The sequence below is a fragment of the Garra rufa genome, chromosome 7 (assembly GCF_049309525.1).
Source record: "Garra rufa chromosome 7, GarRuf1.0, whole genome shotgun sequence".
NCBI classification, from domain to species: Eukaryota; Metazoa; Chordata; class Actinopteri; order Cypriniformes; family Cyprinidae; genus Garra; species Garra rufa.
In genome coordinates, this window is record NC_133367.1 from 34,104,204 (window position 1) to 34,172,384 (window position 68,181).

The following is a 68,181-nucleotide window of genomic DNA, read 5'->3' on the forward strand; positions in this document are numbered from 1 at the left end:
ATATATATATATATATATATATATATATATATATATATATATATATATATATATATATATATATATATATATATATATATATATATATATATATATATATATATCCATTAATAATATCCTGAAATAATATTCATTATTATTTCAGGATATATAATCCTGAAATAATAATGGATTATAATCCTGAAATCTTTTCCTAAAAAAAACACCATTTCTTTAAGAGTGAAGAAAGAAAGTCATGAACATCTTGGATGACAGTTTTTCAACAAAGTGGTGGAAATGTCTTTTTGTCTTACGATAATGTTAAGTGTGTGTTTGTGTTTTTTTTTAGTGTTGAGGAGCCACAGTATTTCCAGCTCTCATTTCTTCCACACTACTTCTGGTTGCCATCAGCAGGACTATTATGAAGTTTTGGGGGTTCCTCGGGCTGCCTCTCAGAAAGAGATAAAGAAAGCCTACTACCAGGTTTGACAACGCATGTTACATAACTTTAATATTTTCTAAGGATGGTTTAATGGGCAGTTTAACCCTAGGAGTATTTTCTCTCAGTTGGCCAAGAAATATCACCCAGACACAAACCCAGATGACCCTGATGCAAAAGAGAAGTTTTCCAAGCTGGCAGAAGCCTATGAGGTGAGAAACATTAAATATCCATTTTCCTCTAAATGTCTAAAAGTCTTTTACTTTCATCAAGGCTGTGTTCATCGATCCAAATACAATAACAGTAATATTGTAAAACTATTATTTCATCATTTCAAAATATTATAAAATATTTTATAATCTAATTTAGTCCTGTGATTCTAATTATTTTTTTAATTTTATTTTTGGAGTATTTTTAAGAAAATACTGTACAAAGTTCAAAAAAACAACATCTTAAAAAAGAAAGGGGGGGGGGGGGCTTATTTCCAAAAAAAGTGGAGTGTTCCTTTAAGATAAATGCTGATCTTTGGATCTTTCTTTTAATGAAAGAATCCAGAAAAAAAAAATCTCAACTGTTTTAAATATTGATAATAATAATAAAAATTGTTTCTTGAATAGCAAATCTGCATATTAATAGGATTTCTGAAGGATCATGTGACACTGAAGCCTGGAGTAATGATGAAGAAAATGTAGCTTTGATCACAGGAATAAATTACATTTTAAAATATATTCCAATAGTCAACAGTTTCTTTAAAAAGTAAAAATATTTGCTGTCCTTGGGATCAAATGAATGCAGGCTTGGTGAGCAGAAGAGACTTCAAAATCGTACTGTTCAAAAACTTTTGACTGGAAGTGTACATATCTCAAAATCAATTTAATGCGTCCTTGCTGAATAAAATTATGTTGTTGTTTTGTTTTTTGACTATGTACTGACCCCAAACATTTTAACGGTTGTGTGTAAATATATGTTTTGTTCTGTTTGTTTATAAAAGACTTTAATTTGAAATGTATCTTATTTTATTTAACAAAATGAAATATTTATGACCTGAATATTTTTTTTCTTGAACTTCACTATGTTTATGCTATTCGGTATGAACAGACCCTCAGTGATGAGCTGAAGAGGAAGCAGTATGACACGTACGGTTCTGCCGGTCCGGGTGCGAGTGGGCCGGGACAGCAGCAATACTGGAGAGGCGGGACCACCGTGGACCCAGAAGAGCTTTTCCGAAAGATCTTTGGAGAGTTCGCAGGGGGTCGTGGCTTCGGCGACTTCAACTCCATGTTCGATCAGGCACCTGAAGTGAGAGACACGGCGACAACAGTCTCTTATTTGTGTTTCTCTTTAAAATTACCACCATCTGAACTCTCTCTTCCTCCATAGTTTATGATGGAACTGACGTTCATGCAGGCTGCTAAAGGCGTGAATAAAGAGATAACAGTCAACATAGATGACGCCTGTCCACGCTGTGATGGAAAAGGTCACGAGCCGGGAACTAAAGTGTCACATTGTCACTACTGCAATGGAACAGGCATGGTGAGGACGCCATAGCAATCGTATTAGCGATTGTTTTTATTACATTTTTGCGTAATTTACTCTCTTACGCAGGAGTCTATAAACACTGGTCCGTTTATGATGCGCTCCGCATGTAGGCGGTGTGGTGGAAGAGGCTCTATCATCATCACTCCTTGTGTTATGTGCAGAGGAGTTGGACAAACCAAACAGAAGCAGACTGTCATGGTACCTGTGCCTGCAGGTGTGTGTCCATGACTGACTCTACAGTATATTCGAAGTGTATTGGTGCACAGACTGAACTGAGGTGAACATATGAGATACTGACTGACTGCTGTCGATTTGTTACAGGTATACAAGACGGACAGTCAGTTAAGGTGCCGGTTGGGAAGAAATACATTTACATCACATTCAGGGTGAGTGTTTCTTTCCAGATCTGCTGATCCCAAATTTCTCTAAAAAGAAAAAAGAAAGAAATAACATCACACATGAGCTAGACATTTTCCTTTAAGAAAAGTGTCCAAATACTATTTGTTTTTGTTTCGAACTACACTGCCATTCAACAGGATCAGTGAGACTTGTAATGTTTTTTAAAGAAGTCTCTTATGCTCATCAAGGCTGCATTTATTTGATCAAAAATGGAGAAAAAGTAATATTGTGATATTATTGCAATTCAGAATAAGAGTTTTCCATTTTAATATACTTTAAAATGTAAAAAAAAAATTCAGCATCGTTACTTCAGTCATCAGTGTCACATGATCTTTCAGAAATCATTCTACTATGCTGATTTATTAATAGTGCTGAAAACAGTTGTGATGCTTAATATTCTTTTGGAACCTACAATACTTTTTTCAGGATTCTTTGATGAATAAAAGGTTAAAAAGAACAGCATTTATTCAAAATCGAAATCTTTTCTAACAATATAAGTCTTTGCTATCACTTTTTATTAATTTTACACATCCTCGCTGAATAAAAGAAATATTAATTTTAAAGAAAGAAAGAAAATTTACTGACTCCAAACTTTGAACAGTAGTGTGTATTGTTAGAAAAGATTTCTATTTTGAATAAATGTTGTTCTTTATAACTTAATTAATCAAAGAATCCTGACAAAAGTATTACACGTTCCACAAAATATATATATTAAGCAGCACAACTGTTTTTAACATTGATAGTAAATCAGCATATTAGAATGATTTCTGATTTTCTGAAAATTCAGCTTTGAATCACAGGAATAAATTCAGTTTTAAAGTATATCAAAATACAAAACCACTATTTTAAATTGAAATAATATTTCACAATATTACTTATTTTTCTGTGTTTTTATTTTCAAATAAACTCTGCCTTCCTTAATGAGCAAAAAAAAGACAAAATGAAAAAAAAAATATATAAAAATGTCTTTCTAAACAAACTTTTAAACTGCACTGTACTTCAGTAACTGAATTAATTATTAGTAACTGAATTATTATATTATTGGTATCCTCATAATTTGTCCTATTACATTCAGTTTTACACTTCTTTTTAGTTTACAGTACTGTTTTTTATATTTATTTCTCATAATTTATTCTTATTAATTTGGTAATTATTAATTTCTAATTTTACATTTCTTTTTATTACTATTCTATTTTATTACAGTTGTTATACTTTTACTATCACTTTTAATAACTAATTTACAAAGAAAACATTAAACAATTTTTTTTTTTTTTACATTTGCTAATTTTCTCATTTTGCACTGCCTTTTAGTATCTTTTATTTTTTTATAACCTAGTTTTAATTTATGCTATTTTTCTCTATAGTTTTACTTTTACTACACCTTTTAATAATTCTTTATTTTCATAATTAATCCCTATTTATAACTGTCAGTTTCTAATTTCGCACTGCCTTTTATTACTAGCTTTATTTATTATTATTATTATTTATTATTATTATTATAAAATTTGATTTTAGTTTAGGTTTCATACTAGTAGTTTACATTTATTTAATGTAATTCTCCATAAATTATTTCTAATAAATTGCTAGTTGTCTACATTATCTTATTCCATCTTACATATGTGACCCTGGATCACAAAACCAGTCATAAGGGTTAATTTTATGAAATTGAGATTTCAAGTCAAGTCAAGTCACCTTTATTTATATAGCGCTTTTAACAATACAGATTGTGTCACAGTATTTAAATATTATTAATATTATTTAAACAGAACAATAGTGTGTAAGTAACGCATTATTGTAAATAATCAATTTGAGATTTATACATTTATACTTTCCATTGCTGTATGGTTTGTTAGGATAGGACAATGTTTGGCTGAGATACAATATCTGGAATCTGAGGGTGCAAAAAAATTTAAATATTCAGAAAATTGCCTTTGAAGTTGTCCAAGTGAAGTTCTTAGCAAGGCATATTACTAATCAAAAATTAATTTTGATATATTTATGGTAAGAATTTTACAAAATGTCTTCATTGAACATGATCTTTACTTAATATCCATATGATTTTTGGCATAAAAGAAAAATCTATGTATTGTTGGCTTTTGCTACAAATATACCTGTGCTACTTACAACTGGTTTTTGTGGTCCAGGGTCACATGTGTGCATCTCACTCCCTGTGTTGCAGGTCCAGAGAAGTCCAGTGTTTCGTCGTGATGGCGCTGATATCCACTCTGATGTGATGATTTCAATAGCACAGGCGATTCTAGGAGGAACAGCCAAAGCACAGGGTCTCTACAGCACCATCGACATTGCGGTTAGAAAATAAAAGACTTTCATTGTGCCTTTTATTGTACCTTGGCACAGTATATTATGACTAAAAGGAAATGTGTTTCTTGCAGATCCCTCCAGGCATTCAGACAGAACAGAAGATCAGACTGGCAGGAAAAGGCATCCCACGAGTGAACAGCTTTGGTTACGGAGATCATTATGTATATATCAAAGTCAAAATTCCTAAGTAAGAGCATTCACAGACACACACGTGCATTTATGCACAGCCAATTTGTGTTTGTCTAATAAATCTCATGGATCATCTGCAGGAAACTGACAAACAGGCAGAGAATGCTGCTCTTAAGTTATGCAGAGGATGAGATGGAAGTAGAAGGAACTGTTACTGGAGTAACCAGACCAGAGAAAAGTAAATCAACACACACCTTTTAAACACAAATGCGTACCTCAAAAGTTATGTTCCTTCAGCTGTTTTACTAAGTGTGTTTTTATTCAGGTAGCTCTCAGGCCGGACAGACCTCAGAATCAGGACAGAGCAAAGAAGAAGAGCCAGAAAAAGAGGAAGGGGGATTTTTCTCTAAACTGAAGAAGATGTTCACCTGAAGATCATGGAAGGCAGCAGTCCTTAGATGTTTTAGTTTAGACTTGGTGTGTATGAACAGAAATTTCAAGCTCTAGTTTTGCATATTTAATATTTAAAGCCATCATAGAATCTAAAATTACTACACAAACCCCATGTCTTACAGCTAGTTTTATCACAGTGTCTTTGCTTTAGATGCATTTGTCAAGTTAAAAATATTCAGCAATGAAGATTTCCGGTACAAATTGTTGTTTTTATCCAGGTGAACAATCTTCTATTTCTATTCTACTTGAAGGCCAAAGATGAGAAGTATGAAAGGAGTAAGAAAGAAGCACAGTCACCTAGCAGAGGACTCCAATCATGTGGACACCATCTCCAATTTGCTCATACAGATCAGCATTAAAGTAATTGTTATCTTGAGAACCTCCACCAATTCTCAGCCTGAGGATGACATGTCTAATATTTCTGTGCTGTTTGTTTGGTATATGCTGATGTTTTAATGGGGAATGTCTGAATAAATGGTCGCAAGAAATGTGTTTTGTTATATAATTTTATTACATTTCTGTTTGTTAGCGTTAACACTAGAAAAGGCTAATAAGCATGCTAGCAATCCTTCAGCTGTGACAACATGATAAATAAAATAGAGTCCTTGAATACATTTGCCTTACAAATACATTTTACTTTCAAGAGCTGGGGGTGAAAACTTTTTCAATTTGAATATTGGGTTAAATTTGACTTATTTTGTCTTCTGGGAAACATTTAAGTATCTCCTGTAGCTTCTGAAGGGCAGTACTAAATGAAAAAAGTATGACATTAGGCAAAATAAGAAAAATGTACACATCTTCATTCTGTTCAAAAGTTTTTACTCCTGGCTCTTAATGCATTGTTTTTCCTTCTGGAGCGTCAGTGAGTGTTTGAACCTTCTGTAATAGTTGCATATGAGTCCCTCAGTTGTCCTCAGTGTGAAAAGATGGATCTCAAAATCATACAGTCATTGTTGGAAAGGGTTCAAATATACAAAAATGCTGAAGACCAAAGAATTTGTGGGGCCTGAAGGATTTTTCTGAAGGACAGCAGGCAGTTTAACGGTTTTGGACAAACTCATGAACAACTATCACTAAACAAAAAATACAGCTGTGGATCATTCAGGTAACAACACAGTATTAAGAATCAAGGGTATGTAAACTTTTGAATTTTTATAAATTCAACTATTATTTTCTCTTGTTGACTTACATGTAAACGGCTTTTAATATTAAACAAAAAATAACATTTTGTATGATCCCTCTCATTTTTTAAAATAGTTACCATTTTGCAGATTCTCAACTGTATTTAAGAATACCCCCCAAAACTGATTTTGAGGTAAGAATGTAAAATTTTTGACCAAAACTATATCTAAATCTAATTACTTTTTATTTTGGCAAAATAGTTACCATTTTGCAGATTCTGCAAGGTGTATGTAAACTTTTGACCTCAACTGTATTTAAGAATATTCTCAAAAACTGATGTGGAGGTAAGAATGTACAATTTTTGACCAAAACTATATATTGTTTAGTAACATTGAAACAAGCAATCTAACCTTTACGAAAATCACCCATGGTTTTACTACAAATAAAACCAAAAACCATGATTACTATAGGTAAACCACGGTAAACAACAAACTAACCTGGTTTTGCTACACACCTTTGTTAAAAAAAATCCTAAAGGATTCCAATAAGAATTTTGTACAGGATTCTTATTGGAATTTCTATCATATTTTGGAACCATTCCTATAGGATTTCGATAGGAATATTCTTATAGGACAAGACAAATATTCTGTAGGATCATTCCTATAGGATTTTTTTATGGGATCAAATTGGATGCTCGTTCATGTCTTTATGGGAACTCTTTTTTATCTAATTACGCCAAACCTTTGTAAAACCATGGTTAATTAACCTAAGGGACTACGCAAAATAATAAACATAAGGAAAAATAATTGGCGCCAAAAAGACGCGGGCAAACACGTATTCCGTTTCTCAGAGTGAGCTTTTGCGTGCGCTTTCTGACAGGATCAATATCGGACGATTACTTCGTAAAAACGTAAGTACATATTGTACGTAGTATTGTTTCAGCTTTATACATCCTCGGGTTTGTTCAGAAAATACTTTAGGAGACATACAAATCGTTTCAACCACAAAAACAAGCACTCTCATTGTCACCGTCACTTCCTCTCCACTAGGTGGAGGCCTTTCTTTGATAATGAAAGACTCTGTGAGGAAAGAGAACGGGACACTTTGAGCAAATGTAAACATTAGTACTGAAACGTAATATTATCGTACATTAGACTTATTACACTTTTTTGTCTTGGGTTAGCCTATATCTCAGTCTGAATGAAAAGTCACAACATCCCGTGCTTTGATGGATGTTGATGTCCACCATGTTTTGTCCTCATGTCCCTAGTGGCTTTCAATTGAGCACATGGTGACTTATGTTTGCATAATACTAAATATATGCTTCTAAACAATGCATAAAGAGTATCCACAGTCAGTACGAACAAAACTATTAAGCAACACAAAGTCACCTTCCAAGTGACTTTGAACCACTTTGGCGTCAAACCCACGATTTGTTGTTTTGGCTGGGAGACAATCTCTGGACTTTGAGGAAGAGGAGTAAGTGGAATCTGGAGTTGTATAAATGAACGTCAATCTGGTCTCCAAAACAGCAGCGCCATCACAGCAACATCCACGTACAGAGACTCCGAAGAACAGACACTGGCTTCACATACTCGACTGACACTCCAGTACACAGTAGCTTTGCCCAGAGGAAGCCCAGAAAGAGTCTGCGTATGGAGGAATGTCAGTCCGGAGTTGTGTTTGTTCTTCGCTGCTCCTTGGATACTCAAAGTCTATCACTCGTCACTGGGTCTTTACAAAGTCAAAGAGAAGCGAACTGCAAAAGTAAATAATGTACGGCGCACACAAATTGACCTGCCTTAAAGCAAAACTCTTGAGTCAATAGGCAGCCGCATACTGAATGAATGGGTAATGTATAAACCTGTAGGTTGTAGTATGTAGGTTATTCTACACGCAGACATTCTAGTGAAGTTAAAATGGTCTAAAGACACTTACACACCGCTGCTGCTGCTTGTATATGCGCCTCAGGCAGGAGCTGGAAGATTACATAGACAGGTCAAACAAGGGTGAAGTACAAATCCATATACAGAGAACTTGTAAACCTGTAAGTATATAAAACACCTTAGGATCAGTTGATTGTAAATGTTTCAGTTTTTATGACTCTAACTTTTATGAATACATTTAAAAGTACAGTTATTTTAAAAAAAGTTATATATTTGTGACCCTGGACCACAAAACCAGTCATAAGGGTCAGTTTAATGAAATTAAAATGTATACATCATCTGAAAGCTAGCTTTCAATTGAGGTATGGTTTATTAGGATAGAACAATATTTGGCCGAGATACAACTATTTGAAAATCTGGAATCTGAGGCTGCAAAAAAAAAAAAAAAAAAATCTAAATATATTGAGAAAATTGCCAGATGAAGTTCTTAGCAATGCAAAAATTCAAGTTTTAATATATTCATAGTAGGACATTTACAGAATATCTTAATGGAACATGATCTTTACTTAATATCCTAATGATTTTTGGCATAAAAGAAAAATCGATATCTTTGACCCATACAATGTATTGTTTGCTACAAATATACCTGTGTGACTTATGACTGGTTTTGTGGTCCAGTGTCACATTTTTTTAAAATATATTAATATTTTGATAGTGTATAACTTTTTTCTGCCTCAGTGGAATGGATTGTTTTAAATTTAAGAGAATGACTTTACATTGGAAACTTTGTTTTGCAAATGAATGAAAGTTTCATTAATTCTAAAGCAATTTGAGTCTTTGGTGACAACTTTATTGCAGTTTCAAAAAGTTTGACATTTTTTATTTGCAGGTAATTGAGTAATGTGGTTAGGGAAAATGAATACATTCAGGTTCAATGAGAAATTCGATTTAAGTTAAATTAGGTTAAGAATGCAGATGAACTAAATTAAGTTAATAAAATGTACTTAAGTTGAAAAAACTTGAAAAAAATACTTCAATTTGTAACTCCTAAAAAAATTAAGTTGATCGAACTGTTCACTTATGCAGTTGAATTAAGTTAGTCTAATGCAAAGTTAATAAAATGTAATAAATTAAGTTACCAATTGAAGTAATTTTTTAAGTTGATCCAATTGTTCATTTTTTACAGTGTATTTGCTGTCATAGAACAAAAAAAGATTACAACTTTTTTAGATATTAAAATATATGAAATGTATTTAAATATTTAAATAAAACTGTTTCACTGCTTTTTTTGGTGTAATATACAATAGCAAAAAGTGTTTATCCAAACTACACAAGGTTTTTACAAATTAGATTCAGTTCTGAGTTGTAATCTTGCAATTATTATTTTTTTTAATAATAATAGAGACTTTTTCTCACAGGCTTAGGCTCACAGTTCTGAGATTTTATATTGCATTAATTCTGTTATTGTATTTTATTTATACTATTTATTTATACTATTTTTATTTATATATTTATAAATAAATTCATTTATTTTATTAATTTAATCATTAATCATTCATTTATGTGATTATGTGATGTGAATGATTTTTTTTTTCATTATTTCATCAGGACAATTTTATCTATGGAAGTCTATTTTCACAATAATAATAATAAAAATAGAAATGTTTGTCTCAAACTTTGCTTTGCCTCACAGTTCTAAGTGTATCTGAATCGTATCAAAATTATATATTTTTTAGAGTTTTTCTTTTCAATAATTTCTAATTAATCAATATTGTAATGATTCTTTTTATGGAAGCCTATTTCCGCCATGGATAATAATCTGCCATAATAATAATACATTATATTAATAATAATTGAGACTTTTTAATATCACAATTCAGACCTTGTCTCACAGTTCTGAGTTTATATCTTGCAATAATGTTTTTCTTAGAATTGAGTTTATATCTCCAAATTCTGTTAATTTTATTTCATTTTATTTTTTCCTATATATGACTGTTTCTTTTATATATATATATATATATATATATATATATATATATATATATATATATATATATATATATATATATATATAATTAATCATTATTTTATGAAGCTTTTTTATTTTATTATCAGAATTTTTTTTATCTATGGAAGCCTATTATTATTATTAAAATAATAATAATAATAGTTGAGACTTTTTAATATCACAATTCAGACTTTGTCTCACATTTCAAAGTTTATATCTTAAGCAATATTTTTTTCTTAGAATTGAGTTTACATCTCCCAATTCTGAAAATTTAATTTAATTTAAATGTATTATTATCCCCCCTTTCAACTCTTTATTATTTATTAAAATAGATAATAATAAAAAAATAATAAAAAGCTATATTAGTTTTTCTTTTCAATAATTTCTAATTAATTGTTATTTTTATGATGCTTTTTCATTATATCATCAGGACAGCTGTATCTATGGAAGACCATTTCTGTTAAAAAAATAAATAATTTAGACTTTTTATCTCACAATTCAGTTTCACCGTTCAGGGTTTATATCTTACAATTTTTTTTCTCTCTATTTTTTCTTTTTTTCTATTCTTTTTTTTTTTTTTTAAATAATTTTAATTACATTTTAAATTACTTTATTTTATTTTCCCAGAAAAAAAAAAAGATTTTTTTTTATCTCACAATTCTGTCTTGCAACTCTACCTCTAAATTCTGAATTTATATCTTGCAATCCTTTTTTTCAGAATTGCGAGAAATGAAGTCCAAATTGTGAGATATGAAATCTCAGAATTGCAAGGGGAAACAAAGAAAGAACTGTGAGATAAAAAGTTATTAGCAATTACCTTTTCATTTTATGCTGGAAGCAAGCTTCTATGTATCACCCTGACTTTTTTTTCTTGCTTATGGAGGAATATGAATTGCTAATTTAATGTCTTTTTTCAAACGTCTTTTTTAATGTCGAGAAGCAAGTTCTTCATTAAATGCATTATGGAGGCTTTCAGTAAAGTGTTACTACATAACGTTCAAACTTTTCAAACTTTCACTTCAATGCAGTTTCTGTTTGGCTATTTGATAGTTTGCTTCTATTGAGATGGAAACAGGTATTGAAGTGGACGTTCAGACTGTGGTTGGCAGCTCTTTTCTGGTGGGGCAGCAAAGGGGAGAAGGGCTCCTTTGTGTGGCTGACTGAGGAACATAAAGTACAGTGAGCTCTGATTACTGTGTGTGTGTATGTGTGTGTAATATAAAGTGGGTGGAGGGCAATAGAGTGGTTCCTCGTGGGCCAGAGCCCTGTGTAGCGCTGCTCTCAATACACACATGTCTCTAGACTGATATATATCTCTCCCCTGCTTAATGGCAGGTTTTCCACAGGAACTGCAAAGCTCTGATCAAGGCAACAAATTACTGGATTGTCACCATTCCCACCGACTGACTTCGGGGGTGTGGGGTAATAAAACATTTTCCAGAATCAAGACAAAATTCGGTTTGTTCTGCCACCATTCCGTCATACTCCAAGAGAAGTACATGTAAGGCTTGGAAAAGCAGATGAAGGTAGTACAGTGGTCCTAAAAATATTTGGAAACTTGAAAATCTGAAGCCAAAAGTATACCCCACTTTTTACGCGTAAGCGAGGGACAGCATACAGTGCATGTGACGTGAATTTCGTCATTAGAATATTACTGTACGCACACCCTTCTTTTGTCAAACCCAGAGCCATAGAGAAACAGAGTTGCGACACTCCCATAGGCTTCCATAGGAAGTGAGGAATGCGGAAGTAAAGCGTGTCATGGAGCGGCCAATAGTTCCAAACAACCAATAGTTCCTCCATAGAAGCCCATTCATTTCAGCGTTTCTCAAGCACTGTCGCCGGTAAATTGAAGAAATTACTGCATTTTTTTTTACATTTTAACGCATCAGTTGACCTCTCAGAAAACTGGCCAGTAGTGTATTTTATGAAGCGTGTTAAAGTTAATGTTAATCGTTAAAAATAAACAGTTATACTGTAAATGCAGTTAGATAACGTGAGAAACACCGTAATAGCGACCATAACCAGATACTAGTTGTCATATTTTTACGATTTTAGTCTTTCTGCAATCTTTCTCTCACTGTAGGAGGTTGAATGAGTTTCAGTAAAGACTGCATTCAAGAAATACGATAAAAATGTATGCTGAATGCAATTCGTTGCCTTGTGTTTTTTAAACACTATTTTCATCTTTTCTATTATGTTCAATGCCATATTTGCTTGCCTTTTAATATCCAGTTATGTTGTATATTTGAATATCATAAAATAACTCGAGTAAATTACTTTTTTTTATTTAACATTAAATCGTTAAATCGAAACATAAAAAGAGAGTGTTTGATCATGTCCAAATACACATTCAAATGTATTTAACCTTAAATATCACACTAACTGTAATATAAATACTATATTAGAAAATTTTATCTTTTAAATGGCCAGGATCAATATTGCACATATTATTTAGTAAACTCCTCAAAATATCAGCTATATAGAACTGAACTATATATTACAATTATTTAATTGAATAAAAGTTTCACTTAAGGTGTTTGGTCACATTTGACTGCCAAAGAGTATGAGAACATATTAATTATGTCTCTTTATCACTCCCCAGAATAAAATGTGATTGTAAAGCGTATTCAGAGAAGTTATCAATACACAATCAATGCACATTATGTGTTAATAATTACTCGAAATTTCTGCAAATATAGTGAAACTGCTGTCTATCCTACTTAAACCCATTCAAACACATTGACAGCGCGGAGTTGTTTGGAACTATTGAGAGCTCCATGAACCACGTGACCGCGCGGCGGCGAGATCAAAGCGTGTCGCAACCACTGATCTAGATCAGTGGTCGCAACTCTCTTTCTCTATGGCTCTGGTCAAACCCCAGACAACATTCCATTGCTAAGCAACAGCAACACGAAAACAAGTCGAGAAAATGCTTTTCAGTCCATGGATGTCAGGAAACAGCTTCTGAACGACGTTAATATAAAAGACCAGTGGCACATCAACTTCAGCCTCTTTCACACAGCGATTCCGGTAAATACACGGATAATGTGTCCCATGATTTGTTCCGGAGTTGTTTGATTTGATTCATTCACAGTTGTTTTCCGGAATCTGTGCGTGCTTTACACACAACCCATAAAGACATGTGACGTTTGGATGTGAGATGTAATGCAACGCCTAAGTTTCACTAAACTGAAACTAACATGAACAAACTGTGCTTCAGCGCTGGTAGTGAGGAGCTGGCTCTGCCTGATCGCCGCTTCATTCCACTTTGCACGTATTTTTTCGTCGTGAAGAGTCGCATGATAACGTGCGTCATCACTACAACACTGCCTTTATGGTTCTGGCTTTTGTTCACACAGCGCTCGTTCCCGTAATTTTCCAGAATCAGCGCGCATTGTGAAAGGGGCTTTACTAAAGCAACAGTTATGTAGCTTACTGCATTCGGTGTTTGAAAAAGAAAAAAACATTAACTGTGGTTGGCCTGGCTGTGCGTCACTCAGAAATCAACAGGCCAATCAGAAGAGAGACTCATGTATATTAATTAGACGGGCCAAAATCGACCTGTTCTTGACAGAGCTCCTAAAAAAGGAGCTGTAAAATTATATGAAGATGGATTTTGGCACTTATACTGCAAATATATATTCTTAAGGACATCAACAACTAAAATAAACCTCCAGATATGTGTACAATATGTGACCTTTAAACAAACCCTAGTGAGTCAATGATTTAGTTTCCCATTCATAAAAGCAGTCACTTGCTTGATTCCTTAATGAGTCAGCCATTTGAATCAAATGAATGAATCATGCAGTAATTAAATCAGTGCTTTGACACCACCTACTGGCAGATTTAGTTTCTTTTTCTTTTGTTTTAAAGTATCTTCAGTTATTTAAATAATTTCATTTTTCTGAATTATTCAAAATTATATATTTAAAACATTAATCTCAACATTGGTTGGTAACTTATTTTTATTCTACTTGTTCTTTTTTTATTAGAAATTTTGAAAAGTTTAAAAAATGTATTTAAAGAAAACTTTGACATAAAAGATGACATACTTTCAAAGTTGCCAAAAACGCCAAAATTTCCCTTTAATCACTTTAAGGAGTCAAATATCACCTCATAACTGGAAGGCAAATTTTTTGAACAGATTTTTTTTAAATTATTGATTTGAAATTGCTTCTGAAATTTTGACTGTGCTCCTATATTTTTAAGTTAGTGGCACAAGTGCTCCTAAAAATAAAAGTAAGAGTAGAGCCCTGTACTTTGGGCTTTAGTCAGGTTAGACACCATATTGAATTTAATGCTAATGAAAACGATGCTGTAAAAGATACACTAGTCTTGGCACAGACTGTATAAAAATCCTAGATCAACTCACAACTCACAACTTTCAAATCTGTTTTATAAAGTTTTTGTCTAATAGTTTTTTATTAATCTTTTTTTTTTCTGAAAGACAATCATTTTTCAGTTAAACAATCGTTGTTAAACAATCCACTGTATTTCTCATTTTCATTCCTGTCAAAAATTAAATATGGCGCTACGCTGACTTAGGTCGGTCTATTAGATCGTTCAAAACCCTTAAGATCCATTAATCTTCAAGACACAAATTAAGATATTTTTGATGAAATTCAAAGCTTTCTGATCCTGCATGGACAGCAACGCAACTGACACATTCAAGGTCCAGAAAGGTAGTAAGGACATTGTTAAAATAGTCCATTTTGTTTTCTTTGCGCATAAAAAAGTATTCTCATAGCTTTTTTTTCGTTAAAAACTGGATGCCAATTGGAATATTAGAGCTAAAAACATCAACATAACACACTGATGGGTATCATCACTTCACTAAAAACTTGTTGGCCAAAAATTAAATAATTACCTTCCAACGATCTGTTTTCAAATCCACAACATTTTAATATTGTGACATCGATGTCTGTCAAAAAATAACATGCACATGCCGATACACAGATTCAAGAACTTGACAAGTGATTTTTATAAAGTGCAGTTCTCTGAGATCTTCTCAGCTGTTTAAAAGAATAATTCAATAAAAGATACACTACCAGTCAAAAGTTTTTGAACAGTAAGATTTTTAATGTTTTTTAAAGACGTCTCTTCTGCTCACCAAGCCTGCATTCATTTGATCTGAAATACAGCAAAAATGGTAAAACTTTGAAATATTTTTACTATTTAAAATAACTGTTTTCTTTTTAATAAAATTTTTCCTGTGATTTCAAAGCCAAATTTTTAGCACATGATACTTCAGAAATCATTCTAATATTCTGATTTGCTGCTCAAAAAACATTTATTATTATTAGTATTAGTATTATTAAACAGCTGAGTAGAATTTGTCAGGTTTCTTTGATGCATAGTCAAGTTCAAAAGAACAGTATTTACCTGAAATAGAAATCTTATATATGTCTTTATCATCACTTTTGATTAATTTAAAGCATCCTTACTAAATAAAAGTATTAATTTCTATAATTTCTCCAACATTTGAATGGTTTAGTGTATAATGTTACAAAAGCTTTTTATTTCAGATAAATGCTGATCTTTGGACCTTTCTATTCATCAAAGAATCCTGAAAAAAATACATTGATATTGATAATAATAATTAAAAAAAAAAGATATTAGAATGATTTCTGAAGGATCATGTGACACTGAAAACTGGAGTAATGATGCTGAAAATTTAGCTTTGGAAAATTTAATTTAGAAAATATTTCAAAATTGTACTGTTTTTGCTATACTTTAGATCAAATAAAAAGCATTCAAAATCATACTTTTCAAAAACTTTTGACTGGTAGTGTACGTGATTTGTTACATTTAATTACTCTTAGCTGACTCTTGAATATTGTACTTCAAATGTCGTGATGCCTACATTCACTTTTCAGTGTTTATTTTTAATGTATTTAATCAGAATACTGTGGAATTTTAATAAGGACCGTTTGGTGAGTGCTTTAGCGGCCTGCAGGCCTTTGGAGACTCTTACGGCCTTGCATAGCACAGGTGTGCTGGATTACCGGGTGGAGGCTAGGTAAGTATGCGAGGGTCTGTGCGTGGAGCCGCTGGGTCAGTGGGCCGCCATAAACATCGGCCTTAACACAGAGCGGGAGATGGAGGAGACACCGGTACCAGCCCTGCCCTGGAGCCGTCCTAGCAGAAGAATGATACAATACAGACCTTCTCATCAACTCATCTCCTAAAGAGAGTGCGCGAGCCAACACACCCAACACCGCTTGAATCCGTCGCACCCTCTGGACGTCCAAGCATGTGTCTGCATGCACCTGTACGGCCCGACTAGTCTGCATTTGGAGTAATCGGTTTAAGCTCCAACTGTATCTGACCCCAGAGCAGCTGGATGGGATGGACGTCGGTTCTCTTTGAAATATGACAGATGATAGCATGTGATCTTGGCCATGCGAAACGCTTCACCTCGACCTTTTCGTCATCTTTCATTCGGCGTGGCGTCCCATCGCGGCCTTTTGTTCCGTTCCTCTTGTTTTCGCTCTGTTTTTCGCTTCCTCTCTCTTTCTGAGTCATGAGAATTCTTGCGATTCCCCGCTGAGACGCAGCCTTCTCTCCCGCTGCTGATTGTTCAAAGCTTTAAAACGGGAAAATAGGATGTGTATGTTTTTTCAACACAGCTTTCTGCGGTTTCGCCAAGCGTTTTTCCAGCGAGGACTGTTTTAGCGTTACACGATAAAACCCAAACTGGACTTAATCACGTTCCCTCCTCGCCACTTAACGTCGGAGGAGCGGGAGGGTCTGAAACCAGACGATATCCTGAGGAGACCCAGACCAGACCACCCACACGGAGAGAGAAAGCAGGGGGACTCCCGCTTGACAGAGCCCTCACACGGAAAACCTGAGCTGGCTGCGTTTCCACAGCCGCCCTTCTGTTCTCAAAGAATACCTGAACCCATGACATCATTCCTCAACTGTAGGAGACACAAAATAGATGGCTGTGATCTCCTGGGTACAATCATGCACTGATGACTGAAACATATCAGAAGATGGAGATCAAGGAGTGCGGCTGGGTGTGTTTATGAAAGCAGCATGGGATTTTATGTGAATGAGAGCGTATGTGTGTGAGAGGAGCCGTTTGAATGAGAGCTGCAGTGCGAGTCTCTACTAGAGGTTCGTGCTTTGGTGCTGCTTTCAATCTGCAGAGCCACAAAGACTGGAACTGAATGGGATGAGTTAAAACTACTGGATAAAACAACATCTCTTTATTACTTTGCTGAGCTGCTTGCAGAAGAGTTGCAAGTACAGCCTGATTCACTTCACTGAAAAATTACTTATTTTAGAGAAAATATTCTTAAGTTATCAGTTTAAATAAAGTCCCTAATGCAATTCATCCAGCAGCCATTTTGGTAATGCCCCATTTTATATCTAAGTAACACAAAGGATTGTGAAAAACCAAACCAAACCAAACAAAAAAGACTAGGGGTTATTGTAATAATCATTAAATAATAATAATATTTTTTAATGTTACCAAATTAGTGATACAGTAATAACAACAACAGTAACGTTGTTATATTTCAAATAACTTGAAAATATTTTTTGTGAAACACCAAAAATAAATACAATAATAAAGACATAAATAAAGATAAAAATGTATTTTTTTATAAAATAGTTTCATTTTATATAAAATTATTTGTATCAGCTCCTCAGCAGCCATCTTGGTAATGTCCCATATTATGTCTAGGTATCCCAAATTGTCAACAATTATTAAGTACGTAAGTAAGTAAGTAAATAAATAAATAAATAAGAAACATAATTATTATTATTATTATAGATAATTAAAAATAATTGAAAATATTTAGAATTAAATGAAAAATTATATATATATATATATATATATATATATATATATATATATATATTACATTTAGGTATCCTAATCCAAAAGTGTAAAATATTGTAAAATATTTTTAATTAAAAAAAAAAAAAAAAAAAAAAAATATATATATATATATATATATATATATATATATATATTGCATTGTTAGATCAAATTAATGATATAGTAATAACAATATAATATAAATAATATTATTAGTATTTTTATATTAAAAACAACTAAAACAGAATTATTATTATTATTATTATTATTATTATTATTATTATTATTATTATTATAGATTATTAAATAATTATATATTATTTATTGATTTATTGCCCCATTTTACATCTAGGTATCCCAAGTTTTAAATAAATAAATAAATAAATTAATTAATTAATTAATATAATAATAATAATAATAATAATAATAATAATAATAATAATAATAATAATAATAATAATAATAATAATAATAATATTCAAATTAATATTATATTAAAATGGGAAAAAATATTATTATTAGCATTAGTAGTATTATTATAAAACTAATATGTTTAAATATTTAAAATATTTTTTATTAAATGTATATATATATATATATATATATATATATATATATATATATATATATATATATATAAATAATTCAAAACTTTTTTTATTGTTTTATATGTAAAACACTTTTGTCAGTAACAGAAATTAAATCATGATTTAAATGCTACTACTACTATTGCTACTATCAATAACACTAATAAATTAACAATTAAAATCTTTAAAAAATTGTATGTACCATTATTATTATTAATTATTACATTTTATGTATTTTAAATGTGTATTTTAAATGTAAAATAATTAATAATACAATGAATTAAAACTTAAAACAAATAATTATCTTTAAAGCATTATTTAATATGGAAAATACTTTTGTTTAGTATGTAGTTAAGTTAATTATGAACCCACTTTGAAAACAGAATACAGTAGGAAACACTGCATTAGTGCGTGTGGTAACACACTCCCTCCATTTGGTCTCTGAGCTCTTAGGTTCATCTGAGCCATTGAAAGCAAGCCGCTCAAGCAAAGTGCTGTTATCTAATGATACATTAGTTTGTGAAAAGCTATTTTCAACACCAGGACCAACAAAGCATGCATGGCCCACCCTGTTTAGATCACAGGTTAAGCCTCCTTGTCCTGGAGGCATCTTCACATTTATCTAACCATATTCCTACTGCACTCTCTGTAGTCCCAGGTTAAGCCAGGGGCCTGTGAGATTTGAGCCCCCAGCACCTTTCCTAAGTCATCCCCAATGTTTTTAGTGCCTCTGATGTTGAGGTCAGTGACTTTCTTACACTAAAGCCCCCAGCTATAGGTCAGCTTGTCTCACTGTGCTGATACCGGTGTGTTTTAACTTGGTAACCTTTATCCAGGACCACCGGGTCTCTCGCTTCACTTGTAGCCCCAGGAAAGAAATCAGTCCCTGAGCTCAAAGGCCAAGTCCAATCCCACCGTCACCATCTCAAAACATTCCACTGTTGCACAATCCTTGTAGCCTTAAGACATTTTGGCTACGTGCCCTGCCAAAAAAAAGATTTAGACACCCAAGGCATATCTTAAGCTTGTTCATCCTCGTGAAGCTCCTTTTTGCCCAAAGGCAATGAATTAGAAATTTCTCTCCTAATATCTCAACGGCTCCTGAAGGATGAACCAATCAAACCACAGCAGACGTCACAAAGGGTATTGAGTGCAGCTCCTTCCATTTACAGTGCTTGTACTTATTTTTCCTTCTTCTGGAAAGATAAGACTGGATATTAATTTCGTCAGCTAATGTCGACGACTTAGAAACAAAAGTTTTAAACTGAAACTGCGGTTTTCAACTAAAAAGAAAAACAGGTTGTATGTTTTGACCATTCATTTACATGAAAATGGCTTTTTGGGGGCCTGCAAATGGCAACCTTTTGAAAAAGTGCACATTTTTTAAACTGATATAATTATCGACTTAGTCAAAGAAACCTGTGTTTCTTTAAGTTACATCATCAACTACTGGCCTGTAATGAATAATACAAATTTTTTTGAGTTGTGGCTCCTAGTTGTGGGGATTGTTTTGACAATGTTGTCATTTGATTGCAAAACCTTTCAAAATCGTAAAAAAAAAGAAAAGAAAAACGCTTCAGTTTCTAGTATACTGTTACATCACCAACTACTGGCCTATAATGAATAATATATAATTTTTAGTCATTTTCTGTGGCTCTGTGTGAATGGGGATCATTTTGACGATTTTGAACGACTTTTTCAAAAATGCAAACAAAAGACTTTTCAGTTTTTAGTACATTGTTACATCACCAAATACTGGTTTGTAATAAATAATCATTTTTTGTCATTTTCGTGGCTCCATGTGAACTGGGATCATTTTGACAATGTTGTCATCTGATTGCAAAATGTTTCAAAAACTGAAAGAAAAAACTTTTTAGTTTTTACTACATTGTTACATCGCCAACTACTGGACTATTATGAATAATGCATCATTTGTTGTCATTTTCATGGCTCTGTGAGAACAGGGATAGTTTTGTCAATGCTGTCATCTGATTGTGAAAAGTTTTAAAAATTGCAAAGAATAATGATTCAGTTTATAGCACTATTTTACATTGCCAACTAGCAATTCACCTTTTGTAGTCTTTCTTTTTTTTTGTGGCTCCGTGTGAATGGGGATTGTTTTTACAATGTCGTCATTTTCAGAAATGTAAAGAAACATTGTTACATTGCCAACTACTGGCCTGTAATAAATAATACATCATTTTTTGTCATTTTCATGGCTTTGTGTGAACAGGGATTATTTAACGACGTTGTCATCTGATTGCAAAACTTTTCAAAAAAGCAAAGAAAAAACTTTTCAGTTTTTACTACATTCTTACATGGCCAACTACTGGCCTGTAATGAATAACACATCATTTTTTGTTATTTTTGTGGGATCGTTTTGATAATGTTGTCACCTGATTTTGAAACTTTTCCAAAAACACACACAAAAAAAATAAACTTTTCAGTTTTTACTACATTCTTACATCGCCAACTACTGGCCTGTAATGAATAACACTTCATTTGTTTTGTGTGTGTGTGTGTGTGTGTGTGTGTGTGGGATTGTTTTGATAATGTTGTCACCTGATTTTGAAACTTTTCCAAAAACGCAAAAAAAAAAAAAAAACCTTCAGTTTTTACTACATTCTTACATCGCCAACTACTGGCCTGTAATGAATAACACATCATTTTTTGTTATTTTTGTGGGATTGTTTTAGTAATGTTGTCACCTGATTTTAAAACTTTTCCAAAAATGCAAAAAAACTTTTCAGTTTTTACTACATTCTTACATCGCCAACTACTGGCCTGTAATGAATAACACGTCATTTGTTTTGTGTGTGTGTGTGTGTGTGTGTGTGTGTGTGTGGGATTGTTTTGATAATGTTGTCACCTGATTTTGAAACTTTTCCAAAAACGCAAAAAAAAAAAAAAAAAACTTCAGTTTTTACTACATTCTTACATCGCCAACTACTGGCCTGTAATGAATAACACGTCAATTTTTGTTATTTTTGTGGGATCGTTTTGATAATGTTGTCACCTGATTTTAAAACTTTTCCAAAAACGCAAAAAAAAAAAAAAAACTTCAGTTTTTACTACATTCTTACATCGCCAACTACTGGCCTGTAATGAATAACACGTCAATTTTTGTTATTTTTGTGGGATCGTTTTGATAATGTTGTCACCTGATTTTAAAACTTTTACAAAAACGCAAAAAAAAAAAAAAAAACTTCAGTTTTTACTACATTCTTACATCGCCAACTACTGGCCTGTAATGAATAACACATCATTTTTTGTTATTTTTGTGGGATCGTTTTGATAATGTTGTCACCTGATTTTAAAACTTTTCCAAAAACGCAAAAAAAAAAAAAACCTTCAGTTTTTACTACATTCTTTAATACATAATTTTTAGCCTTTTCTGTGGCTCTGTGTGAACGGGGATCGTTTTGACATTGTTATCTAATTGTGAAACTTTTCAAAAACATAAAGAAAAAACATTTCAGTTTTTAGTGCATTGTTAGATCACCAACTGACCTGTAATAAATAATACATCATTTTTAGTAATTTTCGTGCCTCCGTGTGAATAGGGATCTAATTGCGAAACTTTTCAAAAACATATCATCATAATATTTGCAAAGGGGGCACAGAAGCTACAGCTAAATTGGTGAAAACATGCTGCCTTCCAAACACTGGTATTTTCTTCAGGAAATGCAAAGCAAAGTCTAAACAGCTGATTTGTCCTAAAAAATCCCATTATCGGCCAATACTTCTGTCTTATACAAGAACAGATGCGTTATATCAAAGAAAAAAGAGACCGAATGTGAATGTGAATAATGAAGGCAGGCAAGGTGGTGGGTGAAGAGGGTGCGGACGGAGGGAGAAGAAGACAGCTGCAGTGAGAGGAAGATGAGAGGACGAAGGGGAGGGATGCTGACAGGATAGCTTTGGCTCGCAGACACACATCTGGCAAGAGATTACAGCCGGCACGGCATCATGCATGAGTGCTACTGTTTCACCAACTCATCTCTACACCTAGAAGTCATTTTCATTGGCAATTTTAGGTGACAACAACGTGTCGTTGTTTTGCGATGCGACAAAGCTGAGCCAATTTCAAATGTATGCATATGAGCAGCAACCACCAATGGGAGCTCACACGAGTTTGGTACAACCTTGCAAAACCCCAAGAACTTAATAAATTCACCTGTCTCGTTCTTTCCCATCTCCTATCCTCTCTCCTTCCCTTATCCTCTCCATATCATTTTCCTAAACTCTTCCCTCACCCTCTTTGATGTGAAATGCATCTCAAATCTGAAGACATCATGATTGCATTAAAACAGTTACCCGCTTGCCAGTGAGGCATTCGCTCTTTGATGAAAGGGGGAAAAACGAGAAGGAAAAAAGTGACAGAGGTGGGCTTGTCAAACTCAAAATCCCTGTTCGGATCCTGCCCCAGCATGCACGGACAAGCAGGGCTTTCTCCGAGCAGCTTTGAACTAGAGACAGCACGGCTGTAAATCACGTTATGTTTTTATACATATATAATATAGTGTATAATGTCTGTTTTATGTGGGGATAAGGGTGAGATACGCTTGTATTGCCTACTTTTCTGTCGACAAACTACCCTGCTAGGCCGGGTCTCTCTCTTCTGCCATCTCTTTCTCTGACCCGCAGGCTTTCCCTCTCTTTATTGCACTGCTCCTCTGAAGTTCTTGCCCTAATCTTGGCTGTTCTGCAAGCTGAAAGACACTTTTCTCCGTTTCCGCGCCGTTTGATCTTGCACGTTAAGCTTGAGGAGACTTCTCAGAGCCGTGAGACCCCAAGGTGAGGGGTTGCAAAGAACAAAAGCCAGAATATTGTAGCTTTGCTCAAATGAAAACAGATAAAACTGTCTAAAACTTGAGTTTGCACTTAATGCTCGATTCCTGACATTTGGCAATACAAGTCACACAATACTTACTTGGACGATTGGATCTATGGAAAATGCAATGACTCAACAACACCCTCATGTTGTTCCAAACCTGTAAGACCTTCGCTCATCTTTGTAACATAAATTAATGAAATCCAAGAGCTTTTTGACTCTGCATAGGCAGCAACGCAACTGACACGTTCAAAAGCACAAAAAGTACACTGTAATAAGTTTTCACCAGTTTCAACTTAAAAAACTTAAGTTTAGCAGCTGCATTATAATTTTAAGTTAAATCAACTTTAAAATACAAGTCATTTCAACTCATAAGTTAAATCAACTTAAAAGTACAAGTCATTTTAATTAATTTTATTGTCGTGAGTTGAAATGAATAGTAGTTAAGTTGATTTAACTTAAAATGTTAAGGCAGCTGCTGAACTTACGTTTTTAATTTGAAATTGGTATAAACTTTTTACAGTGTATTCTTGAAGCTTCATAATATTACGGTTGAACCACTGATGTCACATGAACGATTTTAACGATGTCCTCACTACCTTTCTGGGCCTTGAACGTGTAGGTTACGTTGCTGTCTGTCCAGGGTCAGAAAGCTCTTGGATTTCATCAAACATATTTTAATTTGTGTTCCAAAGATGAACGAAGGTCTTGCGGGTTTGAAACGACGAGGGTGAGTAATTAAAGACAAAAATTTTATTTTTGGCGCTTTAAAGAGCCAAAAGGTGCTTGAAGACAGGCTGACAGTCCAATAAAAGGTCTACATCACAACATTGCTGTGTTTTTTTCAAGTTCAAAGTAGATACTTAACATCAAGTATTAAGTTAATACACAATATGCTTAAGCAGCCAAAAAAAGTATCTCCTAAGTCAATAGAGAGTGCAGACACGTGCTGAAGGCTCTTCAAAGCTGCACTTGTAGCACAAAAGTGAGTTGGTTTTCCTGTGGGAATCCCTCAAGGCATTTAGGGCTGAATTAGTTGTCTGAGCTGCTGAGTCACACTTTACTTGGGCTCTAGAGAGGATCCGCTCTTTCATCAACTGTGCAATAATGCTAAATCTTATTTGTTTTTCTTCCAAGAGTACGGAGCATATGTGCGTTTACATGAAAAGGATTGAGACTGAAGGGGGAGGTGGGAGGGTGATGGAATCCCATTTTGCCTTGGGGCAAGTTGGCACCTGACTGCTTAACAAAGCCCCTGGTCAGAGGTCAAAGGTCAGATGTCACGGAGAGAGAGCCCCTACGTGGAGGGTGCTGAATAAACGGCAGCTAAATCTTTCTTTATGTCGTTTTAACTCATCCTTTCCTTCGTTGTCCTCCCCTCGCTTCTCGGTCTCTCTTTATCAGTCTGGGCCGGGCGTCTTGAGCTCTATTCTCTCCGTGTGATGTATGTAAGACAAGGGTGAATGTAAACCCAAGGGCCCCTCAATCATCTGCTGGAGGGAAACAGTTTAAAGCCTCAATCCCCACTCGAAGTCTGTTGTTTATTAGGTGATGCTGAAGGTGCAGACAGACTGACAATACACTGGCAGGGCAGATGCTGGAAAGGTCTAGAAATGTGACGTTGCAGTGTACGTTTTTTTTAAAGGGATAGTTCCAAACCCGTAAGACCTTTGTTCGTCTTCGGAACAGAAATTAAGACATTTTTGATGAAATCCAAGCACTTTCTGACCCTCCATAGACAGCAAGTGTTCAAAGTCCAGACAGGTGCCAAGAACATCGTCCATGTGACATCAGTGGGTCAACTGTAATTTTATGAAGCTACGAGAATACTTTTTGTGCGCAACAAAAACAAAAATAACTTCTGAATGCCGGCTCCAGCATCAGCAGCACCACACGCATCCGTCGTGGTAGTCTCGTGAACGCATGTCGAAGACTAACACGGAGTAGAAATTGTTAAATAAAGTCATTATTTTTGTTTTCTTTGCGCACAAAAGGTATTCTCATAGCTTCATACCATTACAGTTGAATCATTGATGTCACATGGGACTATTTTATGATGGTTTTACCACCTTTCTGGACTATAAACGCAGTAGTTGAGTTCACACTTTTAGTTCAGTCCGTTTGGTTCATTTGGTCTGGGCCAAAAAGGAAAATGATACATTTGGTCCTGGTCCGCTTAGTGTTCACACTGGCATTTTTGACAGCGAATCTAAAGATACCAATTCTAAAGGCATAGTGACACGTTGAGTGACATATTTTGTGACGGAACTCACCGAACACTCCAAACAAAAGGTTTCGTAGTCGTGTAAGGCAATTCTGGGAGGCAATTATACAGAAATGCTTTGATGACAGACTTTCCTCAGCATTTCTGAATGAGCATAACAACATTTCAGATGCTGTGGAATGAGATCAGTCCACTAGTTAGTCTGGATATGCTGTCCCATGGGAGTCGAAAACCTCCTCAAGCGAGCATAAAAACTATTTGCAAATTAAAGGAGAAGAATTTACAGATACTTTACTCACCCCCTTGTCATCCAAGATGTTCATGTCTTTCTTTCTTCATTTTATGTTCAAATTATATTTTTTGAGGTAAACATATCAGGCTGTTTCTACATATAGTGGATTTCATAGGTTCCCAATGAGTTTGAACTTCCAAAATGCAGTTTAAATGCAGCTACAAAGGGCTCTAAACAATCCCATGCAAGAAAGAACTTTTCTAGCGAAATGATTGGTTATTTTCAATTTTTTTGGGGGGGATTGCTGGGATTGTTTAGAGCCCTTTGAAGCTGCATTTAAACTGCATTTTGGAAGTTCAAACTCGCAGGTGAGTAAATTATCTTTGTGACAATTTGACTTTCATGACTATGCCAGATGAATATATCTATTATATATATTTTGAAACAGTTACTATCATTACACATCCAAACATAAAGAATGGAAATGCTAACATTATCTAAAGGGTTGGGGCTAAATGTGAGGATGGATTGACTGGGTTTCCCCTTCTCTGTCTCCAGCTCTCTCTTTCTCTTCTTCTTGCTATGGTCCATTGGTCTTTAAATCACCAAACGCCTCGGGTTTCCCCTTTTCTGTAGTGTTGTTTTTACACCTCCCCTGTTCTTCATTTTCTCCCTGTCTGCTAAATTCCTCCTCCTTGTTTTCTAAACTTCTCCTCCTTGTTCTGTGAAGTGTCTCCCTTGTTCTTTCGTTCCTCCTCCGTGTCTTTCCTCTCTCTCTTTTCGCTTTGAGGTGTTGTTATTCCGAAGAGCCAGACATCCACTGAATGGCATGCAGCAACTGCTTCTTTTCATTCTTCACTCTTGCCTTTATTCCTCTACTTCACCTCCCCTCCCCTTCATCTTGAGCCAGCACTTAAACCAGCCAGAGAGTCGAGTGTGAAGAGAAAGCAGGAGATTTAGCCGGAGAGCAGGTCACAGCAAGGAGCGAGAAGAGGATGAAAGGAAGACGGAACAAAATGTGGTTCTGCAAACAGCTCTACATTTCCTCCACCAACTTAAACGGCTGCCCAGATGCTGATCTTAAAGAGATGCTGAAGCTTTTTTGATTTCAAAAACAGACCAAATCGCTAAATTTATGTTTGCAGAAGTGTTACCAAAGCCAGTTTAAAGGGTGTGCGTGTGTGAGAGAAACCATATTGGTGATTTAGTGATTCAACTTGTCAGCTCATAAGCTTCCCTTTGTCCTCTTGGTGAGGCTAAACCTGTTCCATCCCTATAATTCACTGCTCCAATAAAAAGACTTACTTTTGCTCCAGTGGCCCTGAGTACCCCTGCTGCCCTTTCTCCAAAATACTCAACCACAGCCGCTAAACTCCCTCCACCTTCCACCCAATCCACCACTTACCCATTATCCGTTTAGACACTTCAGGATAACAGGGCAATGGTATTTCAATAAATAATGCTTTTTTTGCCAATATACTTACTTATTTTTTAAGCCTTTACTGATGTAACTGAGCTATAAATAGCCATATCTGTTAATCTGGATTAGAAATCCCAGGTCAGGATATCTCTGTCCGTTATCGCGCTTCACATCTCTCTCACTCGTGTGCTTAGACAATACAAAAAACGGTTTTAGCATCAAATCCCTCTGTGGAGTTTTCCATGGTAATCCCTGTGTCTATATATACAAGACCTTGCTGCACTATATCCTGTAATTCTAGGGAATACAATCCTTTGGATGTGATGCCCGGTGTGTTAAATGTGACTTGCTCGAGAGCCCTCATCCTGTCGCCCTCACAAGGTTTTTAATGGATTTGTGTATAATGAAAACCTGCCGATGGATTAAGCCAGAACGTGAGCAGAAACTGTCGTCATCTCTGCCACAGGATGAACAGAACTGGACCGTAATCCTGCAAATGGCTGGTGTGTGGGTGTATGTGAGAGGAGGAGAGAATAAATAGGTTAAGGGACAGGACAATCTGTGACAAAAGAGACTGAATCACTGCACCACACAGTGATTCTGGCAGTGGTATCTTCTGGAAAGTTTTCACAGACAGAATTTCCTAATAAATGTTTGGGAGGCAGATGCCCATATAAATCCACCCATAACAACGATAAGGCATATAAATAGTTGTGCACTTCACTCCTTCCAACAGTCCTTCCGGAATTCCTCCTCCACCTCAGATCTGTTTTTACTCTCTATTCACTATTAAACATTTCCACCCACTTTTAAAAAAGGAACCCAGCAGAAAGCCGTGAAGGCTTGCATCGGTTCTTCTGTTGCCCTTCGACTGAAAATTACAACCAAAAGCCACACAAACATGGCATTGTATGAGTATTTTATTTTCCGAGTTGTGTATTCGGATAGCCTGGCTAACGCCAAACCACGTCATGACAACGTCATGATTCGTGGTCTGGGAACCACATGTTCATTTATTTGAGGCGTGGTTTACGAATGCCCAGAGCCGTTTATTGGGCACTACGAATATTCTATCAAATGTGCCTGTGCGTAGCTCATAGCCAATCGTTTCAATTATACCGGATGACGTATGTACCTGGTCCTCCATTAGGGCAATTAATGGCGAGATAACCATAACGACTGGGGTCTCGCTAAGCCCCATTGCCTAACACCGTGTCTACACCGGACGCGAGCGGCGTGACGCGACTCGACACGGCAAATCCCAGACAGTAATCTGCTGCTGTAGACAGTGTAGCTGTTGCGTCCGGTGTAGACACGGTGTTAGCCACTAATGGGGCTAGTTGATATATCAGGCTTTTGCCAAAGCCTGTTGGTAGCAGGGAAAAAACATTCTTCTTGGTTATGAAATGGTTTAATGCCAAAATTTGCTCCTTTTTCAAAATAAACTTGCGTTCAAAACTACTTAGAACACTATCTAAGGCTGCATCTAAAGATAACTTAGCGTCTGCTGCCATGCTGGATCCATAATTATAAACAAACTGCTTCGGTGAGTCGCATAGAAGGCGTCATTGTCTTGCTGCTCCCTCCCCGTTTGGTTCCCTATCTGAGGTGAAAATTTGGTCCATGGTCTCCAGGCTGCCTAGCAGCGTGAATAAAATCGCGCTGCGCGCAAGACAGCATGGGACAACCCAGGCTAGTATTCGGAGTTGTTTAAACAATTGTAACTTGGGGTTTTGTTTTGTTTTGGGGTTTTCATGTTCTTGTTTTCATGTCTTTTATTATGTAGTTGTTTCATGCTGTTGTGTCTTGCTTCCCTTGCCCTCATGTATTCCTGCCATTGGTCCCTTAGTTCCATGTGTCATGTTCTGATTGGTTGTCCTTGGTTGCTATGTCTTGTTCCTTGTTTTTCATTGGTTGATTCTTGTCATGTGTTCCTGATTGTCTAGTATAAATAGCCCTTGTGTTTGTATGGTTTCCTGTTGTGTATTAATGTTGTTAACCTGCTGTTGGTGAGTTGTGTTTTCAAGTCTTCATCTGTTTTGGATCATTAGTCATTGTTTGGATTGTGGATTCTCGTCACTGTAAATAAAACTGCACATGGGTTCTCATCACATCTCGCCTCCAGTGGACTAATTGTTACAACAATGTGGACTTTTTTCTTTCATGGGTTTTCTACTACATATTTCAGTAAGAGACATAATTTAAGTTATATTAAGCCACACAAGTCGTAAAACCCGGGGTTCCTTTTAAACCTGAAGATTAATTGTTGATGAAAACATGGTTTTTGTTCACTGATAAAGAAAACTTGACAAGTACATTTCTGAAAACTATAAACTGAAAACAGTCACATAGACAAATGCAAGGCTCTTCGCTTGCTTTTCTTTTCAAAAATTTAGGAGCACAGTCAAGATTTCAGTAACACCTAATTAATAATCAAAAAATCTCATCAAAAATTTGCCAACCCATTACGAGGTGATATTTGACTCTTTAAAGTGATTTACAGGGGAATTATGTTTTTACCTTTGTAATAGCATTTTTGGCAACTTTATGTCATCTTTTTAAGCTTTTAAAGATTATTGAACTTCTCCTCCATCTCTATTCTTCATGCAATCCAAAAAATGCAGAACTGAAAGGTTTAAACTGCAGCCTCTACCGATATGAATTTACATTTCCTTGACCCTGAGGTGTCTTCATTTCACTTTTGCCAAAAATAGAACCAAGCAAGCCCAGACCTAGTCTCGCATAGCCAGACCTTCAGACTGACGGCTGAAGGTCTGGAATTCATGGCAGCTTTCACTGGCCAAGGCCCGCCCATAAGACCGTTTGATCGACATGTCAAACAACCAATCACAGTTCGTTTCGTTCAGCGTCACGTTTCGGTGCGTGGAAATGCCCCCACAACAACAGACTGGCGTGCAACAAGTCAGTCATTGAAATACCCAGCATTGAAAGATAACAAAGAAGAGGGAGAACAAGCAGTAAGTCAGTAATTTGTTCGCGAACGTCGCAAATGTGTATAACAACAATGGCGTCTGCATAAGCACCTTTTAGCAAAACGCCGAGTAAATCAGTCTGTGCTTTGTTTCCTGGAGGACCCAAAATAAACGCGACACTCGCGTCTCCTGGAAATCCGGTCAAATTCAACTAATCAGATGACGACTTTGACATTCCTGATGTGTTTCCAAGTTAGTGTACCATATGCATCAGACGTTTAGCCAACGTTCCGTGGGCGTGACTTCTGAGGCTGAGATTAGCCCAGATCAGATGAGATGAGAAAAAGTAACATAAAAGTAATGTTACATTACTTTTACGTTACTTTTTCTCATCTGGTCTGGGCTTGCTTGGGTTCTATTTTTGGCAAAAGTGAAATGAAGACACCTGTAAGTAAAATGAAGACAAAAGTAACTAATTACATTACTTTTTTATGTAAACTTTTTAGGGAGTATCGAAATATTGTAATGCATTCCTTTTAAAAGTAACTTTCTCCAACACTCAGATAGATAGATAGATAGATAGATTTTATACACTAATGTATTATAGAGTATTGTACAGATAGACAAATCCATATAGACAGATGTACAGATATAGACAGACAGACAGACTTAATACTTTTACATATCTTAGCAGTATTGTACAGGTATACAGTCATAGAGTTTTTTTAAAAACAGTTCAAAAGAATTTGGTTCTTAAATTTTTGTTTCTTTCACACTGATGCTTACAAACACAGACTCCTGCTGTTTGAGTGACTGACGAGCACAAGTAGAGAGTTCATCAAAAAGCACTTAGTGTCCACAACACATCCTCTTATCAGTTCCTTTTATCGCTCTCTCCTTCTATTCGGCTCTTTCTCCCGCCCTTCTTTTGTCTCAGAGTCTAACAGAGACAAAGTGGGAGTTCCATGGGGGGCTCAGTGATGAGACACATTGTGTGTGTGTGTGAGGGATGGATTGACGGATGGATGAATGCTGTTGAAGAGCGACCATTTAGCTGATAGTGATCAGCCAGTTTAACTTAGATCCCCCCACCCAACTCATCAACCTCCCTCCATTCCCCCTAGCTCTGCACTCCATCCATCCTTTTGTTCCAGACCTGCATGTCTCTACTTCACCTCATTGTTGCTCTGATTGAGCCTCAGTAGCTCCCCTATCACCACACACACATTCACTCAGACACATTCTCTCTCATCTTGGATCAAATCCTCTTTCCCTCCCCCTCGAAAGTATTAACCTACCCTGTTCCTCAAAGTAGAATGTCACAGCTGGACTAATCCTTCACATGCAGACCTGAGACATCGAAAACCAGACGTAACGGTGCTGTCAGTTTATACAAACACTAGTGACTGCATCTTCCAAACTGAACTCAAATTCTTAAGGACTTCATAATTTGTCAGCTTTGTATACATTTGTACACATCCACTATATTGACCGCATCTTCCAACCTGAAGGATTACGATGCGATAAAATGGCGCTAAACATACGCACGTTTCCCCTCATTCTATATGAACTGAATTACAACATGAACTGATGACAGCAATCAGACATACAGCGGTAACATTATTGCAATATGACGGGTATAGAAAGATACATTCATTTACATTCAAGCACGCACATTTACCACTCACTGAAGATAGCAGAGAATGAAACCGAAAGTAAACTTTAACTTCTCCGGCAAAACTACAGTCAGCGCTCTGTACACGCACAACTTAGTCACATGCCCAAGACTACCCTTACAAAACGAATAAGGATTTTAGTACATAGAGATTATTAAATAAATTAGCATGATAGAATTGAGTATCGGCGATCTCACAGGCTGACGATAGGACGATATGAAAATTGAGCATATCGCCCAACACTAGTCTTTATCGGACACTTTGAAAAACTTCCAGACGGGCGAACCCAGGTTGCCACTGGTAAGCTCCGCTCTGCTGTTGTTTACCTGTGCGCCGTGAATGCACGTGTGAAAAAGTTGCGCGAGTAATTTAGGTCAAGTGATCGGCTTTTTTGATCGGCGCTTTTGGGGTTTGCCGATCAAGCTATTTTTAGCCAATATCGGCCGATCATGATCGGTGGCCGATCAATCGGAGCATCACTACTTTTGACTGCATCTTCTGACTTGATCTCAAATTGGAAAGGACTTAGCATTTTGTCACTTTCGTATAAATTCGTGCACAATCTTATTTGACTGCATCTTCCGACGTGATCTCAAATTGGAAAGGACTTAACATTTTGTCGATTTCGTATAAATTCGTACACAACCTCTTTTGACTGCATCTTCCGACGTGATCTCAAACTGGAAAGGACTTAGCATTTTGTCGATTTCGTATAAATTCGTACACAACCTCTTTTGACTGCATCTTCTGACGTGATCTCAAATTGGAAAGGACTTAACATTTTGTCGATTTCGTATAAATTCGTACACAACCTCTTTAGCTGCATCTTCCAACATGATCTCAAATTGGAAAGGACTTAACATTTTGTCGATTTCATAGAAATTTGTACACAACCTCTTTAGCTGCATCTTCCGACTTGATCTCAAATTGGAAAGGACTTAGCATTTTGTCGATTTCGTATAAATTCGTGCACAACCTCTTTTGACTGCATCTTCTGACATGATCTCAAATTCATAAGGAAGTAATGATTTGTCGCTTTCGTATAAATTCGTGCACAACCTTATTTGATTGCATCTTCCAACGTGATCTCAAATTCATAAGGGCTTAACGATTTGTCAGTTTTGTATAAATTCGTACACATCCACTAATGACTACACCTTCCAACCTGTTCTCAAACTTTGTGAGTCAACAATTTGATATAATTTCATACGTTCTGGCTTGTACAAACACTATTTATACGTAAAATGTCACCTCAATTTAACCCTTAGAGGGGAGTGATCAGACTGCCTGTAACTGTACAAATGAGATTGTACAAATTTATACAAATTTGCCACCAATTTGGCATTTTGGCCACATTTGCAGTGGAGGATGTAACCAAGCCCTATTTAGAGACTAGATTATACCTGACACTGTTGAGAACTTTTGACAGCTTAGCAATCACCCAAAACCACCTTAACAACCACCATCATGGCAGAAAGATTTTCAGTAATTACACCACAGTTAAAAGGGTTCTAGCTATCTGTTACCACATTAAATACAATAAAATCATTGTAAATCATGGGTTTGAGTTGCTACTTGCAAGTATGACTGCAGTAACCCAAGAATACACTGTTGAACCAATCTCAGGTATGTTGTGACAAAAGATGTGAGATTACTTGTAGCCCCTTCAGTCAGGAAGCCGCCAGGTGGGATAGCTTAAAGCAGGAAATGGACATACCTGCCTGGAGGCCCGGATTCACAGCGCTGTATCTTTCATATCAGATCAACACTTTGTGAAACAAAAGCCATTTTCTTTAAGAACAATCACGTTGTGTTATGGAGACTATATTCAATTCTACCCTGGAGGAGAAACTTTTTCTACGATATCAAAGGATGTCGGTTGCTGAGGTAAGGATAAAACAAATGAAGTGGTTGTTTATTGTACTCGCAAGAAGGTTTTCAGAAGAGAGAGGGAAAATGAGAATGAAAGAAAGAAAAATAGGTTGAAATGCGAGTCTGTGAAACAAATTCCCTGTATCCTTTCCTTTGTTTGCTTCAGTCTGAGGTCAGAAACCTGAATCCATCAGACAGTCCAGAAAAGGCCATTCTGTAATTTAGACTATTAACCGCAATAAACCTGATTTTCACACATGACAGAGTTTTAACCGCTGAATTAAGCTTCTGTACTTCATCGCAAATTGCGTGAAACAGATCTCTCTTTTCCCTTCTCCATCTCACTTTCTTTCTTTTGGAGGCTATGAGCTCACACTTTAGTTTTAAAACTTAGTGAACTGCCTCACTTTTTATAATATACATATGCAAAACAAGAAACGCATGGAAGACTCAACTCAAAATGAAATCCAATATAGTCTAATGTAAGCATGTTGGTGCTCCACAGATAGGGCTCCTTACAAGAAGCAGACTGGAGATTGACCATAACATAAGCATGTTGCTAAGATAATAGCATAATAAACTATATATTTTACACAACAGGCTTCCGGCCTAACAGTCTTTTTGGAACTGACTTCACGTCGGAAGCGCACCTGCTAGGCAGCTTGCTAGTTTTGAAACAGTGCAGATGTAACCCCTCACACCCGGGTCCTACCGCACCCGCTCCGAGCGGGTCTCGAACCCGGGTCTCCGGCACGAGAGGCGGACGCACTAACAAGGAGGCTAAAGGCTGCAACCTCTAGCTTCAGTCGCTAGTGCGTCTCTTGAGATCGGGGAGTGAGGTTTACCTGCACAGCACCTACTAGCTGGCCTCTGTTACACTCACCCCCCTAAACCTCACTCCCATTCGGGTCACGGCACCAATGTAACCCCTCACACCCGGGTCCTACCGCACCCGCTCCGAGCGGGTCTCGGGCACGGGAGGCGGACGCACTAACAAGGAGGCTAAAGGCTGCAACCTCTAGCGTCTGTCGCTAGTGCGTCTCTTGAGATCGGGGAGTGAGGTTTACCTGCACAGCACCTACTAGCTGGCCTCTGTTACACTCACCCCCCTAAACCTCACTCCCATGCGGGTCACGGCACCAATGTAACCCCTCACACCCGGGTCCTACCGCACCCGCTCCGAGCGGGTCTCGGGCACAGGAGGCGGACGCACTAACAAGGAGGCTAAAGGCTGCAACCTCTAGCGTCTGTCGCTAGTGCGTCTCTTGAGATCGGGGAGTGAGGTTTACCTGCACAGCACCTACTAGCTGGCCTCTGTTACACTCACCCCCCTAAACCTCACTCCCATTCGGGTCACGGCACCAATGTAACCCCTCACACCCGGGTCCTACCGCACCCGCTCCGAGCGGGTCTCGGGCACGGGAGGCGGACGCACTAACAAGGAGGCTAAAGGCTGCAACCTCTAGCGTCTGTCGCTAGTGCGTCTCTTGAGATCGGGGAGTGAGGTTTACCTGCACAGCACCTACTAGCTGGCCTCTGTTACACTCACCCCCCTAAACCTCACTCCCATTCGGGTCACGGCACCAATGTAACCCCTCACACCCGGGTCCTACCGCACCCGCTCCGAGTGGGTCTCGGGCACGGGAGGCGGACGCACTAACAAGGAGGCTAAAGGCTGCAACCTCTAGCGTCTGTCGCTAGTGCGTCTCTTGAGATCGGGGAGTGAGGTTTACCTGCACAGCACCTACTAGCTGGCCTCTGTTACACAGACATGTTGGTATAAGTACTACAAATCACACCCACACATGCTCATCACATTACACTTGTACTAAGATGCCACTACCACAACAAAGTCACACAAATGACTCACATTGGTCCTATTGTGCCTTCAAACACACCCAAACTGGTGGTTTAAAGTAAGAAATCGTGTTTAAGTCCTCAAACCAACATGTAACAGCATTTGAGGGAAAGACGTATTACGTAACAAGAAGACCAATCCAACCAACATGATGTCATTCTGACCTTGTCTCTCAGCTAACCACTGTCTACAACGGTTTTGTGTGTGAATTTTAGTAACTGGCAGCTATAATTAGCTCTCATTTTGAAACAGTGCAGGGCAGGCCAATTTAAGGAACTCCATCAACATTTCTGGAGCAGCCAGACAGGGAATGGCAACCGTTTAGGGCAGAGTTTGGTTTAGAGGGATCACTGTGGTTTGGATATAAAGGCGTATGTTTGTGTGAGTGATGTTTGCCTTGGATATGCCAAAACCTGACACAGCAGCCTTGATCATTTCAATTACCATTTTAGAGAAAGAGTGCTGCACAAATGTGACCCTGGACCACTAAACCAGTCTTAAGTAGCACAGGTATATTTGTAGCAATAGCCAAAAATAAAATGTTTGTTTTATGCCAAAAATCATTAGGATATTAAGTATTATGTTGCATAAAGATTTCCAACCGTAAATATATTAAAACTTAATTTTTGATTAGTAATATGCATGGCTAAAAACTTCATTTGGACAACTTTAAATTTTCAAATAGTATCTCGACCAATTATTGTCCTATCCTAACAAACCATACATCAATGGAGAGCTTGTTTATTCACCTTTCATATGATATAAATCTCAAATCTTTTAAAAGATTGACCCTTATGACTGGTTTTGTGGTCCAGGGTCACAAATAAGAAATAGGATCATTATTTAATGCCTTAAAATCTTGCAGAGAAGTTCATACCTACCTTGTTCTAAACAGGAGGGACGTGAGGAGATGACATATCAAGCAAACTATCGACAAATCGAACGCGAAAATGGGGCGGAGCATGACGCGATGCAGCAAGTTTACATCAACTAATCAAAACAGCTCTTTCGCAACGCGATCCAGCTGAAGAGTGTTAAACTATGTTTTCATAACGTTCGTGGTACTTAAACCTACAGCATGTTTTTATGGGTTATCTTGTGGAACTTGAGGGAAATGTGATGTAATATCCGATTGTAGACCTTCTTCAGTCAAGTAGCCTATCTCTTCGTCCATGTTTGATGTTTAACGTACATGAGAAGCGCTATTTCGGTCCAATAAGATTTCGAGGGGGCGGAGCTATGTGCCGCAATGCAGCAAAAATAGAACCACATATCTGATAAAACACAGCATTGCTTTTTCCAGTCAGGATAGTTTTGTAAATTTAACTGTTATGGTTCAAGTCCTCAAGGGCTGTACTAATCGGACGGACCAGGAAAAATATATGATGTTTTATTAACAAAGTTCGGGAGGAGCACGTCAGATACTTAGCCTAATTAACACAGCTGGAACACACTCAAGTTAATCTACGTCAGGTATAAATACAGCTGACTTACCTCTACCCATTTGACGGTTTATCAGCATCCCTCCACCACCCCATCTCCTCACTCCGAGTTCTTTTTACACATATACGGGGGTACTCTAGGTTTGGGCCATTCCCGAGCTCGGAGCCCTTCCCTGGACAGCACGCCAAACACGCTTTACACACTTCAGCTAATTACATGTAAGTGCAAACTTGTGAATTGGAGTATGACAAAAGTTGTAACAAATCAAGGAAAAGAATGCAAAAAACTGTCTGAGGAACAAAAAGGCATTTGTGGTTGGCCAAACTGAACCAGAATTTTTCGAGGGCAAGAATCTTGACAACATTAGTGTTTTAGTCTGATAATTTCCTGTCAGGTAGGTGAAATATCAGGCTAATATCTTAATTAATACTGCTCATACTATCTTTACCACCTTTTAACTGTAGCTTGTCAAAATATTGTGTCCTTCTCTATATTATATTTATATTTATTTAGCAGCTTACATTAACCGTGCAATCCATGCAGTTGTTTACATCCGAGTATCTCCAATATGGCCGCGCATCCAGGTAGCTGAATTGTTTGTAATTTTGACATAAGTGCTAAGACTAAATGTTTAAAGGTGTCAGTAATACTACACTAATACTACAGTGGCTTGCGAAATTATTCATACCCCTTCATTTTTTTTCACATTTTGTTATGTTGCTGCCTTATGTTAAACTACTTTAAATTACTTTTTTTCCCACATCAATCTACACTCCCTACTCCATAATGGCAAAGCAAAAAATAGGTTTTTAACATTTTGTGCAATTTTTTTTTTTTTAAATAAAAAACTGAAAAGATCAGGTTGCATAAGTATTCATCAAAATTTAGCTCAGGAGCATTCATATTGCTTCTAGATGTTACTACACTTGGAGTGGAGTTAAACTGTGGCAAATTCATTTGAATGAGTATGATTTAGAAAGGCACACACCTCTCAGAAAAGGTCTAACAGCTGAAAATGCATATCAGAGTCCTGAGGTCAAGATAACTGCCTGTAGAGCTCAGTGACAGACTTGCGTTAAGGCAATGATCTAGGGAAGAGTTCAGGAAAAAATCTGCTGCACTGAAGGTTCACAGAAGCATTATCCATAACGGAAGACGACTGGAACAACTAGGACTCTAGAAAATGTCTGCCAGCCCCCATCCAAGCTGACAGAGCTTGAGAGGTGAAAAGGTGAGGCAAAGAATGGCAGATAATTGCCAAATGCAGATGTGCAAAGCTTGTCACATCATACCCAAAAAGACTTGAGGCTGTGAAGGTGCTTCAACTATGTACTGAGTTAAGGGTATGAATACTTATGCAATGCACTGTTTTATTTTTAATAAATTTGTAAAATGTGCAAATCTGGTTTTTGCTTTGTCATTATTACGGTGTATGGAGTGTAAATTGATGTGGGGAAAAACGAATTTAAAGCAGTTTAACATAATGCTGCAACAAAACAAAATGTGACAAAAATGAAGGGGTATGAATAGTTTTGCAAGGCACTGTACATATACTGTCCATAGAAACTACTTTAAATGTTTATATTTATAACCATGTGTTATCAATATCAGTTAACTTATAGTACATTGTGGTTGCACATTCATATCTGAAACATTTTTGAAGTAGACTGTAAAAAATGTCTTGTCTTCTATCGCTTGCTGTATTTGCAGTTGGTTAGGAGAACACTTCAGATAGCAAGAGACATGGAAGAGATAAGATTTCTCACAGTGCTCCTGGTAAGAACACGGCGTAATGAATGCACACAATCATATTGATCTTTGGGACAGTTGTCTGTCAAACAAACACAGTAAAATGTATTCACTTTATTAGTATCATTTACTGCAGGTTGTGTTTTGTTGTACTCGTTCATTCTACGGCGTATACAAGAGAAGATCAGTGTTGATAGAAAACTGGCAGTTACAAAAATAAGATGATACACATATTTGCTGGAGAAAATAAATTTCGATACACAGATAAAGTCGTGATAGATGCTCCTTTAAAAGGTCGTGGAAATTGGAATTTCAACGTCTGCGACTCAAAGTATCTGTCCTTGCAGTCTCTAGTTAGCTGTGCACAGTTCCCCTGGGCTTTAATCCAAAACCAAAGTCTCTCTCTCCGGGTGCCTTCTAAAGGTGCATCAAAAGTCCAAAGTGATCCAAAAAAAGGCTGTCCTGATTCGCTTCAGGGTCGAACAGTTCACATCCGCCTCGTCTTTTCAGATGATATCACTCAATGGCTGTCGTGCAGTCTGAGTTATCTGATTGGATGCGATGGCCCTCCTCTGCATTCTTTTATCCAGTGCCGCGCTCACCTTATATCTGCTGTGAAGAAAAGACCTTGTTAGGCTTTGACAGCACACCTGCTGAACTGACAAAAAAAGCTGCATACAAAGGAAGTCTATGGGGTAAATTGTGCAATGGATGGAAATTGCCAAAAAAAAGGATATTACTTTATTGTTTGTGGTTTACAGAGCCCTGGACAAGACATGCAGGGAAAAAAGTAAAAAGTGTGCATGATTTACTAATTCGTGTTTGTTTGATACAATAATTTGTGCCCTGGTTTTAAGTAAAACGTGCGCACAAAATAATTTGTACTGTTTCCTGTCCGCATTCTCATTAACCTGTTGCTGCTGTTATGTTATGTTATAGAAAGAGATACTTTAATTGGGTTTTATTTTGAGTTTGGAAAGAGACATTTTCAAAAGCCTTGCAGCATTGCATGGAATTATTTTAAGTGAGAGGCATCTACATTGGTTTATGAGAATGCGGACAGGAGGTAGAACTAATTATTATTTTGTGCATATTATATACTTAAAACGAAGGAACAAATTATTCTTTTGTGCGTTTTATTTAAAACAAGGCAACGAATTAATAAATGGTGCTCATTATTTACTTTTTTTTTTTTTTTCCTGCATGCCATGCGCGGGGGTCCATAGTGGTTTATGACATAGTGCTTTGCTCTTAATTTTTCTTACTAACTTTTCTTCTGAAAAAATATATTTTTTAAATGATTACATTATAATATTATATAAAATATAAAAGTGTTGAACGAAACAGCATTTTATTTTGATATTAATAGTTTGCTTATATATAAAGAAAAATTAAGAGCTAAACAGTATGCAAAATATAATTAAAAAATAAAGTTTTGAATATATATATTTTTTTTATTTGGATTTTAATAATATTTTGTATACTGTTTAGTTCTTAAATTAAGTTTATTTTTCTTTAAAATGTTTAAATATGATAAGAATGATTAAACTTTAATATAAAAACTTTATGAATAGTATTTATAAATGACAGAAAATATTATGAAAAATAATTAATTGAAACTGTCTCATACGTTACACAGCATTTTATTTTAATATTAAATTATGTATTTTTTTATTTTATTTCTTACAATGGTGCACGTGTGCAATGAATGGGAATCATCAGCTCTCGCTTTTTGTTGTAAATTTTGTATGGATGTAATTTGTTTTTTTGTTCCTCATTTTTTTCACTGTATGCTTTAGAATTATGCAGAATAATTATTTTATATTATATAAATAGTTTTTATATAAATATAAATAATTATTAAAAAAGTTATATATATATTTTAAATTATTTTTATATTTATATGTACATTATAAATAAATAATATTATAAATTATATACACTACCAGTCAAGATTTTTAATGTTTTTTAAAGAATCCATGATCCTTCAGAAATCATTCTAATATTCTGATTTGCTGTTCAAGAAACATGAACTATTATTATCAACATTTTAAAACAGTTGAGTACATTTTGTCAGGATTCGTGGATGAGAAAGATCCAAAGATCAGCATTTATCTGAAATAAAAAGCTTTTGTAACATTACACACAATCCCATTCAAAAGCTTGAAATCAATTAATATTTTTATTTAGCAAGGATGCTTAAAATTAATCAAAAGTGATGATAAAGACATTTATAATATTACAAAAGATATCTATTTCAGATAAATGCTGTTCTTCTGAACTTTCTATTCATCAAAGAAACCTAAAGAAAAATCTACTCAGCTGTTTTCAACATAATATTTGCTTTATAATGCTTTTTGAGCGGCAAATCAGAATATTAGAATGATTTCTGAATGATCATGTGACTAAATGCTAAAAATAAACAGCTTTGAAATCACAGGAATAAATTAAAATTTAAAATATATTCAAATAGAAATCAGTTATTTTAAATAGTAAAAATATTACAATTTTTGCTGTACTTTAGATTAAAAAAAACGCAGACTTGGTGAGCAGAAGAGACTTCTTTAGAACATTAAAAATCGTATAAAATAAAAAAACTTTTGAAACAGTGTTATATTTTTGCTGTGGTATCCCTTCCCCCGACCTTTGACCCATGAAGTCCACTTGGCTTTCATCTTACTTGACCATTAGTCTAAATATAGAGTTTGTAAATCTTGCCTGTCGCTTTTGGACAGTTTATCTCATTTTCCATTTCCTTTTCTTTTTTTAGCTCTCGCACTGGGCTGGCCTTCAAGCGGAGGAGAACCAAGGGAAACGTTGGGGCAGGAAAAGAAGTCGGAGAGGAAAAAAATAAAACAAGGTGTGGGAAAGCGAACGATTAAAAGTGCTGTTTACGCGTACCCGTGTGTATGCGGGACTCTGAGTGATGTTTGGACGTGCAGACGCACTCGAGATGATCCTCCAGCTGCACCTGCACCTCCCGGAGCTTCGGCCTCCTGCGTACGTACTCCACCTTGGCCACCTGAAAGAGAGAAAGAGTGAGTGTGGGAACATCCTGAGCTGCACGCACACACTCATAACCCTATCAACGGTGTATTTTTTCCTCGGCTGTTCCAGAGGTGAGATAAGGCGAGAGCTAAATGTGACTCGTCGGTTTCCTGTAATGCAGATGAGCCGCCTCAAACCTCTCTTTCTAAACACACACACCTCTCACTTCATACTGACAGACTCTTTCCCTCCCTGCCAACTCAGCTGCCCTGCAGGCCCGTTTATACAATACTTTATTCAGGTCTGAACACTCACACACATAGCTGGCGAGATAAACGGAACAGAACACACCCCGCACCCGCCGCGTTTCAGACAGATATTTGCAGCGGTTAACTCAAGGTTAAGGCTATTCGTTAACTAAACGCTTTCGGTGTGCTCAGCGGCCCTGAAATTCTCATCGACATTGTCCTCCCTTTGGCACGTCCTACGCTTTGCTCTTGTTACTGTACGTTCGAATTTGAGAAACGTGAAAAGCTTTACACACTGAAAATGAGCTTGACGAGCGACACGGTCACGGTTTGGTACGGATGGGGATTTACATCAACAAAAACATATTTGTGCTCAGTGAAGGAGAAAGAAGGTAGAAGGTCACAGTTGTGTGTCAGCTTTCAGATATTTCACCTACATTTCCTATAAAAAGGCACAAATGATTGAATGGTAATGGCTTAGCTCTAATAACTTAGTCTGGGACGAAGTTCATATTGACATCTTTTACGTATGGCTGCAGATTTTGAGCACAGAAACTTGAGATCTTTTTTTTTAAACTTTTGGAAGAGATACATTACTGGAGTCTTTTTTGCTGGAGGAACATCTGAGAAGCAGGAGACCTAAGCAAAATCTTCCATTTGCTTCACATTTAATCTCACTGCTGTTTAGGAGAAACAACTGAGATATTTTTTGCACTCCTTTATGATTTGTATCAAAATTGCAGGACCAAAACCTGGGGAGCTGCCTATCTAGATTGAACTTTTAGCATGTGGCATATATGTGTGTTATGTTATTTAATGTTTATTATTTAGTATATATATATATATATATATATATATATATATATATATATATATATATTAGTATTTTTGAAAGCATGTCAAATCAATTTACAAATTTGAATTAATTTTAATAATTATAAAAGGTTAATAATTATTGTTATTATTATTAAATTTTATTATTTAAATATTTATTTATTGTTTTAAATTTTTTTATATTTATATAAAATATAAATGTTATTTATAAAATATAAAAAGTAAACATTATATATTATTGTTATGTTATGTATTATTTACATTTAAAAATAAAATGTATAAACATTATTTACCAAAATTACATAAATATTTTATTTAATAATTTAATAATAACATTTAAAATAATTTAATAATTCTTATTATTTGATAAAGTATATTTAAAAAAACATTATATATTTTTCTGTATTTTTTGTATTATTTATTAGTATTTTTATTTAATAATAATAATAATAATAATTTGTTACACACATATGCAAACATACATACATATTTGTCTGTGTGTATATATATATTTATGTAAACTTAATTTTTATATATATATATATATATATATATAAATTAAGTTTACATAAAAGTTAAATAAAATTACATTTTACAAATTTACAAAAAAGTTAGTTAAATAAAATTACATTTTTGTAAAATAATAAATTCTAAAAAAATATTAATTATAAAAAAGTTGTACATTGGAATATTTGTGTATACAGTATAAAGATACATTATATATAATATTGTGTAATGATCTAGTATATATAAATTATAAAAAAGTTATATTAAAAAATGTGTATTTATAAAAACATTTAAAGATTTAAATTTGTTACAATTTTTTTTAAACGCATCATTTTATTTTTGTATGTTTTTAAACATACAAAAAGTTTGAATAATAATCATTATTTAATGACTTAAATATTTCAAATATAAATGTCATGTATTTTATGTATTATGAAAACTATATCTAAAAACTACATTTATTACATTATTTAAAATAATTATAAAACATAATTTATAAATACTGTGTATAGACCACAAAATCAGTCATAAGGGTCATTTGTTTTAAAATTGGGATTTATACATAATCTAAAAATCTTAATAAATAAGCTTTCCATTGATGTATGGTTTGTTAGGACAATGACCGTATTTGGCCGAGATACACCTATTTAAAAATCTGTAATCTGAAGGTGCAAAAAATCGCTTTTAAAGTTGTCCAAATGAAGTTCTTAGCAATGCATATTACTAATCAAAAATGATCAGTCGATATATTTACAGTAGGAAATTCACTAAATATCTTCATGGAACATTATCTTCTAATGATTTTTGGCATAAAACAAAACTTTATAATTTTGACCCCTACAATGTATTTTAGGTATTGCTCCTTAAAACTCCTTTTGTGGTCAAGGGTCACATATACACTCTTAAAAAAAAGGTGCTTTAAAAGGTTCTTCACAGCGATGCCAAAGAAGAACCATTTTTGGTTCCACAAAGAAGGTTCTTTAAAGAACCATCTCTTTCTTACCTTTTTATAATCTGAAGAACCTTCTTTCGCCACAAAGAACCTTTTGTGAAACAAAGTTTCTTCAGATATTAAAGGTTCTTGATGGAACCATTTAGACTAAAAAGGTTCTTCAATGGCATCGTGAAGCACCTTTATTTTTAAGAGTGTCTGAAATATAAAAACATACATTTACACAAGCAATTTATATTTTACAGGGAAAGATGTGCATGCTCTCACCTTCACAGTCCTGTGGTGCTTTTTGGACGGATGGCAGCGCATGTTGCTGGTGTTGCAGCATCCCGAGCATCGTCTCACCTCCACACACGGAGGCCAGATCAGGAAGTTAGCGGCCGTGGGATCGACCTGACTGCGTGGGATCTCGTAGATCACAGTGCGAGTCTTACAGACGGCAGGCACTGCCTCCTCTAAACACAAGACAAACCCATCAACACAAATCACAAAGAAGCTTTGCAGTGTGTATGTGAATACTCTCATCTGTTTTTTACCAATGCTTCTCTTGCGTCTGGAGTGAGAGTTCTTGAGATGCCTGCTGTCATACAGATGCTCCTTATAGTGGCCTTGTTTAACGTCCTGCAGCACCTCATTCTCTGCAGCAAAAGAATGAAGCACAAAAGTCAACAGTGCGACATATTTTGGCTTGCAGAACAAGCTAACATGCAATCCCTCCCTCGCTATTGTCAAGAAAGAGTGCCCTTGAACCTCTTTGTGAATGCCGCCTCGACTGGCCTGATTGGAAAAAAAAAAAAAAAATCAAGAAAACCCGGTCTGATTACTACTGTAAGTAAAGACTTAAGGTGTCTGCCAACCTGCCAGCACACTTCATCCAAAAAAACTACAGATCACAAAGCGAATATATGCACTGCCTGAGGACACCTAGACTCAACAATATGATGTTCGGAAAGGATTGTGTCGTCGAAAACGCTTTAGTTAGTCCAACCAAAGTGTGCAGTATTCAATCATGCTGTTTCACAGAGCCATTCAGCGGGACGACGGGGGACAGAGATGCCCCTGTTGTTGCCCCCGGAAACCGGCCCAATGCAGGAGGAGGGTGGTTTTAATTCAGGGTTGAGCACCGTGGCCGTTCGGCTTTTCACACAGTCGTTAGCGGAGCAACGGACCTCACAAACGCAAACACTACTTGAGCTTCAGCCCCTTTTCTCTCCCAAACACACAGACGCACACTTGCACGCAGAGACGCACACAAACTGAGGAATTCGACATGAATAATACATTACAGCAGCGCTGGCATTCAGCCGCACTCAACTCATAAAGGCGGCATGACAACAGTATAATGGAGAGAGTCTCTTGACCTCCCTCAGGCACCAGCCACACAGACGCAGCTGTTTGCATTTCAATTACAGCGCTTATGGGCCAAATCAAATTCGAGACTCATATCGTTCCGGCTGCAGCATTTCCTCATTAGATCCGCTGGAAGTTTAGATTTGAAGCGCTGAGGAGATTTTTAACCCTTTCGGATGTTCTTTGAAGTCAAAAGCTTCTTACAAAAAGTGAAGTGAACGTAAACCAGTCAAATCATACCGAGCTTCCTTTAAAGAGTTCACCTAAAAATGACAATTCTGTCATTAATTACTCACCCTCATGTCGTTCCAAACCAGTGAGACCGTTCATCTTCAAAACACAAATTAAGATATTTTTGATGAAATCCAAGAACTTTCTGACTTTCTTGACTACCACGTTCAAGGCACAGAAAGGTAGTAAGGATCAGCGGTTCAACCGTAGTTTTCTGAAACTACAGTACGAGAATACTTTTTGTGTGCAATAAAGTAAAATAACTTTATTCAACAATTCTTTTCCTCCTACCCTAGCACCATTTTGGAGAGTACCACGACGCATTCGTTGTTTACGTGTCGTGGTACTCTCCAAAATGTTGTACTTTCAAGAATTGTTGAACAAAGTTGTTATTTTAGTTTTCGTATGCCTTTAAATGATTATTGATTATATAGTCGATTTTGAAAATATGCAGTTTTGCGTTTGTAGTTGCATCTGTAAAGGCAGCTGGAGATGACGAATGGCGATTGAGAATGCAAATGCAAGAAATATGACCAATAGCAATTTTATCATCACTGACGGTTAAATTTTGAATAAACATTCTATCCACCTTTTTCTTCAATGCTGAAGTAAGCCTATGGGTTAGACTCCTGCTTCATTAGCCGCTATAGGGAAATAATGAGAAGAATAACAATGTGCGGTAAATGGTAAAACTGTTTGCACTACAATCGTAATTAAGATAATACATCAAAATAATATGGTAAGACACACCAATTTGCAATATAAAGCAGCAAAACGAGCCATTTTGTACAGACGCAGATCAGACTGGAGGCCAGACCCATTAAATTTACGAATGGCCGCGCCACGCTTGTCCCACCATTGTTTTGAAACTGACAATTACGTCGGTTAGAGGTTTTAATTTCAGATTAATTTCAATTAATCGTCCAGCCCTAATAAGTCCTTTTACACATAGCGGTAAATTACCGGTAAGAGATCATGTATGACCAGGACCTTTTCAAAAATACCAGTAAATTACGTCGGTTAGAGGTTTTAATTTCAGTTTCGATTAATCGTCCAGCCCTAATAAATCATCTTACACATAGCGGTAAATTACCGGTAAGAGATCATGACCAGGACCTTTTAAAAAATACCAGTAAATTACGTCGGTTAGAGGTTTTAAAGGAGAAGTCCGGTGTGATATTGACCTAAAGTGTATTGAATCATGATACCAAGTGTGAACGTACCTTGCATATCTCATCTCGGTTTGTGTCCTGCAGTTCGAAATTTGGGGTTAGTTAGCCGATGCTCACAACAGGTTGTCAATGAGAGTGAATAGGGCATCGGAGTAGCCATGTAAATAAATCACTGTTTTATGCCATTTACGAGGTACAAAGTAGCTCAACACTTCATTGGTAGACTTCCAAGGGCCCTGACATTTAAAACGAGACATTGAGAACTCAGAAAAAGCAACGGTAGTTTATTTACAAGAAGATTTATACAGACAGTACCTGGAAGAAATTTACCGGTCGCCGCCATCTTGAATTTAGTCACGATAAGTCGAGTGACGAGCAGGAAGGGACTTATCAGGTTATCAACCTGTCAGGTTGTAGTTTCCTTCCTGCTCGACACTCGACTTATCGTGACTAAATTCAAGATGGCGGCGGCCGGTAAATTTCTTCCAGATACTGTCTGTATAAATCTTCTTGTAAATAAACTACCGGTGCTTTTTGGTATCATGATTCAATACACTTTAGGTCAATATCACACCGGACTTCTCCTTTAATTTCAGTTTCGATTAATCGTCCAGCCCTAATAAGTCCTCTTACACATAGCGGTAAATTACCGGTAAGAGATCATGTATGACCAGGACCTTTTCAAAAATACCAGTAAATTATGTCGGTTAGAGGTTTTAATTTCAGTTTCGATTAATCGTCCAGCCCAAATAAGCCCCTTTCACACATACCAGTAAATTACCGTTTAGAGATCATGTGTGAACAGGACCTTTTTTAAAAACACTGGTAAATTGCATCAGTTAGAGGTTCTAATTTTGGTTACAATTAATTTTTAGATTAATCGTTCAGCCCTAATAAGTCCCTGTCACACAAACCGGTAAATTACCGTTTAGAGATCATGTGTGAACGGGACCCTTTCAAAAATATCTGTGAATTATGTTGGTTAGAGGTTCTAATTTTGGTTTTAATAAATTTTTCGATTAATCGTCCAGCCCTAATAAGCCTCTTTCACACATACCGGTAAATTACCGTTTAGAGATCATGTATGAGCAGGACCTTTTCAAAAATACTACAATATTATGTTGGTTAGAGGTTCTGAATTTCAATTAATTTTTGATTAATTGTCCAGCCCTAATAAAGCCCTTTCACACATACTGGTAAATTACTATTAAGAAATCAGGACCTTTTCAAAAAATACTGGTAAATTCGTTGTGGTAATTTACCAGTATGAGAAATAGTAACATTACCAGAAAATTACCAGTATGCACTGGCGTATGAAGTCTGCTTTGGCCCAAATAGGCCAATCTTAGCGTTCTTATGGAAATGACGGTGATTACTCTGAGCTGTTTACAAAGCTCTGCTTTTATTTGTTTTTCTATGTAAATATGTGCTAGATTGACATCTTTGATCATTACACCTTGTCTCAGCTTTTTTAATGTGCTTGAGACCCAGCTTCTTTTCCATTCATCAGTGCTGCGGCTCATGAATTGGATACTGTAATGCACGTCTCAAGTTTATAAGAGCAAAAATGGATTCTGTTTGATCATCCCCTTATGCCTGTCACTCAGACTTCAAAAATGTCAGCCTAGTGAAACTAAAGAGCTTCTACTCATGTGGGTGAATAAAGACAACGGCACAGCTTTTAAAGATTGGTGCTGATGACTGACATCACAGAATTTACCGGCACTTTGGTGCTGGTTGGTAAACAGTTGTCTGTGTGAACAGAATATTTTGTGTATTTACCGGTAAAGTCATACTGGTTATTGCTGTGTGAAAGGGGATAGTGTACTGGACATTTGCATTGTCAAGGTCTTACATTAATGCTGACATTGACAAATTTGATTTGGTGCCACCAAAACATGACATCATTTACCAAGTTCAAATACTCCAACTACGCATGCAGCGCCACAAGTTGCAGGAACGGCACTGCGGTGTCTAGGCAACAGGTGCTGAGGCGTTCGGTTTAAACTTGATTAAATGCCAAGGTCCATGAACTCTGAATGCAGGGGAAGATTGAGTGAGTCTCCTCTGAAAGGATTTTTCCCAGAGTCTTGTTCTCCCAACATTGGGCCTCAACGCTTTGGTGACTTGACACGCTTCACTCATGAACAAATCAGTGTCTTGTGGTAGTTGTGGTCCTTATTTAGCAACATGTTCATCAACCGCTTAGCAAGTAGAACTCTGGGTATTTTAATGAATTGATTGAGTGAATGTTTCAATGAGTCACTCATAACACAAACTTGTAGCCACTTTAAGATGTAGCCTGCAGAAAAAGCCACTAAACAAAAGTCAACAAATCTGAATCAATCTTTTTCCTTTTGAAGAGATTCAGAAGATTCAAGAATCAACACTAGCTGCTACTGCCTTTTGAGTTTAGGATTTAGAACTTTCTCAACTTTCTCACTTGTCTTGTCAAATAATAAGAAAAACAGTGAGAATTTACCTAGATAGTCAATCTCCAGGATCCTCTGGAGGTCACTGATGCTGTGGATCTCACTGTTAGAAAGTCTCTCGATCAGCTCTTGCGGAATTGGTGCTTCCTATGAAGGAAAAAAGTATTTTTTTTTTTATGTCAAATTCAAATTACATTTGTTGTAGCTTTATAACATTTCATAATCATTTATTTTCAAAAAATCTAACTAGCCCTTTTAAAAATACTGCTTTTTGACTTTATATAACTTTAGAACATTAATATCTGAAGTTAGTGTGCAAGAAAACAGAAAAGTCATGCATTAGGCTAAAAAAATCTCTCATTTTCAACTTTTTTGAGAATCAAAAATCAACCACAGTATTATAAATTCTTAATATTTATAATTTATAATGCATAAATGCAAAAGTGAAAGAGTAAGTGCACACTTGTGTTTAAAGTCCAAAAGTCTTGATGGTTGCACCACTTGACACATTTATGTGTACATTTTTTTTTTTCAAATGTATGAAACCAACATGAATGCAGATATGACATTTCTTAGACCTTGTACTTGTGTTTGACCTATTTTAGAATTATATATTAGAAAATCTATAGGTTTAAAACATTTGTCAACGTCCATCGTCTTGGACATTCTCGTTTCTCACAAACAATTACGCGAATTGCGATTTTCCGGGTTTTTTATGACCATTAAAGTTAAAACTGCGTAGTTAGAGGCCTTGCTATACTACATGCTCGCTTTCTCTTTCTATGTATAAAGGAATCTTTCTCTTAAGTAAAAACCCATCTTGCTCTTCTTATTCTATCCTCAATGCATATATGCTCCAATGCTGAACTTACCTCAGCAGCTGCTGAAAGCAGAAAGAAGCAGCAGACGAGAAAGTGAATCAGCGCGGCTCTCATCTCCCCTGTGGTCCAAATGTGTTCCAGCGCAGGCGAAACCTTCCCGACCGGAGCCGCAAAGATGCTCCAACCGGCGTGGAGCCAGGGAACATGCCTTTCCACAGACAAATCTCTCAATGGATAAAGTCTCCACAAGTCCGACAAGTTCACAAACCGACTCTATGCATGCAAACGAACTCCTGTTAATAAGTTCTTCTCGCTTAATTAATCCATTAAAGAAAGTCAAACCCAAAAGCAGTACGCGAAAACATGAATGAATCGATCCTTCATTCTTTTACCGCATCAGAATTACATAGAAAGAAACGTCTAAACCCAAATGTTCTTCTATATGCACAAAACGGTGGTGCAAAGAGTCCACGTTTATCCAAAATAGTCCACCGTCCACACTCTGTGTCCTCAAATAAAAGTGGTTTGGCTCAAACTTCAGCAGGTCTCCGGCGTGGAAAGGATCTGACAGTGAATGAACTACAGCTGCTCTCATCTCCTCATCTTAAACTCAACGAGCTGCGCGCCCCCTCAGGACGAGGTAATCTTTGCTAACCACGAGCCTTTCAAGTCACCGAGTCAGTGAAAACAGCAGTGGAGATTTTGATTCATATCAGTGACTCGAATCTTTTCAATCAGTTAAAAAAAGATTCATTCAGTGCCGCTTTCTGAAGGATACATCAGTAGGTGAATACAGTGAATACAGAAAAACACCGTGTTTGTTGACAACTTCGCTCGACATTTCCTCAAGATTTGACAAATGAGGACCTGAAATTATGAGGAAAAAATACGTCGCGGGATGTATTTGAAAGATGAACCGTAGAGTATGATAATATACGAATTTATTTTGCTGCATGTTTTGACTGAGGCGAGCTAGCAAGGTGTTTTCCTCTGAGCTATGATAAAGTTAATAGTTAACACATTTAGTTCAGATTCAGACGGTGTTTACATTAGCCATGTTTCTGTCAGACTAATGTCTAACAGGAGAAAAGGGGTGAGTGAGTTTCAGGGTCTACTGAAGCCAGTGTTCTCCTCAGTTTTAGATGGATGAATCCTTAATTAGCCCCACTGAGACAGGAAGCACCACAGACTGACAACTATTGAGGAGAAATGATTGGAAAGAAAGCAACAGTGAATAGGCTACACGAAAAAAAGGAGAAGGTGAAGACAGCAGACTGCAGGAGGTGAGCACAATGTTCTAGAGTTGAAACAAAAGCTGATAAAATAGACTACGCACAACACCCTCCAAATTGGGTTTGGTGCGATTTGGTGAGATGAAAGGAATAAAAGAATTCTCTGGAAGCTTTCCATCCATTCCGCTCATACCAATCATTGGAAAATTTTGTTTTATAACAATGCATTCTGATGCATGTTCTTGTTTTATTTCATATGAGCGTGTGTGTGTGTGTGTGTGTGACAAGCATGAGTTGCATTCCTGACCCTGACTTTAGCCGTAAGATGGAGAGGAATGTGTGAGGACCCACGCACACACACCAAAGCTTCAGCAGGTGAAGAATCTGGAAATCCAGCGTCTATGTAGTTCATGACTGACATCTCAATGAAGACAGAAGGGGGGAAGGGGTATGAGGTCAGACGAGCTGAACCGAAAGGGCTGATATGGAAAGACGTTTTGATATGCATGGCTATCAAGTGAGTTTGATATTGAGGGAAAAGGAAAAGCAAATGAGGGGACATTTGTTATGGTTGTGGTAAAAATAGGCAGAGAAAAAAGGGACTATGGGAGTTGAAGTCCCCTGAGATCCCGCCTTGCCAAAGAGAATGAGTCACGGCGCAACCACATCTACCAGTAATGTGTGTGGGAAACCTCTATGGAGCACAGACTTGCATACTGGTACCTTTTCTGTAAGACGGACACACTTGGACACACGGATACCCACACATACCTCGAGCACCGGCGGCCCATGCCAAGCTGGGATTCCTGCCAAAACCAAAAACCTTTGCTCTCCTTCCCATCCATCCAAGCATGAGAATAATAAGTTGAACTTCTATCGTGTACAAACACTGCACACTTGCTAGCTGCTCAAGCTCTTGACTTGTGGGACTTTTATGGAATAGTTCAGAAATGAACTCTGTCATCATTTATTCGCTCTGATGTCATTCCAAAACCAGCTTTATTTATTCCATGGAATGCAAAAGGATAATTAAATCTAAATTTTGTTTTTCATTCATGCTACCAATATTCATACTATACAGATGCACCATTTGTGTGGCATAACCAGAGGCTACATTTTGTCATGGGATAATAAAACTAAGCATGACTGTTCATCTTTTTTTTTTTTTTTTTTAATTCAACACATTTTATTCAGGTGAGACGGAATAACCTTAAAGAGATAGTTGACCCAAAAATGAAAACTACCCCATGATTTACTCACCCTCAAATCATCCTAGGTGTATACTTTTTTCTTTCAGATGTTGTGAATAAAGTTGAAATGTTTCAAGAATAAAGTTGAAATTACGAGAATTAAATCATAGCAATTAAAGTTATAATATTTTCAGAGTATAGCCTGCACATGCAAATGGCCTGGATTGGGAGCACCGGGAGAAGTTGCCAGGCCACCAGAATTTATTTGAATATGTGTGGGATTATTAGCAGAAATCATACCATGTGTTATACTCGCAGAGACAGTATGCTTGGAAATTATATTTCATGTCTTTGATTGCATTCATTAGGCCTATTTGTAGTGCTTTAATACTATAAAACTGACAGATTTTTAAATCTGACACTTTGGAATATCTCCCGGTGCTCCCAATCCAGGACATTTTCATGTGCAATATGCTAGAATATACTCACTAAGTATTATTGTCACGAATTGAGTCGTCCTGTCATCATAAACTCTTGCACTACACATCATGGACTTCATTCCCCACAAGCCACTGCACTAATCACTGCATTCACCTGCTCCTTGTTTCTCACTGCACTGATCACCGCTCACACCTGCACCTCATTTCTAGGACTGCATTTAAGCCACTCTCACACTCAGCTTCTTCGCGAAGCCTTGTATTGCCCCGGCTGCATTTCTTCCCGTGTTTGTTTTCCCGTGTGTGTGAGATTCCTGGACTCCCTCCCGTGTTTGATTCTCGCTGCCAGCCCCGACCTTTCTGCCTGTGTTTTGACTACGATTTCTGCCTGCCCCTGTGTGTTTGTTTTGTTTTGTCTGTACTAAATAAAATGCTGCAAATGGATCCGCTCGTCTCAGACCGTCCTTGTGACAATTATAACTTTAAATTTTGTAATTGCTACAAATTAATATTAATTAATTTTATTCTCAAAATATTTTGACTTTATTCTTGAAGCACTTCGACTTTATACTTGAAACATTTCGACTTTATTCTTGAAACATTTCAACTTTATTCTCAAAACATTTCAACTTTTCTTGAAATATTTCAACTTTTTTCTCAAAACACTTCAACTTTATTCTTGAAATATTTCGATTTATTCTCTTAATTTTGACTTTATTCTTGAAACATTTAGACTTTCTCAAAACATTTAGACTTTATTCTCGAAACATTTTGACTTTATTTTTGAAATATTTTGACTTTATTCTCATAATTTTCACTTTATTCTTGAAACATTTCAACTTTATTCTCAAAACATTTTGACTTTATTCTCATAATTTTTACTTTATTCTCGAAACATTTTGATTTTATTCTTAACATTTTGACTTTATTTTTTAAGTATTTCGACTTTATTCTCTTAATTTTGACTTTATTCCTAAAACTTTTTGATTTTATTCTCAAAACATTTTGACTTTATTTTTGAAATATTTTGACTTTATTCTCTTAATTTTGACTTTATTCCTAAAACTTTTTGATTTTATTCTCAAAACATTTTGACTTTATTCTCATAATTTTGACTTTATTTTTGAAACATTTCGACTTTATTTTTGAAATATTTTGACTTTATTCTCTTAATTTTGACTTTATTCTTGAAACATTTTGACTCTATTCACAAAACTTTTCGACTTTATTCTTGTAATATTTCAAACTTATTCTCGTAATTTTTACTTTATTCTCAAAACATTTCGACTTTATTCTAATCATTTTTACTTTATTCTCGAAACATTTTGATTTTATTCTCGAAACATTTTGACTTTATTCTCTTAATTTTGACTTTATTCCTAAAACATTTTGATTTTATTCTCAAAACATTTTGACTTTATTCTCATAATTTTGACTTTATTTTTGAAACATTTCGACTTTCTTCTCAAAACATTTTGACTTTATTTTTGAAATATTTTGACTTTATTCTCTTAATTTTGACTTTATTCTCGAAACATTTTGACTTTAATTTTTAAATATTTCGACTTTATTCTCATAATTTTTACTTTATTCTTGAAACATTTCGACTTTATTTCTTAATTTTGACTTTATTCCTAAAACATTTTGATTTTATTCTCAAAACATTTTGACTTTATTTTTGAAATATTTTGACTTTATTCTCTTAATTTTGACTTTATTCCTAAAACATTTAGATTTTATTCTCAAAACATTTTGACTTTATTCTCATAATTTTGACTTTATTTTTGAAACATTTCGACTTTCTTCTCAAAACATTTTGACTTTATTTTTGAAATATTTTGACTTTATTCTTGTAATATTTCAAAGTCAAGTGTCAGCTTTATTGTCAATTCTGGCACATGTACAGGACATACAGAGAATTGAAACTGTGTTACTCTCAGATCCTTGGTGCATAACAGGTAACATTAAATACAAAAGGTAAATTTTTTAAATTACGAATAAATACAATTATACATAAATATAAAAAAATATAAAATATACAATTTACAAGTAAGGGCACATGGCAGAGAGTGCAAACTTCGACCTTATTCTCGTAATTTTGACTTTATTATTGAAAGATTTAGTCTTTATTCTCGGAATATTTCGACCTTATTCTTGTAATTTCAACTTTATTCTCTAAACATTTTGACTTTATTTTCGGAAACATTCCGAGTTTTTTCTTGAAATATTTTGATTTTATTCTCAGAATTTTGACTTTATTCTCTAAACATTTTGACTTTATTTTCGGAAATATTCCGAGTTTATTCTTGAAATATTTTGATTTCATTCTCAGAATTTTGACTTTATTCTCTAAACATTTTGACTTTACTCTCAAAATATTCCGACTTTATCCTCAAAATATTGCGACTTTAATCTTGTAATCTTAGAATTTGTTAAACATGGCACTAAAACGCTGTCGTACTTTACAGATGCTATTTGTTCTCAAATTGAAACATGTCGTGCCAGGCATGAATAAGAATAAAGAATTTGGTGTCCCAAATTTTTGGCTCTTATGAAAGTGAGTGAAAGTTGAGCAAGTGAGAAATAACGTGTCTTGAAATGCCATGCAGCATCGGTGCCAGAACAGTGGGACCAAAATATGTTCATCTGTAATGGAGCTTGGCAGTGGAATGACAGCATCAGTTATTTTGGTTTGCTCTGCAGCACTCCTGAGTGGACAAAAATATATATATATATAAATGTATGTACAATAGTATTATTGATGGGGAAGGAAAAAAACCCTCTGCTCTGTCTCTGCTCTGCCGTCTCTCTCAATTTGTGCACTGTTCATCATCCCCGGTGTCTCTGGCTCCTGCAGAGCTTCAGTGTGTCCGGAGGAATTAACAGACCAAGACCTCTGCCACCAGAGACAGGCCCTCAAGCCCTCAAAAGAATAACAGTGTGTTGCAATGCTTGAGTGAGGAGAAAAAAATTAAGGGAAATTCCCAGGAGCAGCCCAGACAGTTTACACAAAGAGACACAGACTAGACTTCTCTCACCATCCTCCAATTACTGGCTTTGCGTATTTTCTTATCATACGTAGACTGTGTGTGTTTGTGTTTGTGCATGTCTCATCTCATCCCTGTAAGCCATTTAATAAGGAGACCCTAAGATGGAAGAAAAAAAAGAAGGAAAGGAAGGTGTGGTTGAGGACGTTTGTTGTACCTGGAAGGAGTGTTCTTTGCAGAGTGTGTACGTCGTATATAAAAATGTCTTACGAAATATTAGCGTCCTTGGTTTTCCCTCAGTGTTGGGGAGTAACTACCTCTACGTAGCAGCGCTGCTAACTTAAATTTTCAGTAATGTGACATTAACTCAGCTATGCTCAAAATAGTGTTGATTTTCCCGTAACAAGCTACTTTTTTCCAACAAGTAGCGGTGTAGCATGACAAAACTTTCCATCGCTGTTATGCTTTATGTCAAAGTGCATTATGTGAACAGCCTTACAGCTAAGCAAGACATATTTAAAAGTCAACATGAAACCCAAATAGACCCAATTTACTTTCTTTACAAATGTTCTTGGTTAAATAATAAAAAAAAAGAGTAATGTTTCCTTAAAACGAAGGCAAAATGGCTACCTAGGCTATCGTTGTTTAAATTTACACTAATTAACTCTCACTTTTTATGATCTAACAAGTTCTCAATGGATAAAATTTACAAAAAATAGTAAAAATGTACAAAAACCTGTAAAACTAGTAGACAAAAGCACATAAAATAAAATAAAAAAAACACTAAAATTGCAATAGATACGAAAATTATATTGCACTCAAGTAGTTTTAAAAAAACGGACAGTCATGGAACGCTGAAATTTTCACTAAAATACAATAAAATAAAAATGAACAATTAATTTTGAGTTCCTCTGCAACGCAATCTTAAACTAGCTTGCGGCTAAGGAAGCTCAGGTTTCAAAAGGAGCTTCCTCAACCACTGCATCAGTTCGTAGGTCGGAGAGGACATCAAAGCCTATACTCAGAGTAAGCCTTGTTTGGCTGCTAACCAAAACCTATTGTGCGTTGTTGCAGGAGCATTTGGGTGGTGGCCAGCCAAAGGCTTATCCTAGATAATGCACGAATATGCTTAAATATGCCAGAGTTTACTCATAGATACTACTGCCATGCGTCAAACAACATCTGCATGGTGAGGATGCAATTTGCGTGTTAAGCCGAAGAGGTCAAGAACGGCTATCGAGAGCTGCTGAAATCAGCATGAAAATAAAGCTTTGTTTTGATATCTATGATCTGGCACACTCATGCAGGAGCATGCTTACATGTGTGTACTGCAGTGAGGAATGCTCTTAGAAACAGTGTGGTACAACTTTATCTGCATTGTGCAAGGCCAAGTCTCTGTCTTGTGCATGTGCACAGTTATTGAACAAAGTATGTTAAATCATTGGCGGTACTTGCTAATGGTGCATTCTTAAGGTTAGTGATTTGAACAAACCCCTAAACCCCAAAATATAGAAGTTTTTGTATTTGTACAGCTGAATGCATAGACTTTCAACATGTACTATTTGATAGCATACATAAACACAGTTCTGTCATGACAACTCTCAGACAGTTTAGCATGGTATAATACAAGGCAATGCTAATGTGTTTGGTCTTGGTGAAACAGCTGCTGTTGCAGAGCAAGTACCAACCCTGCTGAAAAAAACAACTTAAACCAGCCTAGGCTGGTTGGCTGGTCTTAGGGTGCTTTCACACCTGTCTCATTTAGTTCGTTTTCCCTCCTGGTGCGGTTCGTTTGGGCAGGTGTTAATGTAGCAATCGCACTCGAGTGCGCACCAAAACCGACCAAAAAAGCGTACTGAGACCTGCTTGAAGAGGTGGTCTCGGTACGCTTTCAAACGAACACTGGAGCGGTTCGTTTATGGTGAGAACATGAACCGAACTAGAACAGACCCAACCGCAAAAAGTACGGTCTTTTTGGACTAATCCAGCTGCCGTAGTCCCCTGCGCTGTTCATTATGGGATGAGGACAAGTATTTGTTGACAGTTAGCGCTTTAGCAACATAGCCCCATGACAGCTCGCGGACAAAGAGTTGTGAGGAGGAGCGGAGCCTCATAAATTTGGTCTGATGATCATATAGGTCCCAACTTTCGAAAACTCACAAGAACATCACAATCTTTCTCATTGTTTAAAGGGCCGTTCACATGTCGTGCCTAAAAACGCGTGGAAAACGCTAGGCGTGCCACTTTCTCTCTTTCCAAATGGCTTGAGCTCCAGTGGCGTCTGCCGTTGCTAAGCAACAATGACCTGCGCTCTCCATAAATACGCGAAAGTTTCAGCAAAGGATAAATGGATTTTCAGCATTAAAAATCGCTTGCAGTAGCTCTGCTATTATATTTATTCAAAAATGTTTATTCCTGTGCAGCTATGATAAGCTGTTTCTCCAACTTGCCAGTGCTTTCAATGTTATTACGGGAAAGGATGAAGCTGATTGGTTGGTTCATGTCACATGACCTGCGGTGCGCTTGCAGCATTTTGAAAACTTGAGATGTTTTTATCTCGATGCGGCGCGTTCGCGGGTGGAAAAAGAAGTGCCTAACAGTTTAGAAAATACGTTCAATACACTGATCTATATAATTCTCTATTATAGATCAGTGGTTCAATGACACGATCTGGCCAACGAGTGATGTGGATGTTGTCACATGACTGCATTTTGGTTCGTTTCAACTGGTTCGGACCAGAGCAATCAGTGTGGTGTGAAAAGGACCTAAAACGGCAGAAAAATGCTACAAAGTATCATTTGTTGCCCTTGGTCCGGACCAAATGAACCGAACCACAGATGTGAAAGCACCCTTAGCTAGTTTAGGCTGGAAGTAGCCGGTTTTAGCTGGTTTCCCAGCCTGACCAGCTAAGACCACTGCAGACACTGCAGTTTCCAACAGAAATGAACACTAGAGGCGGTGGAACACCAAGCACTAATCCTTTTCGTGCACAGTTATGATTACAGCTCTATATGTTTCGCTTTCTGGACGGAACAAGCTTGCTCAGTAGCTCAGCTTTAGCAGGACTTAGGATGCGAAATTCTTGGGTACAAATCCAGTGAAAATCATGACTCAAGAAGAAAGAGCTGAAAGATAAAAGACCGAAAAACAAGCTAAAACGGCATGTTTGCAATTGCGTTTTTATGTCACATTCACTGTTCTTAATATCGGGTAGGTTTAGGTGTAGTCCAGATAGTACGTTATTTTAAAACGTCACAGAGCTTTGGAGTTGTAGCGCCACTCAACAGACATTTTAAGTCGGAACTGCGGTGACACATACAAAACCAACGTCACATAAAACGTACCATATGTATGTTCATCCACTCCGTGGGAAAAACCGACCACTCTTTTAGCGGCATTCAGTTGATATTTCACATCAAACATGTGACGAAACGTACATGGCGGTATGTATTTCTCGTCTTGCAAAAACATGTTTAACATATATGAAATAACCCCAGTATATAAAGCTGCCTTCACGGCATGTCGTAATTCCCGGAATTCCAAGATGAAAACGTGACATTTTACTCATAGCTTTCCAAGTTGTCGGACTCAGAGGTAGCACCTAGGTAGCACCAAAATGAACCTGACGGCGGCCACATGGTAAATATATAAATGGTTTAAGTCGTAACTCTTAGAACATTCTGAGTTTACAAGTTGTAATTACGAGTTCAGGAACACGTGAGGGCTTTGGCACTGACAGTGTTGCCATCGAAACACAATTCATATAGCAAAGAATTTCACTTGTTTTCATCTCAGAATTACGACATGGCGTGAACGCAGCATAACACATGAAATCGCCCCAAAGCAGATCTAGACAGGTGGAACTTGGGGAGGTGGAGGGTTTTTTAAAACGTGCTGCAGCTGCTACAGCAAACACTAGCTGAGTTTTGAAATTTGAGCAGCAAGCTCATTGGCTGCTGATGCGAAAAGTAAACAATCAGCTGTGCCTGTGAAGGTAGAAGGTGGAACCTAATTGCCTGCACGATCTAGAGTTTCATGACGGAACTTTGAATTTATAAAAATCGAGCTGTGACAACTATGTTGATGCTGAACATTGAATTATGTCACTCAAACTGTACAGATGCGTTAGGATACACTTGAATACAATACGCCTACATCCTACATCATCCGCTGGAACAACACTCTCTCGTGAACGCACGTATGACAGTTAGCGGAAGCTAGAGATTGCGGTTTATAAAGTTTTAAAGGTGCCATAGAATGCATTGATATAATATTTTAAATTGTTCTCTGATATCTACATAGAAGGTTTATGGCATAGGAAAGGGCAACAATTCTCCAGAAACGGTTTTACAAGTCCATTTACAACCCTAGGATTTGTCCTTAAAATGAAATGGTCTGTTATTTCCTTATTTGGAAGCTTCATGAATAATAATGATGAGTTTTGCTCTGATTGGATGTTTCGCAGAGCGCCTCATTTCAATAGCTTACACAGAAGGAAGAAAACACATAGAGGAAAATATATATTTAATTACAGAGCTTGAGGGCATTTTGAATGCACAATCATTTTACTTTCGCTTTTGAGATTTGCATCGCATGTGCTCTGTGTAACGCTATACTACAGCCGCATACTTAGCATATTTGACACGTTTAGATGCTGTCAGCTGTGATCAGGATCTGCAAATAATTTGCCATCGTCCGCGCAGTCATCTCCCCTTTTTCTGTTTATGTGGTAAGTGAAATCTTATGTACTGCAATGTAGCAGGCTAGCGCTAGCAAGAAGCTAACCGTGTCCCTTTAGTGGCTTGCCTTATTTTATTAGAACACGTTATTTGTTTTCCGTGCCTTTGTGAGTACAGACACAAACTATCCCAGCACTTAACATCTCCTGCACAACCTGGAACATTACATTTATTCCCGTGATCTGCCATTTTCACTATTGTCCTCGCTTTGTTTTTTCACAATAGCCTACCTGCAGAACATCTGATGTTTGGGCTATGCAAATGTTGGGGACGTAACTATTAATGATCAGGACTCTTACGTAATAGTCGCTGTTATGTTTGTCTTTTTCAAACACTAGATTTATATAAGAAGGAGGAAACGATGGTGTTTGAGACTCATGGTATATCATGTCCATGTACAGAACTGTTATTATTCAACTGTGCCAAGGTAAATGCAGTTTTCCATTCTATGGCACCTTTAAATATGGATATTGTTACACAAACACATCCATTCGCTTCAGAACCCCCCAGAGCCATGTGGAATTATTTTTATGATTAATGGATGCACTTTTTTGGACTTCAAAATCTCAACTGCGATAATAAAGCTTGGAAGAGCCGGCACTTTTTTAAATATAACTCCAATTGTATTCGTCTGAATGAAAAAAACTCATATACACCTAGTTTAAGGGCGAGTAAATTATGGCGTTATTTTTGGAATAAAAAATTCAGAAATGTCTTCTTAATACCAGACATCTCATGTGTATATTTTTTTGTAAATTTTATCTTAAAAAGTTGGCGCTGATAGCCTTGTGGACAGCGAGCCAACATAAAGCACCGCTGTGGTACGGGCATCCCAGCTTGAGGACAGCTTTCCAATCCCTTTCCCCTTCTCTTTCCCTCCCACTCTCTTCCTGTCTCCTCTACATTGTCCTATCACAATAAAGAAAGTCTTTGTATGCAAAAACTGCTTTTGTACACCAGATCATGCACAAAATTTCCTTTAGAAACCCTGCGAAACAAAAAAATTGTTTGTACTTGAATCACCACCTCATCTCCTCCCCAAAATAGCCATAACCATATATGAAGCTTACAATACATAACCCTATCTGCATAATTTATACATGCATATTCCCATCCATGTCATTGTTAATATGTGCGTAGAAAATTGCATACACATGTCAATACCCATTTTGTGCAACTTTCTATAAGCTACAATGTATTGTAACCTATAAATCACATAGTTGGGAAAATCCATATGGAATTGATATGCAGATGAGGTTATGCATATTAAAGCATGCCTATGTAAATTCTATATATGGTTATTTTGGGGAGGTGACGGGAAGTGATTATACATCAGGCTAATCTATGCGAAGTTTTATAGATAAACCTGAAACACATAGAAATAGACAAGTGCTTTCCTGTTTTCTATGTCGATTCCTTATCTCCTGTGCTTTTCTTCTTCTTTATAGGCCAAAAACAAAGGCTCTTTCTTTCATTGCTTCCCCCTGCTCTCTGTCCGCCGTCAAATTTTTTCCCGTGTCCTTGATCTCGTGTGTAAGATTAGTGCTCGTCGTGGCATTGTTCTGTTTATCATTGAGCAGATGTGCCGAGCACTGCTGAGTGGCCCACATCTTCCACTCTCCTTCCTCTTCCCTCTTCCTCTGAGTGACAGTGATGAAGGTATTTGGGTAAACAGGACTCTATGTTGATGGATGGGTCAGTAAGCAGCTGGCGTGTGAGATCAGCGGCAGCCGTATGACAAGCACCTGCAAAAGACTGAGAGGAAGCAAGCACCAAACACACACTTGTTCATTCTTCTCATCTATATTTAGAGGTTTGCTTCAAGCGTTTACCCAAAAATTGAGTTTTAAACCTATGTTATGTATTGTCTCTGATGGAGCACTAAAAGAGATATTTTGAAGAATGTTCACACTGCTCTTTTCCACATAATTAAATGCAGACATATACAGTTTTTATGTTAGATTTTTGAATGTTTGAAAAAAGTCTCATATGTCTCTCACTTCCAGAATAAAAATTTCCTGATAATTTACTCGCCCCCATGTCATCTCTCTCATGTTCATATCTCTCTTTCTTTAGTCGAAAATAAATTATTTTTGAGGAAAACATTCCATGATTCTTCTCCATATAGTGGACTTCACTGGGGATCAACAGGTTAAAGATTCAAATTGCTGTTTCAATGCAGCTTCAAAGGGCTCTCCACGTAAGTGGGAACACGTTTCAAGCATGAATCAGCATGGTGCTGCAATGAATTAAGATGGTTTAACCATGCAGCTAGCATTAATTTAACATGGTTTAGCCATGTTTCCATGTTTTTAGCGTGATTTAACATAAATTAACTTTTCGCTAGCATGATTTCATATGAATTAACATGTCACTAGCATGATTTAGCATGTTAGCATGTTGTTAGCATGATTAGTAAGTTATTAGCATGTTGATAACAGAATAAGCAAGTTACTAATATGATTCTACCAAGATTATCAAGTTACTAGCATGTTGTTAGCGTGTTTATAGCATGATTAGCAAGTTACTAGAATGATTCTAGCATTATTAGCAAGTTACTGGCATGTTGTTAGCATGATACTAGCATGAATAACATGTTATTAGCATAATGTTAACACGATTGGCAAGTTACTAACAAGTTGCTAGCCTTATTCTAGCATGATTAGCAAGTTACTAACATGTTGCTAGCATAGTTCTAGCATGAATAGCATTTTACTAACATGTTGCTAGCATGAATAGCAATTTACTAGCATGTTAACATTTTTAACATGATAGCCTACTAACTGTAACAAGTCATTAGAATGTTGCTAATGTGTTTATCATGATTAGCATGCTAATAACATGTTGTTAGCATGATTAACCAGTTATTAGCATGATTCTAGCATAATATCAAGTTATTAGCATGCTGTTAATGTATTTCTGTGCTAATCCACTTAAAACAAGCTAAAACCAATTGATTAAATAAAGAACAGCTAAAAATGATTAACAAGTTACTACCATGTTGTTAACATGTTTCTAGCATGATTAGCATGTTCCTATCATGTTGTTAGCATGATTAGCATGTTACTACCATGTTGTTAGCATGATTAACATGTTACTATCATGTTTTAACATGTTTCTAGCATGATTAGTATGTTACTACCATGTTGTTAACATGTTTCTAACATGATTAGTATGTTCCTATCATGTTGTTAGCATGATTAGCATGTTACCACCATGTTGTTAGCATGATTAGCATGTTACTACCATGTTATAAACATGTTTCTAGCATGATTAGCATGTTACTATCATGTTCTTAGCATGATTAACCAGTTATTAGCATGATTCTATCATAATAGCAAGTTATTAGCATGTTGTTAGTGTATTTCTGTGCTAATCCACTTAAAACAAGCTAAAACCAATTGATTCAATAAAAAAACAGCTAAAATGATTAACAAGTTACTACCATGTTGTTAACATGTTTCTAGCATGATTACCATGTTACTTCCATGTTTTTAGCATGATTAGCGAGTTATTAGCATGATTCTATCATAATAGCAAGTTATTAGCATGTTGTTAGTGTATTTCTGTGCTAATCCACTTAAAACAAGCTAAAACCAATAGATTCAATAAAAAACAGCTAAAATGATTAAAAAGTTACTACCATGTTGTTAACATGTTTCTAACATGATTAGCATGTTACTTCCATGTTCTTAGCATGATCAGCATGTAATTAGCATAATTCTAGCATAATAGCAAGTTAATAGCATGTTGTTAGTGTATTTCTGTGGTAATCCACCTAAAACAAGCTAAACCCAGTTGATTAAATAAATAAAAAACAGCTAAAAATTACCTAGAACCATCTTAAGCTGGTTGCCAAGTCTTAGCTGGTACAATCTGAAAATAGCTAGTTTAAGCTTAGTTGGTGTTTTAGCAGGTCCCCAGCTTGACCAGTTAAAAAGTGACCAAAACCACTATAAAACCAATCTGGGAGACCAGCCAAAGCAACCAATCAGCTTTTTAGTTGGGAGCTGTTAAGCTGTTAAGTTAATAGACAGTTTAAATACACGATAACTCTCGTTGTACAAAAGTTTTGACCCCCTCAATGAACGTCTGTGGGATTTTTGGTGGTTTTGATAGTCTGGTTTATGAAAACCATAAGTTGGATCAGTTAGAAAAGATTTAGCAACTCAAGTCAGACCAGTCTGAATGTCTGACCTGGGTTTAGCAGATAGTTTTAAAAGTCTAGAGGAGATACAGTAAAATTTTGTCTCAGAAGAAGGCTAGTAGATCAGTACAGAAAACAATTTTGGGTGAACTATTTCATTTACGCTACACTCCTCCATCTTGCATAAATAACCTCCTCAATGAACTGACCAATAAAATCGCCAAGCCCTCGCATCTGTTTCGAAGCCACACCTGTTTTCTGCTCTCATTAGGATGAAAGACATTGTTCTCAGAAGACCAACTCTACAGTACATGCACCAGTGCAATGCATTATGCCAGTGAAAGGTGTTTTTAGCCCATGTGACGCAATTCATGATTTGTCTGGGTTGTTTTGGGGGGTTTTATTTTACACGCAAGATTAGTGCAATTAGCAACACGGTCACGAGCGCAGGGGCTTATTGTCTGAGTTGTATCGCTCATCCGCAGTGTCTTACAGAGAGGAAAGAGAAAGGCGTGAAAGCGCACTGTTACTCACTGGAATAATGAGGTCATTTCTGTCTGATCACACACAATGCTTCCAGTCTTCCCCCGACGTTAAGATGAAGCTCTGCTGGCGGGAAGCGACAGTATTGTTCTCACTTTAGCGTTAGCGCTGAATGTGTGTGTGTGTGTGTGTGTGTGTGTGTGTGTGGGAGCGATAACTACAGCTAGGTGACATCATCCACGCAGAGAAAACCCCTCATTAGGGAGTGATTCATCTTATTAGTAGCACTTCAAAAATGCAGCACGTGGGGCCCGAAGAAAGGGTACTCGCGGTCAGCTGATGACGGCGAGCTTAAATACACAGACAAACACACGCACATGGCCACACACCTGTGCAGGTGGGCTTTTTGAGCCGCTTCATTTGAAGCCTGGTCAGATCTGCCCACAATAATAGATCAAAAAGGTCTCGCTGCCTAGCCCAAGCTTTTATGAGAGCGCTTAAAAATGCGGTGTGTACGTGTGAAAAAGGAAAAGAGAAAAGTTGTGACAGCGGTACAAACATTGAATTCTAAGGACAGGTGCGGTGATGAGCATATATACGTCAAAATGATCTTTCTCACAGTACGTGTGGGCGATGTTTTGATTATTTATGAAAGATTCTATGTTTCTGTGATATTCTAAAACCCCTTTTTTTCAAATTTTCCATTAACACAGTTTTCTTTTCCCATGGCTTGAAAGTACAGCAGGCTGTGTGAGCGTGAAGACTATGTTTAACTTATTCAACTCAAGATTCAATGATATACTTGCGGCATCATTTAGAAATGTTCACAGGCAGAACGTCCCTTGGCGGTTTAAAATTATAGTAGAAAATACTTAATACTGCTTTGAACATTTTGCATACTTTGCGGTAATGGTTGTGTGGTCAACCTATGAAAAAAGGGTTGAAAAAGTAAAAAAAAAAGTATTGATTTTATTTTATTTTGAGGTGTAGGCTTATTTTTAGGTTGGTAGTGTGTGTGTGTGTGTGTGTGTGTGTGTGTGTGTGTGTGTGTGTGTGTGTGTACAGTACACTACCAGTCAAAAGATTTTTAATGTTTTTTTAAAGAAGTCTCTTTTGCTTATCAAAGTGCAGCAAAAACAGACAAATTTTGAAATATTTTCACTATTTAAAAATATTTCAAAAATAGCTGTTTTCTATTTTAATATATTTAGGGGCCAAGCACTGAAAGTGCGTAGGCACATATTGAAATCGTTGGCGTTTCTTCCGCTCTTGAGTCTATGGCAGCCCATAGAACCGCTTGCGGGAAAGTTGTGGAATTTGGCACACAGATAGAGGACAGTCTCACCATTAACCATAGCAAGTTTGGAGTCTCTAACTCAAACTCTCTAGCGCCACCACTTTTACTTAAAGTTTTACTTTATTTATGCTAATAACTTTTGAACCGTAAGCCACAAAATCAAAATTAGTTTTTTTCCCTCTGAATCCTTGGCTCATGCTGAGTCAAATGAAGTCCAGATTTCAAAAATCGAACTCGTCCTAGACGGTTTGTCTGATGTTCACCAAAATTGGCTCAGATTATGTTCAGACCATGCTGGCAAAAAGTTATGGAATTCAAGTTGATTAGACAAACCGTTCTTAAATAACGCGCAAACGAATTCTACAAAAGGCGCAAAAATGGATTTAAGGACATATCTCTTCAACGGTTTGTCGTATTAAGACCAAACTTGGTGTGTGTTATAACAAGCATGATCTGAGGCTATCTGCAGTGTTACGTCACAGAGCCACCTAGTGGTCAGGAGATATGAAAAATGTCTCTTTCAGCTTAAAACTTTTTGGTCGTTTGGTTTCGTTAGATTCAGAGGAGCATGCCGAGTCGAACCATATCCAATTTTCCAATATTAGCCATTTTGGGCGTCAGCCATTTTGAAGTTTGTCATAAAATGCTATATTTTACGAACACATTGATGTATCGTTACAAAACTTGGTATGTGTCTTCAGCACCATGCCCTGACAGTACTCAAACTTTGATTAGTTTGGTGGCAGCGCCACCTTGTGGTCAAAAGTTATAAGGAAATTAAGAAAAATGCTAATAACTTCTGAGGAAAATGGCTAATTGTAATGATCTCAATTGTAGTGATCTCAAAATATTCCTTGGGTCAAACATTGATACCAATTATGCCAAAATTGGTCTAACTTCCTGTCCGCCATTATGATTATCGTACAAAACTTTTTCAAACTCCTCCTAAACCGCTAGTTGGATTTTCCCCAGATTTGACTAGGATCATCTTCATACCATGCTGACAAAAAGTTATGGATTTCGTGTCGATATACAAAATCATTTTCATTTAGCGCATCAACGAATTTGCTGAAAAGATGCCAAAGCGCATCTGAAGCTGTATCTCTGCAAAGCTTTGAGATATTTGCACCAAATTTTGTATGTGGCATTGTCACCTCACACTGATTATACCACATATATAAAATATACAGTACAAT

At 36.4% G+C, this 68,181-nt stretch overlaps 2 protein-coding genes across 3 annotated transcripts; one reads left to right on the forward strand and one right to left on the reverse strand.

Annotated features, from left to right (window-relative positions):
• The first annotated feature begins 235 nt into the window (after positions 1-235).
• On the forward strand, positions 236-5,872 carry dnaja3b (DnaJ heat shock protein family (Hsp40) member A3b). Its single transcript, XM_073843690.1, has 12 exons — positions 236-254; positions 329-462; positions 547-630; positions 1,517-1,717; positions 1,799-1,951; positions 2,024-2,171; positions 2,279-2,343; positions 4,536-4,664; positions 4,750-4,865; positions 4,948-5,045; positions 5,133-5,284; positions 5,479-5,872. The coding sequence occupies exons 1-11, from the start codon at positions 236-238 to the stop codon at positions 5,237-5,239; spliced, it is 1,254 nt and encodes a 417-aa protein (XP_073699791.1). The 3' UTR covers positions 5,240-5,284; positions 5,479-5,872.
• Positions 5,873-39,037: 33,165 nt separating this feature from the next.
• pdgfaa (platelet-derived growth factor alpha polypeptide a) lies at positions 39,038-51,029 on the reverse strand. 2 transcript variants are annotated; one of them, XM_073844625.1, is made up of 6 exons: positions 50,525-51,029; positions 49,703-49,799; positions 45,004-45,105; positions 44,735-44,922; positions 41,840-41,960; positions 39,038-39,547 (listed from the first exon to the last, which is right to left on the reverse strand). In XM_073844625.1, the coding sequence occupies exons 1-6, from the start codon at positions 50,585-50,587 to the stop codon at positions 39,537-39,539; spliced, it is 582 nt and encodes a 193-aa protein (XP_073700726.1). In that variant the 5' UTR covers positions 50,588-51,029; the 3' UTR covers positions 39,038-39,536. The 2 variants fall into 2 exon arrangements, with proteins under 2 accessions (XP_073700726.1, XP_073700725.1); XM_073844624.1 differs by having other exon boundaries at positions 39,038-39,550.
• Between the last annotated feature and the right edge of the window lie 17,152 nt (positions 51,030-68,181).

Coding starts and splice junctions, on each gene's coding strand:
- pdgfaa (XM_073844624.1), bottom strand. CDS start 50,587: ATGAGAGCCGCGCTGATTCACTTTCTCGTCTGCTGCTTCTTTCTGCTT. Junction 49,800..50,524: donor TGCTTTCAGCAGCTGCTGAG/GTAAGTTCAGCA, acceptor TTTCCTTCATAG/GAAGCACCAATTCCGCAAGA. Junction 45,106..49,702: donor CCTGGAGATTGACTATCTAG/GTAAATTCTCAC, acceptor CTTTTGCTGCAG/AGAATGAGGTGCTGCAGGAC.
- dnaja3b (XM_073843690.1), top strand. Junction 631..1,516: donor AGCTGGCAGAAGCCTATGAG/GTGAGAAACATT, acceptor CGGTATGAACAG/ACCCTCAGTGATGAGCTGAA. Junction 4,866..4,947: donor ATCAAAGTCAAAATTCCTAA/GTAAGAGCATTC, acceptor GATCATCTGCAG/GAAACTGACAAACAGGCAGA.